The 71,749-nt window shown below is 39.6% G+C and overlaps 1 protein-coding gene across 9 annotated transcripts; it reads left to right on the top strand.

The window, feature by feature from the left end:
• Window positions 1–16,835: 16,835 nt before the first annotated feature.
• Window positions 16,836–68,189, top strand: PER2 (period circadian regulator 2). 9 transcript variants are annotated; one of them, XM_055817080.1, is made up of 27 exons: window positions 16,836–16,923; window positions 24,612–24,668; window positions 25,708–25,761; window positions 27,873–28,039; window positions 33,329–33,430; window positions 34,716–35,190; window positions 35,739–35,807; window positions 38,948–39,102; window positions 39,629–39,750; window positions 41,357–41,558; window positions 43,178–43,229; window positions 44,635–44,777; window positions 45,116–45,194; window positions 49,907–50,013; window positions 50,622–50,775; window positions 51,200–51,308; window positions 51,690–51,821; window positions 53,698–53,794; window positions 54,739–54,895; window positions 54,978–55,105; window positions 56,769–56,942; window positions 57,199–57,459; window positions 58,822–59,669; window positions 62,151–62,337; window positions 62,853–63,045; window positions 64,696–64,846; window positions 65,732–68,189. In XM_055817080.1, exons 6-27 carry the CDS (start codon window positions 34,817–34,819, stop codon window positions 65,879–65,881), a joined length of 4,044 nt encoding a protein of 1,347 aa, XP_055673055.1. In that variant the 5' UTR covers window positions 16,836–16,923; window positions 24,612–24,668; window positions 25,708–25,761; window positions 27,873–28,039; window positions 33,329–33,430; window positions 34,716–34,816; the 3' UTR covers window positions 65,882–68,189. The 9 variants fall into 9 exon arrangements, with proteins under 9 accessions (XP_055673055.1, XP_055673054.1, XP_055673059.1 ...); XM_055817079.1 differs by having other exon boundaries at window positions 27,787–28,039; XM_055817084.1 differs by lacking the exon at window positions 33,329–33,430 and having other exon boundaries at window positions 27,879–28,039; window positions 34,923–35,190.
• Window positions 68,190–71,749: the final 3,560 nt, after the last annotated feature.

The raw sequence follows: 71,749 nt of genomic DNA, 5'->3' as shown, positions 1-71,749 counted from the left end.
ATCCAGGCCCGATATGGAATCTGTGCTGTGTTCTAATTCAAGAAAGGAAAAGCCTTTTCTTTGAATGACACAAAAATTAGGTTGAAAAGAACTCCTGGGGTTTATCTAGTCCAATCTCCTGCACAAAGCAGGGCCACCTTTGATGTTGGATCAGGTTGCACATCATTTGTTTCGATGAATTTTGAAAATCACCAAGGCTGGTGATTCCACAGTGAATTTTGCCATTGGATATATTCTCTGCCCTACCAAGGCTGATAAAAGTGCATTGCATCTTCATAAATGCATGCAGTTTATGGTTTTGCCCTTATTTTTTTCATTCACTGATCTTAGAGTCAAATTAAGAGCTAGTGGGATTATGTGCAACCCCCATTTTTCAAAGAGCTTCCTTGACATCAAGAATTTTTCTTTCTTTCTTATTTACACTGGAGTAAGCCAGATCTGATCAAGCTGAGGGTATCAGTGCATTCTCTCCCCTCTGTGCATGTGAAACTGGCTCCTCTGACACTGAAGACTGGTACAGGATCAGATTCAGGACATCTAGTAAAGTCTAGTTCTGAGGTGAGTGTCAAAATCTTGATTGGCTACTAAGTTACTAGACTGGCCCCAAATAAAGAAGCGGATTTACTGAGATCACTATTTCTCCTCACAAGCAATGCCACCCCTCTTTCAAAAGGTGCTGGAATGGCAATACAAACAAAACTCTTCCCTCTACCTCTTTCCTTTTAATTCTTTAAGCTTTACTTCCTCTAATAGGAATAACCAGAAGTAAGTTTTCAGTTGCCCTTTTAAAAAGTAAACTCCAGATCAAGTCTTTAATTGCATCCTTTTAAAGGCCACACAACAGTGTTAAGCTATGTAGTAATGCACTCAGGACCTGAAAGTCTGTGCTGAGAACAGCACCTCTCACCTCATAGACTCAGCTGTACTAAGCAAGAAATTGTGCGTTGTGCCTCTACAGAAAACATTCCATTTGTATCATATTAGAGATACCTGGGGAGGAAAAATAATGTGGAGACCAGGAAATTTCTTCAAGTGCTTTCTTTACCTGGAGGTCAGTGGAATTCCATTTATAAATAATGAATGCATGCATTTTGATGCGAAAATTGTGATGACTTACACAGTTTGATATTACTGTACTTTTCTGTGGACAGTGATTTTTTTTGAAGTGGTGAACATATTTTCCAAGAATATCATAGACATTTGTAACATGTATGTTTGTGCCAATAAATCTTGTTTTAAGAAGTTGCTTTTTGTATCATATCTGTTCCCAATACACACAGTTTAAGGACAGTGAAGCAGCTTTCATTCCCTCTCTGTGTAACGTGCTAAAGACTTCTGGAAAAAAAAAGATTTTCTAATTCACACTGAGTTTTTACATATTCAGTCCAATAGAACAGAAAAAAACCACTTCAGTTGTATAAACAATAATGAACTCCCTACAAAAAGGCAAGAGGAGACAGTGGTACAACGATTAAAGAACTATGAAGAGGAGCAGATGGGAGAATGTTTAGTGCATTTGACCTTATTTTTAACTTTCCTAATGGTAACACAGGAAAGGAAATTTTCCGTTTAATAGGGCACAGTTAACTCAGGGAACTCATCGCCACAAGATACTGTTAAGTCACAAATTTGGTGTACTTTGGACACATCTTTTAAATGAAGAAGGATTCTTTGTGAGAGGGGATACAGACTCTCTTGTGGAGTCATCTGCCTCAACTTTAAACAGCTGATACTGGCCACTGGTGTCATGGCTTAATGGGGCTTGGTAACTGCTGTGAACATTATTCCTAATAAGTAATTAAGCTCACCGAAGGGACAAGGGTTGGAAGCTGCTTTTCTTCCCCTCCTAGTGACTACACCTACATTTTTAAATACATAAGCATCACAGTAACTCCTGACTAGCTCTGCACCTTCATGTATATGAGGTTTCATACATTTCAACAGCTCTTCTAATTTTGTTGCAAATCAACTCTTGGCACATATAAAGGGTGCTATATCATATCTCCCCACCCAAGCACACCAAAACCAGGTAATGTCAAGATACTTTCTTGTATGACAGTGCTTTATTAGTAAGAGTATAGATTTTTCCTTGGTAATTCTTAGCATACTTGGCAATAAACTGGGGGCAATTTGAGTCTATAAGGAGAAGCTGGGAAAAAGCAATTATTGATTTAATACAGTGCATATTCTGGTCTATGTAAAATAGCAAATAAAAGACTAAGTGAGAGGGTGAATTAGGTTGATAGGCGCATATGAATGTGATATTGAAGAACACAGGAAACTGATCAAAGCCAAAATGAGGCTTATGCTAATAATTAAGAGAGCACAATGGGCTAATACGCTGTTGGCACTCTTACAGCCAGGTTGCGTAGTTAGCTCTGTTTTGTTGAAACAGAATGTCCTGGTTCCTGACTTTCAAGCTTACAAAGAATTCTAGCAAATTATAAAACCAAGTTAAAAAGAAATTATGTGTAATGTAATGGAGAGATTAACGTGGACATGGCAGAATCGGTAAGATTACATGACAAAACTAATGTATTTTTGCATGCTGTTCAGATAGCAGATTTGCATAATTCATGGAAGTTCAGGGAGCAAAAAGAAGGACGGCTGCTTAGGAGTTACCAGATTATGTGGAGTGAAGAGCTCTGGGAATATGCTTTGGAAAATCAACAGGAGATAGTTCAAAGACAAAAAACCTTGACGTGGCTGTCTATATACTTTGCTTTGTGAGCTGAAGTACACAGAGGTAAGTGAATGAATAAGATGCTTTTAAGTGCTCCTGACAGATGTAAAATTTCAAAAAAATGTCTCGGATGACTGAAGATGGTCAGAACTGCATTCTGAGAAGCAAAGCAGGTAATCTTGAGACTGCTAGAGCTCTACATGAGAGAGAGCTAGGCAGTGATGATGACTACTATAAAACCAAACCACCATTTTTTGCTTTCCCAGTTATTTCAAATCTAGAGGAACACAACTTTGTAACACCACCTGTGGTTTGAGCAGCTATCATCAAAAGCTCTTACCATGAAGTGGTAGACAAATGCATGTTACTATAGAATCATTCAGGTTGGAGTGAGAATTTCCTGGTACCAAATGCACTGAGTTATTACACATTTAAGCAGCTTTTAGAATGATCCTGCAGAAATAACACCCTTGCCTTCTCCCTTAGCATCTGAACAGTCTTAATTATAATTTAACAGCCATTAGCTGAACTGCTTTACAAAGGCAAGTAAGCCTGGCTTTTCTACCTTCTGTTGGCCGTAATGCAGCTTTACTATGTTGAATGTAGTAAGTGGATTTGATAATTAAAGTTGTAGTGCTTATCTAGTAACTGGCAGGTTGTTCTTTTTACTAGAAGATGTACAATATAGTCATGTTATTTACATATTCTCTGAGTTAGCCTAGAAAACACCTGCTCTATAGTCCAGCTTCACCAGGGACCTGGAAAGGCTTCCCAACACCACACAGTGCATGCTCCTGTGATATAATCTGTAGTGAGCCATAAAGACAGTGCACTGAAAGCGCTGGATAGATCAAGGGTGTCACCAGCATCATACAGCCCTGCAGCAGCCCAGGCTTTGTTAAACTTCCTTCCTAGTGATCCAAGAAAACTACAGAGGAGAAAAAAAACCCCAAATTCTCCCTAGTTTATGTCAAATGACCAGTGGGGTGGGGAGGAGTTCCTTTTCTCAGCTCAGAATCCAGTGAGTTAGTGTGAATAGGATGCAGAAAGGAAGCGTCTGAAATTAATGCCACAGGGAATACTAGGTTAATAGCACCTGAGTAGCTGGAAAAGTAAACCAGTTTTATATAGCTTTCTAGACAAAGGAAGCCTTGAAATACAGGGTTATTAAAGTGTGCATGTTGTACTGGCAAAGAACTCCTTTCAAACCACTTTGGAGACACCTACACATTCCAGTGACACAGTGCAATTTGGTTTTTGTCACCAGGAACTGTCTGGATTAGTTTTGCCATCCTTTTGCCTGCTTCTCAGGCACCATGTGATAACTGCATACACTCTTGGCCCCCCTTCAGTCCTCTAGAAAGCTCGATCTGAACTTCATTCCTGAGCTGGCTAGAAAACCCTTTCTCATGTCCTGGTTACTATTTGGGAACCATGTATAATTCTTACTCTTTTGTTTGCTATTTTTATTCAGTTTGAGTAGCCCATGTCCTCCTTAATCATCCTGACAGTCCATCTCTGCACAGTTTCCCCATTCCATTGCTTATGACCAGAGTGGCAGTCAATGCTCGGGTCCACGTAAAGGCTTGCCAAATGCTGAATGTGGTGGCACAAACATATTGTTGTCTGTATTAAAGAAACCTGAAACATCCTACTACCATATTAGTATTTCTCACAACTGCATTTACCCTCCCATCCCCACAGCAGTCATGCAACATCATCCTGTGTTACACCTTTTGCTTTTTTTGATCATCCTCTTATCTCTATAGTTTAGGACCCAAAATATTATCATTGGTGCAACAATAGTAAGGAATATCCTCAAGGATGAATTTGATCCAAATTCTCCTGCCTCTACCACCAAAACAAATCCTATTGATACCTCCAGTGCCTAGCCAGATGACAGCTAGGTGGCCTGAGACACCGCCTATGTCAGGCAATCAATAGTTTCATGTCAGAGTCTTGTTTAAATTAGAATTCTCAAAGTTTGAGTATTTTTCCCCCCCAGAGGTGTTAATATACCAAAATAAAACTCTTGCTTACTGCACTCACCAGCTTAAGCATTTTTTGACTACCCAGACATCTCTGTTCTCGTTGAACACAAATACCAGTTGAAAGCCTATTATTTTTGAGATGCCTAGGGTTGGCAGCTAGGTGGAAAAAATATAGTAGCCGTCTTTGCTGAGGAGAAAAGGTGTCTGTGGGGAGCTGTAAGCAAAAGCAGTATTCTCAAGGTCTGTCTTTAGATGAAGAGCCAGCCCTCACGTTCTTCTACAGCTCAGCCTAGAACTTGAAGCCCTATGGAGTGAGAAAGCCAAGCTGGCTTTATAAAGCAGCATTGCTGCATTTTGGTGATGCTGTGCCCATTATGAGCTTCCCTTGGCTATATGTAGACTTATCAGCCCTCATGTAAGATACTGAAGTGATTTCTGATGCCATTAAGACAATGCCATCTTACAGGTATCCCTGTGTCTGGATATTATTTAAAAAATGGTCTTTGGGCAGTTAGGTCATTAATACATGATTAAGTGCAGTGTGAACTCTTCTTCAGCCTTGTATAGCTGTACAACATATCAGAGACCATGATACGTCTCTGAAAGAGAGAAGAAGCAAAAAGACACAGAATCATTGAAAGGGAGCCTGTCAGCATGTAACTTGTCTGCTCCTATTTGACCCAGACACAAGGGAAGAATCAAACCTCAGCCCACTCAAACTAGCAGCTTCTATTCCTGATTTGTTTTCTCTTTGCAGACCATTGCAGAACCTGTGGGAGCTTCTAGTAGAGATTTGCGAAACCACTCTCCCCTCCTGAAAATGTGTTGACAAGAGTGGGCACATGCCAAAGTATCTGTGATGCCAGAAAGCAGGTTGTCTTTTGAACTTTGTTTTCTCTTAAATCAATAAGTAAATACTTGAAAAGAAATCTTGCCTTGCTTTTAAAACCACCTTAATCGGGGTGGTGAAGACATGTTTTCAGGTTTTAGGTCGCCAGCCCTGCAGCTGCCTGCCTGCTGCAGTGCCTGGAAGTGAGGTTGTGCCAGGCTCAGGAGGCATCTGGCCAGCTGAGCTGCGACCACCCTGCGGTATGCAGCCTGGGGAATGTCAAACAATGGCAGCCGATGTAGGAGGCATCATCCTGCAACAGCATGGGCACCATCAGTCAATGCTTATCATTCTAGTGAATTTATTCCACAAATGATGCTAACATAGACCAAGTGTCAGTCTCAACCTCAAATGTAAAACAAATTTGGTGACAATTTGTCTACATGGGGTTAAACTGCATTGTCCATCCTTCGGGTTAGCCATTCTGCTGTAACTGGCATTCATTTTAACAGTTTCTCAGATCTCTTTTTTTTTTTTTGTCTCCTGTACATCAGTTACTTTAGCCCAGGCTTCAAATTTCTCAGGCATTCTCAACACATTTCTTGTTGTGGTTTTGGCGTTGTCTCATTCTCCCTCTCTGCTTCATCCCACCTGTTCTCTGTTTCATGGTGCTGAATGAAATATTGTTCTCCCTCTTGTCTACAAGGGCTATTACTTCTCAAGTAATTTCATTGAACTCTTACGTTCCCCACTTTCTCTATGGAAAAAAAGAAATGAGAAGATTTGTGTCTAGCCACAACAGTTGTGCACTTGGACTAAGCCACTAAGGTCTTTGTATTCTCCTGATGCTTCCAGGGCTGCTTCCCACACACTGGCATTCTCCAGTTTGGCGTTGCTCAGAGCGGCTGATCACGTTGTCTCATTTGTCCCTAATAAACTCTTACAACTCTTGTTTAAAAAACAAGTATACAATAGAAATGCACCTTTGTCTTAGAAGGAAAGGCTCTAAGTTTCTCATGTGTTTTAGGTCTTTGTTGTACTTTTGCAAGTATCAGAACACACGGCATCAATGTGGAGAAGTCCCTGTTGATGCCTCCATGGAACATCTCTTAAGTCAGGAGCCTACATGAAGCACGTTGCCTGCAGCTGTCTGTACAAAGGCTCTCTGTGTCATGTGCTGCATGGGAATGACCTCACCGGTTGAATAGAGCTACTGAACCAGTTACAGATGTAGTCTGACAGTCATAGAACAAACATGACTCATTTAAGAACATTCCCTACCTTTCCTTTTAATAACTGGTTTTACCAAAGTCAGTAAACTAGAACTGAAGGGAGAACAAAGAGTTCTTCAGTCTGCTCTGCACAGCGTTCTCACACACTACTTGCTCTGCTGCAGGAGCATGTTTGAAACAACTGTCCCTCCACAATTAAGTCTTCTCTGATGATGTCCGAGCTCTCACAATGAAATCACCTCCAGCAGCAGATACCGACATGCCAATACTAACAATACTAATACCAGTACTAACAAACGAACAGTTCTATGTCCTGGACTTAAAACCAAAAAGCTTTAAAAATGCAAAATGTCGGTGTGCTGAGACATCATCATCTGTGATTATGATAATAGTAATTGTGTTGAGATGAGCACAGGGTTCTGCAAATAGGAGATTTATGTGGAGTTTGACCAAGCCATCAAGGCTTGGTTGTGTGACGTCACACCCAAGAATGCTCAACTTCCACACTCAGTTTTCTTAACAAGGTGCTAAGAAATTAATTCCTGCTATGCCTTTTCTTCTCCGCTTTGTGGTATATCAATACTCACTTCGATAAAGCTCTTTTTGAGAAAGTAGATAATAGAAATTATAACATGTCAGTGTTATATTGAAAATATTGAAAATGTGAACTTTTTTTGTGAAATATGTTTAGTATTACTAAATCCTAACTCCACTGATAACAACAAGATCTCAATCATACAAGTGGAACTGAGGCTTCACCTCAGATTAAGCTATTGCAGCATGCAAAAAGCAGCATAATTTTGTGAATGTACAATACATTAGTTTTCATACTAAGTCTTCTCCTGTTGTTTCAATTTGATTGTAGTGGACTGACCCTACATAATTAACTTGCAGTGGCATCCTAAGCTGGAAATAATGGAGTGCATTCACTTATTCAAAAGCCACCAGTAATGGCTGTGTCCAGATGGGCACAGTGCAATTTTCAAGTATATTTTGTTACTGGTCTCCCTATACAATTTGTTGTACTGTAATCCACCACATGGCTGGGGAAAAAGTTTGTCTAAATAGATTTGGCTCCTGTAACTGACATTCACATGAACTCAGTGTGAACTACAAGATGCTCCACCTCAAGATCTAAGGCACGGTTACTTCTAACAGCCTCATGACGTTGTGGAGTGCCATGTCTCTGGTCTGGAGCACTGATCTGCATTTCTGAGGGACCTGAGTCCAAGCTCTAATGATCAAAGCTTGCAGTGAGATAATGGCTTTTAGATAGTGACACAATGCACTTTGACTGTGTTTTAGAGCTTGAGGAGATGTTGTCTCAGCAGCCAGTTAGTGTATGACAAGAACAGTTGATTCATTGGTTATTGGGTTCCAGTGAAGTATAAAATCTGTCATTTTTAAAACTCCCTTTTTTGGTTTGCTTTCTGAAGTGCCTTGAAGAGTAGCACATGTCCTCTCTGACTAGGCCAAAACACCTCAAATTCTGCTGGTGTTCAGACCTACCTTGCTCCTTCTACAGGTAAAGCAAGCAAAGGCTTAAATTGGCCTGACTGATTTTTACATTCTTTGACTTGCAGGTAAGGGCAAACTGATGGCTTGGTTTGAAAATTATTCATTTTTTAGTTTTGATAAAGTTGCTTGAATGTCACAGGAGGGAAATTACCATATATATACTATGCAGGGGTGGTGGTGGTGGTGGTAGGAATTCTGCTGAAACTCAGATTTGCCTTCCATGCTGTAAGAAGAGATGTGCACATGCCTTGGGCTAATTCAGGTTGAGAGCAGCGATGATAAAACTTAGCAACTAACTTTGGTTAACAGTTGAAGTAGATAAGTAGATGAGCCTAGTGTTTAAATACAAGCTATTAAGTTTAGTCAAAACATGTTTTATCACTCTTCTTGACACAGTGAGGTAACTCTGCTAGTGAATCTCAGTTAGGACCATATGCAGACTAAAAAAGGCATGACTTTTTTTGCAGAGGGAAATTATGCTCCTTCTAGTAGTCACATGAGCAGGAGAACACATAAGGAAATACTTCAGCAAACTTGTTAGGCACCAGCACTCAGAAGGATACCAGCTGCAAGGGCTGCAGTAGAGAGCAGTCTGCTCAAACCTGCTATGTGCTAACCAGCTGGAGGAACGCCCTAGCAGAATGGGTTAAGTGCCTCGGCACTGACTAGGCCCCTTGGGTGGGCTTTGCATCCACAGAGCCCTGGATCTATCCAGGGAGTTTCCACGATTTTAAAGCTGGCTTGAATATGCCTCCATAGGCTATCCCTACAGTGCAGATGTACTTTAAGGCTGCCCCAAGTCACTGTTTTCCCTGCACTGTGTTCATTTAAAAAAGAACAAGAATGCTATTACTGCATGAGAGGAATTGGCCTCCCTAACTAAGCGCTGCTTTCTGCAGTGTTAAATGAAGCCAGCAAAAGCTACTAGCATTATTAACAACAATAGCTGGTTAGTAAAGCACAGTGAAAGAGCAGGGCTGGGGACACAAAATAATAATTGTAAATTACCCAGACCGATAAAAGGGCTGAAAGGCAGCTAGATATGTTTTTCAGACCCACTAGAAAAAAAGAAACCCTGATGCTTACCCAGCTTTCTACCCAGACACCAAGGAAACCATGAGCCATACAGCATTGTCATAATTGCTTACAGGAGGCATATCTCATGGCTCTGTTTTTTGGCAAGGTAAGATTTCTTTCAAAATTGTTGTTTTGCTTTAACTAACCTTTTTTTTTTTTTTTTTTCCATCAAATGTATTTCCTTACCTTTCCGGTAGCACAGTTCTTTAAGATGACAACAGCTTTTCCTCTAATGAGCCACAATTAGCTAATGTTACTTAGGATTACTAGTTCCTGCTTCCCTTTTATGCCCTTTAACCTTTCTCTTTTAAGGAGTGTAAGGGGTGTTTTTTCCCCCTTTTGACTGAATTAAATCACTTGTTTATTTTATTGTGTAGTTACACAACAGAAGCATTGAATTCCAAAGTTCTCCTACCACAGTATCGCATGTTACAAGTGGATAGAATGTGTCTCATTATGACAATAAGTACTATATTTTAGTGGTTTTCTATGGAAGTAAGGCTTATGTGATCACTTTGATTCTTTCTGCTGGCATGCTGCTCCCCATTCACCTAATAATTTTAAATTTATTGGCTGCTGTCTACAGATGTGACAGACAGGTAGAAGTCCCAAGGATATTTCAGCTACACAATTTCCAAGAAATTATATACCTGGGAAACCAGGTGGATGAGGAAAGTCTTCCTAGAGCTGCACTGAGGAAAGAGCTGTAGTTAAGCTCATACCAATTAAATACCAGCTAATGCACAAAGATGGGAAAGATTTCTGCCCTCTTTGTTTCAGTCACTGTCTCCTTTAGAGCAAGTTCCCAAAGGTATTTAAATCAAAGGGAGTTATCCTAATAGAATTTGTATCAATCCTTCACTCTTTGGTGCGGTGTATCAACAAAGTGAGCTTCCTTTCTCTTTTTCTTTTATTAAAATTAGAAGAATTTCTGATTGCTTATCAGAAATTTCTAATTTATTTATGAACAATCTGTGAAACTTTATTTACTGAAATATCTTGAATTGACTTAGTCTACAGGGGACTTCTGCAGTGCCTGAAAGACTTATTAAAATCCCTACTTTGTTTTCCAGTAGTGTAGCCGGGTATGTCAGGCTTCTCTTGCTGAAGCAAACTCAGCCGGTCAGCATACACCCTCTCCTGAAAACAAGACCAAGCTTCCACTGACTTCAGTAGCAGCAATGTTCAGTTCAGAACAGCTTATGTGTGAACTAACGCTGGAAAACTAATTGAGGCAGAACAGTAATGGGAAACTGAATCTGAAAATGAAGTGTTTTTAATTAAGAGACACTTCAGAATTATACAGAAAGAGGCTCTTTCTCATTTAAAATTTAGCTCTTCCTTCCTTACCAACTATAAATCACTGATCTATAATTAGTATTCTTGGTAGAAGCAATGCCTGATTGTCTGGCTTAAGTTAGGCCTATGGCTGCGATGGGGAGAGCTGTAGGTGTGCTGGAACAGATTCTAGCTAGTCTGCTACTTAGCATCCAATTTCTTACGAATGTTTCTGTTATAATCTGTTAATGTTATAATCTGTTTCTTAAAAATGAGAACAAATTAAGGAAAAAGTATGCCTCTAGATTCCTAGTAGCTAAGACCAGCAGTATGACTCTGTGGCACGATGACTGGGAGCTTAACTGGAAGGAAGAAAAGAGTCCAGCTCAAATCCCATGCCAAGACCTAGTGCAACATTTTATGTACTGACTGTTTAATAAAAAAAGCATAAATGCTCACTGGTGGGGAAGCCAGTACCCAGATCTTCTCTCTCCGTCCTTATTCTATTTTTAAAGGAAGGTGTGACTCTTACTCCATTTTGTAAGAGACTGATAACACTTCACCGAAGTAGGTCTAAAAGGAGATCATAAATGCAATGGAGGACAGTAAACTGACTCTGGTCAGCAAATATGGAGCTTGAACCAATACCAAAAGCATGCATTGGTGGTTGTGGGGAGTCAAGGGGTGGGATACATAGTGTTACTGGCCCAGCACGAGGTCATAGGCCCGGCTGCTTAGGTGCTTGAGGAGTCCGGGCGTCTCAAGCTATGTGTGGCCATGTTTAATCCAGAAAGCAGTGGAATCCATCAAAAGGTGTGGAAATATTATTCATTGTATCATTGCCTTCAAAAGAGCTTTCCCATGCCCTGTCCATGCTATGCATGGACTTGGAAGCGTACTTTCTCACCAAGGGATCATTCAGTTGCTTGGCAGGCAGGAAACGAACTCAGAAAGCTTTCTGACAGATTGACAAATCAAACTGCTGACCGAGAGGCCAAGTAACTAGCAGCGTGGGCAAAAGGGAGGATTGAGACCATGTAACCATGAGTATGTGGTAGCAAGGTGGTAGTGGTGGCAGGGATAGTGTCCCTGAGCAGCACTGCCCCCCTCTTGATGAAAGCAAAATGTTAGATCAGCTCAGAAGCCTTGTGAAAGCTGCCTTTGTCCTCTAAGTCTGGATAGTTTTGAAATGTGAACCACTTTCTTTCAGGGCAGAAGAGGTTGTATAAATCCAACGCAGGAGGCAGGAATGAAGATGTAATTTTCCACTTGGCACCTTTACCAGCTCTCTTATGCTAGTCTAATGACATGCAAATTTCATTTTAAATGACTGTCATTCCATGTACAACAGGTCATGGACCCTTGCTGCAACCCAAAACCTATTCTTCCATCCTATTTTGTTTTGACTTCTGTGCTCCTGCAGCTGTTATGTGATCCAACCAAAAACTTATTTCATGGGATGTTTTCACTCAAATCAGTTTCCTAATCTGGTTGACAGTACAGTTGCATAATCTCAAGTTTTTAACCTGGTGGACGTGGTAGGACTGTTCCTTTTGGTGAATGTTTAAGGTCTTTGATCACCTTAGGTAGGCTGCAAAATCACAAACTAGCACTCTCAGAGTTATACAAGAAGCTTAAAATCCCTTTTCAGCACTGTGGATTCAACTTCAGGCTCTCTTCAGCCTTCCATGAGGCTGACTGTAGAAAATGAGTTGCTAATAACATTAAACAGCAGGATCCCGGATCTGGAGTGCTTAGAGCTGTATTTTGCTTCTGAATGGACTTGAGGATCAGCATGTGTAGTTACAGTGATGAGATACACCCCTTCCATTTGTATCCTTCTAGTTGTTTTAAAACAGAGCAATTTAGGGCTCCTTTATGTGTCACTTTTCAAGACATTTAGAACTTAAAATTACCTTGAAGTTGCCAACAGAAACTGAATTTAATAAAAATAACTCGAAAACAGTAAGAACAAGGACAGAATGAAAAACTACATTCCCCAGAACGCCTTATGGAAGGTTTTCTGGCTGGGCACAGCTGTACACTTTTGCAAAGGTCACCTGAGCTGCAGCATTCTTCGAGAACTTGCTACTTGAGTTGGAGTTCTTTATCATGTTTCCTACGCTCCTTTACATTCAAATTTTTCAAGACTGTATGGATACTGCTATCTTTCTGCTTTTTATAGTTGGTTCCTACACTTCGTAATGCTTTTAGAAAAAACTGTCCATATAGTCACTGGTAATGAGGAAAGTGGTTTATTTCTTTCCCTCATGCTTTGCCTCTACAGAGAGTAACAGTGATGCCTTTTGCTCATTAGCAAAAAAGCCTTTCCGGATCTTTGCAAGAATCAATGACTGTCAGCGTCACTCTAAGTGATGAGTAATTAGACTCAGGAAATGAAAAATTAGATGTGGGCTCCAGCTGCAAAATATTGATTTTTTAAATTTTTTTTAAACAATATACAGTTCCATCAGTGCTGTGATACAACTTACAACAGGTAACTTCTGCAAGAGGACAAGTGGGTAGGGAAGCATAGTTACTTGAAAAACATGAGCCCTATTTCTTTAACAGTAGCAAACCCAAGCAAGCAGTCCTCAGGTAGCTCTTCAGGAAGTCTCAAATTCTCATTTTTTTTTCTTTACATTAAAAGACTTGATTATTTTTTTCTCCCCAAGAAAATGTTGATACTGCCAATATGTTGCTGCTTATGAGAACTGATTGAAATACTTTTGTTAAGCAAAACCTCTTTTTTTTCCAAGTATGCTGGGAAAAGTTTTAGCATTTTCTCTGTGCGGGGATGAAGTCTCATAATATTGGAAAGTGGAAGAAGCAGGGGGAGTTTCATAGAAAAAGCTTTTCTAAATGACTTTTCCCCATGTAAAATCCTTGCAGTAAAAAAAAAAACCAAGAAAAAGAAAAAAAGACAGGAAAAGGCCTAGTTCTACCAATTCATCTTTTGTGATTTCAGAAAGATACTGTGCTGGAAAAAAAGCTAGGCAAGGAGGATATTCAATAACACGTGGAAACTACATATTAGCAGTGCAGTTTGAGCAATGCTAGTTGTGCAGTTAAGAGAAAACAGCAAGGCCCAAACCTGCCTGCTTATGGATGGACTCTACCTAACAAGGCCTGCTATCTTCCATGGTGTTTCATGGAAACCTTTGCCTTGCAAAACCAAATAAGGGAGCCAAGTACAACTTAAAGCAAGCCAGTGCCCCACATCACCAACCGCTTTGGATGAAGGTTAGTGTGAGATGTGATGTTACATGGTGAAACAGATGTATATAAAGGGCTTTGCCTTATATATGAATGACTTGTTCTCACCATGCTCCAAGAGCTACAACTGAACACAAACCCGTAAACAAAGCTGGAAAAAAAACCCCACAACCACGTTGTTTTTGTTACAATCTTTGTGTTCTTTAAAACTTTTTGTCTACGCACACAAAAATGCCTTTTACTCATGCTGCTATTAAAATCCTTATGCCACATCCACTTTACTAGAGTGACCTTAAAATCAAAACAAACAATATTGTCCTGTAGTGTTTTGCAACCGTTTTCTTTTGTCTTGTTTCTTAGCAGATGAGCCACTGAGTCAGTAGTAATAATCACTCCTCTAGAAGCCAAGTGCCTGCCGCCTTCTTATTTCATATTGGTGTTGCCTGGAGTAACTTGAGTCTCTATACACAATTGCAACTTTCAGAAAATGGGCATAACAGTAAAATTAGGACTGAACTGGTTCAAGATGTGCAATCCAATTTGAATAACACTTGCTTCTCTTGTTTTCTAGAAAATTAAATAGAAAGTTGTAAACACTAAAAGGTGGCAGGAATAGAACTTTAAAATTATTCCTGTAAGCTTGATGAAAATAAATGTTTAGTATCCCTTTAAAAGAAGCAGAACTCAAGTAATGCCTCTGGTAGTTACTAGGAAGGAAAAGGCTGTTTCTGGTGGTGGTGATTACTGTTTGCCTGCTAGAACTGGCATGCTCTGCTACAGTGATGAATGTGTCTCCTCTTCTGTTTGTTCTGGAAACTCATCCAGCTCTAGTGCAGTGCCATAGTTTGCATCCAGCTCCTCGTGCTTGTGCTCTGATGGGGCGGGGTGGTGGTGGAAATCCTCAAACTTTTGCCTTGGTTGAAGTGTCTTATTTCTAATCTGTGGTAAGAGGTATAGATAGCCCTTAGCACACAGCCAGAGACTATTTCTGGCACATAAGGTAACAAAAAACATCCCATGGAAACCAAGAATGTCATTTTATGTCCCTCCAACCCAATCAACCCTAAAGCAGAGAACTTAAACAGAAAAGATGATGAAATTTTGGATGTGAAGTCCTAACAGCAACAGCAAGTTGACCAAACTGTACCAAGAATATCTAATTAGGATTAGCCTTTAAATTAGACCCCTCAGAGGAGCGCAAACTAAGAATGGGATCCTGATAAGCTGACTTGTGCATCACAACAAATCCAGTTGAAGAATCTGGTCCTAATGCTTCCGCTGCCCACCCCCTCTCCTCTCCAGCAGTTAAATACTCCACCATACTTCACTTACGGGCTGTTTCTGTAACAGTCATAGCTTAAATATCTATGTACCTAATGGACTTATCCCTAACACCACAGAGAGGGAGGCAAGCGGCATTAACCTCATTTTGCAGATAAACAGTGGAAGCCCTGATGGCTCTCTACTGCGTTACATCCTATGGAACAATTGTACATACGCAGCAAGTGTAAAAACGCTGTTACACCAGGCTGCTGTATTCACACCAAGACTGGCTGAGCTTCAGCATGTCCTCTGTTCCTTCTTTGCACAGCCACGTATGACTATGAAGATAAATGAAGTTCAGAAGGTGGATAAGTTATCATAAATTTCTCAGCTACTGATTGCTCAGCTTTGGAAGATGTGGAGACTAGGAGAGTGCCACTCGAGGTGCTGAACTGTTCACAGTATCTCACTGCTGAACTGGAGCAACTTGAATCTCAGGTTCTCTCCCACCACAAGTCAGGATGGCACAGGGGGCTGAGCAAAACGCTGTGTGACCAATGTGACAAGAAATGTAAAAAGAAGTATTTTTTTTTACTGTAAGAGGGAAACGTCAATACTCTGAATTATTCTCCCTGAACAGATGGGGAAAGGGTTGGGTTTTTTTTGAATAAATATAAAAAATTGTTTCTTATACATTTGGAATGGGAAATAATCGTATGGTAACGAGCTTGTCAGAAGCTGGTTTTCGACAAGAGAACAGTACATACCTGCAATGCCTTGGAAACTCAGTCTAACCCTTTTTGCAGTTACTCAGGCTGATGCTAACTGGAGGGTGCTGGCGGGAGGTGGGCGCCGCTCGCCTCGCCTGCCCTTTGCTTTGTGACCCGGCAACCCCCGAACCTACACGGGAGCAGTTTCGAAACTTCGGGGCGTGCACCCAGCGCGGGCGGCGACACCAGGAAACGGGATACGGCCGCTCCTGCCTTATGTAAGCGAGCCGGGCCCCCACGGGCCGGCCCCAGCACGGCAGGCTCCGGCGGGCCCAGCTGCGGCCACCGCCAGCGCGTCGATGGCCCCTCAGCGGGGGCGCGGGGCTGCCCCATTTCCCCTTTGCCGCGCTCCGGGCCCCACCCGCCGGTGGCGGCGCTCAGGCCGCGCAAGAGCCTCTGCCCGAGCGGCCTTTCCCTGCCGGCGGGGGCGGCCGCCCCTCACCGGGGCCACGGGCCACGGGCCACGCGCCCCGCCCGGCCCTCGCTCCCCTCAGCGGGGCCGAGCGCGCGCCCCGAGCCGTTGGCGCCCGGGCCGCGCGCACGCTGGCTCGCTAGCTGAGGCGGGGCGGGGCGCGCGGCCGGCCGCCAACGCTCACCCGCGCGCCGAGCCAGCGGGCGGGCGCGCGCTGACGTCACGGGCGGCTCCGAGGGGGAGGGGCGGGAGCCGCTTCCCTCAGGCGTGATGTAACCTCTGCCCTCCCGGCCCGGCGGCGGAGGGGCAGCGGGGCGGCGGGCGGCGGTGAGCGCTCCGGTGGCCGCGCGCGGCCGCGGCCGCATCGGCGGCGGGCGGGGGAGGGGCGGGCCGGGCCGGCGGGGCAGGCTCGGAGGCGATCGTGGCTGCCGGTGGAAACATGGTGCCACACGTGAGGCTTATGTAAAATGAGCGGCGTCCGGCGCCGCCAATGGGGGACGCGCGCGCCCCGCCCCCGCCCCCGTCCCCCGCCGGCGTCACGCGGCCGCGGCCAATGGCCGTGCGGGCGGGGCGGGCGCTCCGGGCTCAGTCACGTTTCTGCCTGTATGAAGTCGGTGCCGGGCTGCGCCGGGCTGGGCGGACGCGGTGCGCGCGGTGAGTGGGGCTCCGCCGGGCGCTCTCCCCGCGGCCGGCTGGGGCTGGGGGGTGCTCCGCGAGCGCCCCGGCGGGGATGGCGCGGGGCGGCGAGCGGCGGCCGCGGGGGGCAGGGGGGCTCCTCGTCCTCCCCCTCCTCCCCCGCCCGCTGGGCCGAGGTTACGTAACCCCCGCGCTCCGGGGCTCTCCCGTTGCCGGGGAGACGGGACGGGGCCGCCGGTGGGGCGGGCGGCACTGCGGGGGTCCGGCCCTCTGCCCCCGCTGGGCAGGGGGGCGAGGGGGGCTCCCTTCAAACCGGGGAGGGGGCGGCCGTGACACGCCTTCCCCCCCCCCCCCCCCCATCTCAGACCGTAGCGGGGGAAGGGGGTGCCGGCGGCTCGGACTCGCTGCTCGGAGCGGGGCGGAGGGCTCCGGGGGCGCGTGTGGTACGGCTCCCGCCCGCCTCGGAGCTCGAGGGGGCGTCTGGGGGTGGTGGGGGCACACGCACCCCCCGTCCCGCAGCCGAGGCCGGGGCGGGAGCTGGGGGCTCCGAGGGGTGCTGTCCCGCGTTCCCCCAGCCGTGCGGAGCTGGGGCAGCGGGTCCCCGCTCAGCGCGGGGCGGCAGTGCCCCCGCGGGCCGGGGCGGGGGGGCCACCGCTTCCCCGCCCCGCGGCCGGTGGGGGCCCGGGGGCGGCGGGGCCGGGCCCGCGGGGCTCCGCTCGGGCGGCCCTGGCGGTTGCGGGGCGCGGGCTGCGGCCGCGTCTGTGCCAAAGGTCAGCGGCGGGGCCCGGCGGGAGCGCGGAGCAGCGCGGGCAGCTCGCCTGTCCCGCCCGCTGCGCATGGGCCGCCGCCCCCTCCGAGGGGACCGCGCTGTCCGCGGCTGGAAGGTGCTTTTCTCACGTGCGGGGCGGCGTGGCACCAAGTAACAGCCTCAGCTCGCTGCTGGCTGTGAGCGCTACAGGTAGAGTGGGCAACAGGTGCCTTGGATTTCTTTTTTTTTGCTTTGCCTGTAGTTGCAAGGACACTTTGTTCCTTGAGACCTTGTGGTTGTGCTGCTGTTGACATTAGTAGTGTGCTATTACATGCGTGATTACAAAACACTTTATGTAAGTACAGTTTCATGCAAATAAGTGAGCAGTATGGTAACAGTGAAGCTGACACTTCGTGACGTTTTGTAATAGGTTAGGGTGGGATATGGCATTTCTCTGGGTACCGTGGGAGCTCAAAAAGCCCCCGGTGAGGCTAGCGTGAGGCCTCTGGTACTTGGAAATTGAAGCACTTTGAAATTGTATTCCAGTAAAACAGTAACTAGCTTTGAGATTGTGCATATGCCTTCATGTTGGTTTATGATTTTAGGCTGTGAGATGTCTGTTGTCTTTTCGAAATGTAAGACTCCGAGGTTTACAGTGTTGTACGTCAGAGACTGAATAGCTGCAGCTCATATACTTGCAAGGGGGAAAGGTGGAAATTCTGTAATGATTCTAGTGGTAAGATTGTCTGGTCAAGTCAAAAGTAGAGTAAAAAAACCCTGATTTAGTATAGTGAGAAACTGTTTCAAGTTGTCAGTATTGTTTTAACCACAGAATTTGTTTGCTGGTAGCAGTTAATGTCAGTTAACATTTTTCAAAACTGCAGCTATGTTTTGGAGAGCCTTTTGGTGGTTTTTACAGTAAAATCTACATTAATCTCGGTGATGGCAGAGAGGAATATCTACTTGAATGCGAATGGTTGGTTTTGATAATGCAGGGTTGTTGGTAAAACTTAAGGATGTCAAGGTGACAGCTAAGGCCTCGATGGTGTGGCCCCATTCCGCAAACAGATCCTATTCTATATTAGTTAGTTTTGGGGCGTTGAACTTCATGCAACTTAAACTTCTCATACCTTCTAGGGTGCCTCAGTGTCTGTGTGTGTCCTTGATCTTCTCAGCCTTGGGCACCGTGTTGTGTTTGCACTTTACACAGTGGCTCTTAAATACAAAATCTGGGAGCAGGGCCTAGAATTTGATTCACGTTAGGGAGGGTGCCCGCATCGTTGTGCTGTAACTTCATCCCTTCTTGCTTATGCTTGTGTGTGTTTGCATGTTCTTGTGATCTTTCTTTTTGCTCTTTCTTGCTGAAACTTGCATTATTTCTGTGAAGTGAGGAAGTTTCAGTGGAGAAGTGGGCCATGTCCTTGCTACATCCAAGGCTTGCTGTTAGCCTTGTGATTAGGACACTGTTCTGAAGTGTAGAGTCCTTATTCTGGACTGTGGAGGGTTCTTGCCTACCTCTCTAGTAAGGCCTGAGGGAAAGAGAGGGCTTTTGGCCTAGAGTAGAAGAAAAAAAGTAATATCCTTCAGTTTTGATAGATTTTTGTCTGTTTCAGTTGTTTATGTCAAGGTAGAAAGGAGAATGCTTTAGTTGGGTAGTTGGTATAAGTGTCCAACACTGTGCAGTGAAGCAGCGTGGCCTGTCCTGTGCTGTGAAGAAACGTACTTTGACTTGATCTAGTCCAGAAGGTAAAGGTATGGAAAGCAGGATTGTGGCTTTCGTGCACTTTCTGGTTTCGTTTATGATCCAGAGACTACATGGTTTTGGTGGGCTTTTTGTGTATTTGTTAGTTGGTAGGACTTGTCGTAGGCTTTCTATACTTGTCTTAACACATGAATGTTATCTGTGAAAATCCAAGTAATCTTAATTTGTACAGTTTACTCTTGCTCCTTTTAGATTTCCGTACAGAGGTTTTAAAGAGAGCATATTGTGGCAGCTCTTGGCGTAATACCCTACTTCACTCTTGCTTCCCTCTGCCCGCTGGTCATAAGATTAAAATATGGAATGACTTAGTTTATCAAGTAAACTTACTTGAGCCTGTCCCTGGAAGAATCACCCTGTGAAGAATCGTGTTTTTCACATAAACTGAGATTTTGATGGTGTTTAGCCATAGTATGGGAATAGAGAGAAAAGTGGAAACTGATTGGAAGTAAAGTTACGGATTTTCCTTCTATCTCAGACTTTATTATGACCAGGAAGTGTTTGGTTTAGATAGACTGATAAACCAAGTTTCTTTTTCCTGGGGTCTTGCCTCACCTGTATTTCTCCAACGTCTTTACAATATTAAAACGTGTTTTATGGCTTTCTTTAAGAAAAGCTTTTTTTAACCCCTTAAAGTTGCTCATGAGCAAGTGACAGTGGGATGAGGTACAATTGGTGTGGTTTAAAAGCAAGTAGAGTGCTAATAGCCAGTAGAACAAGTAAATTATCACTAGCCTAGATCAACTGTAGTGTTTTATGTAGGGTTGCTATGGCTGGCCTATGTTAAAAGGGAACATCGTGTTCTTAGTAAGGCGTTGTGTAATATTTGGCATGAATGTCCTGTAGACACTTTATTATAATGTTACCACATCATAATTACTAGGTGATCAGGTGTTCTGAAAAGGAATTTTTGTGTCTGGTTTTGGTTGCGTGGCCTAAAATTCCTCTATGAGGATGGTGGGTTACAGCATTTTTTAGCAGGGTTGTCTTGCTGCATTCATACTTTCTGCATCCAGTTATATCCCTGTTGTGCAAGTTTTTAAACTGCTTGAATATTTATTATGTTAACCTAGCTTGTCAAGCACGGAACAGCAAATGGCTCAATATCTGTATTATTATTTGTGATTTAGTTTTATTACTCTGAAGGGCTTCAACTTGCACTTTTGGGTACACATGAAGTTGGATGCAGAAAATGTTGGTCTTGAAAGTAATACCACTGATGTTTTGTGTACTGTGCAAAAGGAGTCTGTCCCCTCCTGCTTTAACTGCTGCCTTAAACTTAACCACTGCTGTAGTCATGGGCTAGGCTGTTAATGTTTCATGTGTTGCTGTAGTAAGGCAAAACTTCTGCTTGCTAGTTGTTGGTTAGTAAAGAATGACCTCGCCTTCTGATGTTTTAGAAGAGGTTTTTGGGGGTTGTTTCTTTTTCAGCTACAGGTGACATACTTCCTTCTGTGAAATATGTTTAAAGGGCATGGGAAAAGAGAAGGCAGCATTCAAAAACACACTTCATGGGCTAATGGTTTTGTGATCTGTTGCTGAGATTTCTTGTGGCCCCAGGCCACTTTTGCAAAATAATATTGCAGAGAAGACCAAAATGAGGAAGGGTCAGATGGTTTGGGGATGTCTGCAAAGGCTACGGAGAGGCTCTGAAGCTGCTCTTTAGAGCACGTTCTGTTCAGGCTGACAGTGAGCTAGCAGCCATATGTAGTAGGAAAGCCCCGAACACATGGGAATCCACATGCCTGAGCATATGCACAGTGATCTGGCACTCTAGTAAGTGGCTTAGTAGATCACCAGGCATGCTCGTGCAGCCTGCTTGTACTCTGCCTGCCAGCAGGGCTGGAACATGGGCAGATCAGGCTTCTGTGCTTCTATTTTGTATTTCTGAAGTTACCCTTTATGTGTAGACAGGGTCTTTATATCTGAATGCCTGCACTGGACCTGTATGAAGTCCAGTAGAGTCCTGTTACTTGGTTCTCTGGCCTTGAAGATTATGCTGCTACAGTCCTGCAGGGCCTAAGTTTCATGTGAGTTGCACAGGCAGTGGTTTTGAAGAGTGTGCTTTTCCTTGCTTATCCACATATGTGAGAAATTTTTGTGTGTGTGAAAGCTATTGTAAGGTCAAGAAAAGATTTTGTGCAGGTGTTTTCAGCTGTGGCTGAAGTACTGTCTGGTGGTCCTAGAGGAGCCTTCTGATTTCACTGACTTTTTTTTGGTAGTCTGATTTAGACATCTTTGCTGGTAGGACACAGTAAAAAGTGAGGCTAAACGTATCATCCTCGAGATACGTAATTGTGGAGTATGATCCCCCTGCCCCCTTCATTTGCTCCCAATAGAAAGCAAAATTTTATTGGGGGTGCTGAAGGGGTAGAGACTCAACGTGGTGCTTACATGACAAAGTGAACTGAAATACACAGGGAATGTGTTTCTTGGGGCAAGAGTACAAGGTTATTCTGAGAATTATGTGAGCAGGCTGCAGAAATTCAGTGCAAGCCGTACTGATGTTCATCCTGAATAGATGTGATAGTGGGAGAGAGTGCTCTTTTGAACATCAAAATCTCTGGGAGACACTTTGGGGTTTGGCTTCCAGCTGTTTTGAGTGTACTATAGTAATTCTTAATGCTTGATTTTTTCCTATAGATATAATTGTTAGATATTTCCTTACCTAGATGGCTTTTAAAAGTAGAACTGGCTTTTTGAAAGTAGAACCAAAGCTGTACTGGCTTTCAAGCATCCTGTCCTAAAACAGAGGCACTTGACTGTTAATTAACACCTGTAATTTTTCATAATTGAAGCTTAGGGAGACAAGATGAAGTGGTGAGGATGTCCAGTACTTCTCCTTTTGTTGACCTTGCTTCCTGTGCTCCTTATTCCTTGCAGCTTTTGTATCTTAGTATGCTTTTTGTGCTTGACCTTATTACATGTGCTTTTATGTTTCTGCTACTTAGTGTCTTTAATTGTACAAAGATCTTCACTATAGAAAGTGCTTCTTTGATTTTAATTACATCTCTACCATGGGTTCCTCTTGTGACTTCAGCTCTTATTTCAGTACTAATATAGCCAATTCACAGGGCAAGTACGCTGTGTTTGTTAGGTTGCCACACTTTGTGGAGTGTATTACTGAAGGCAGTGGGGCTGTATTAGTAATAGTCAGAGAATTAACTTGGCATAGAGCCTTCCAGAATGGGACTTGCATTCTGACTGAAATCGTTAACTGGGTATGAACTGCAGCGATGTCTAAAGAGCAGCATTAGCGTGGAACTTTGGTAAATGTAATACCCCATGGTGAAATTCTGCCCCTTTTTTAAGGGAAGGGAACAGTAGGTGTGCAAATATACTCTTTAATGGAGATATCAACAAATATTAAAAGTTGAAATACAATGTTGTAGATATCTTAGATCTAGTTTCACATATAATAAAGGTCAAATATGTGACTGCATGGTGCGGTGTGACAATTTTTCCCTCCTTTTTGTGACAACACTTCCTCAAATGTATCCTTTTTGTTACTTAAAAGGACTGGAGTTCGCATATGCAAATATTAAAGAGTTCTGACTACTGATCTCCTGCTCAGTAATTTCTCCAGTTCCACTTAAGAGGAGAATAGTGTTTTCTGTTTGCAATCAAATGTCTTTTTAAATTCACACTTAATACAAAGAATTTTAGTTCATGTTTAGGAACGGACCTGTTGTAAGACTGGAAGGAAGTACATCTAGAAGTTTTCATGGGGCAGGTAAAGGAGACAGTGTTTAGTTTCTTCACAAGATGTTTTGGCACAGGCTGTAATAATCTTGTCTGTCGGGGGGGTTTTTTTCCTCTATGGCAAGTACCCAGCCTGCTGGCAATTAAACTTGGCTCTGGACCATGGCTTATTATTCAAGGTGAAGGAATAAACTTGAGAGAGACAGTTTCTCTTGGCTCCTGGGGGTGATCAGTCCACATCCACTGTGGAGATGTGAGCCCAGGTGGTGGGCTTAGCAGAACAAGGAATAATATACATGAAAGGGTAAAATAAGTGCTTCTAATCTGGCAGAAAAGAGAACAATTCCTGCCAGATAATGGAGGGGTGGCTCTGATTGCTTTTTTTGTGGTGGTGGTGTGGCAAGAGGCTACACTAGTACGTGGCTTCTTATGGTTACAGGAAAGCAAATGATGAATCAGGAGCTAGCCCAGGTTGGTCAGCACAGCACAGGTGAGACTGACCCTCCACGAAGTGAGGTTAAGTTCAACCATGTGCTGGTACTGTGCTATTCATAGTAGAACTGAGTTGACTTTGTCCTGTTACCTCGGGCTAACTTACAGCTATTAGTTACTCCACAGGGAGAATAAGCTGCTTTAAAAACAACAAAACCAATCTAAAACCGGAAATTAAATCATAGCGGTGCCATGGCTGCTTCAGGAATAGAAGTGACTGGTGACATAAGCTTAGGTCCATTTAGGAATCATCACTTGAGGACCGAGGGATTTAGTTTTTCCTGTTTGGCCCTCTGGGACATAGCTAAGGAAGCTTCTTTCTGTGATTTTTTTTTTTTTTTTTCTTTTCTTTTTCTTCTTTAAACAGATGAAAGAAGCATAAGTTTCAGTAAGCTGCAAACACCTTTTGCTTTAAGAGTGCATACTTGTATTTTGGAATATGGAACTAGTCTTGGTCATTATGTCAGTACTTTAACTCAGTTGACTTAGCTGTCTGGGGAGTTTTTTCATCTCCGAAGGCTAATTTGGAATTTGTGTTTTGGTGGTGAAATGTTTTAAGATTGTAATCTGTGGAAAAAGAAACATAACTTGAATTCAAACATGTGATCTCAAATTTTGTGCTAGATAATACTCATTCTTCTGCTTGGATGTGTTCAGTTGAGTGAGTGGTTGATTTTGAAATACTGTGTTCATCTTGGTATTATCTAAATGTTCTAACAATAAATGAAGATCATGGAGATGGAATTTTGGGGGGTGTCATGTTTATAAAGGGAACAGAATTCAGTGAACAGTTATTCTGTGCATTGCTCAAGGAACCAATTTAGAAGTAATGTTTTTAATCAGTAAGATTTCTTGCATTTCCTCCCATTTTGTATTTGTAGTATTTATAACTGTTCTTCATCTGCATTTTACAAGACGAGACTTGTATTGCATTGTTAGATGGACTTGATTGATGTTTCATAAATTTTTGTCTTATAAAACTTGGTGTGTTTTTTTTTTTAATAGGAATATATTGATGACACTTTCAGACTTGGAAAGATAACGATTAGTACCTTCATTAAGGTGAGTGTCTGATGCTGTCCCCAAGAAAGTGATTTATAGTGTCGGTTCTTTCTCAGTGAGTCTGAACTGGTTTTTTTTTTGTTTTTACTTTGTATGCTTCCTTTGAGCTGTAATGTCAGAGTGACGAAAAATAAAAGATGTTCAGAGCATTAAATTTGTAATGACCTGTTGTACAACTCATGGAAGCACATGGAAGTTCTGCTAAATCTCTAAATCTTCAGGAAACAAATTTAGTGTAGCATCCAGTATCAGGTGCTACATCTGCATTGCTTGCTGTGCAGAAGTTTTTAATACCTTCCCGTCTTTTGATTGCTCTTGCAGGTGTCATCAGAAATTTGAATGATGGTGAAAATGTTGGGGTCCAGAAAACAAAGTAGCTGGTGTTAGATAATCAGGATGATAGCTCAGGAGAGAAAGGAAAATGTTATGCTTCTAAGGTTTGATTTAGAAAGCAGGTCATAGGTCCAACGGTATTTTTTGGTCAGTTGTGCTCTACTTTCTAACAGGCTGATACTATTCTAATCTCTGAGAAGTTGGACACGGCATCAGAGATACTGACTTATGCATGTTTGTGTGATGTGTGAGAAGCTGACAAAGAAAAAGCTCACTACAACTCAGGTGGGATGTGTGGTGGATTAAGAAAGCAGAATAGATAGTCAGAATTATGGACATATTTTGAAAAGGAAGAGAAGTTGATGGTTATTGGAGCAAAAAAAAACAGCTGAGAGCTTAAAGGAGATCAGTGGAGGCAAATAATCTGTGATGCAAAGAAAACCTATTAAATAGATTTTGTTACGTATGTGATCTGATGATGGGACAACATTGGCCCAAGAGAGGAAAGGAAAGCATAGCAGTTCTGGACAGTATTGTAATACTGCACAAAGATGAAATTCTGACTGAGATTTTGAGGGTTAATACTGTACTGTCTGATTAGTCTAAATGATTGGGGGGAAAAAACCCCATACTGTGTTTCTAAAGCTACAAAATGTGATCTGAATAGGTTGTTAAAGCTGACAACATTCTCTTTTCAATGGTGTAGGTGTGACTTCAGTTCTCTACAGAAAATGAACTTGGTTGGGCTCCTGTTACACAGGTGTGTTCCCTAAAGCACCTTATTTATTCTTTTCTAATATTTGAAGTCTTCAATGCTTAGAATAGATATATTTCAATATCAAAGGAAATGTTGTTACGAGCTCTATATTCTTTGTATACTGATGAAATTAAACTTCCTTTTGTGGAAAAGACCTCCTTGAGATGCCATACATGAATAAATTCTTCTGGTTCTTTGGGATTTGGGCACACTCAGTTACCTGTAAGTTTCCTCTGATAACTAATAGAAAACCAGAAGATTAGATTTAACTGACTCTAATTCTAATCAAACTGATAAAATACCTGGTTTGAAGGACTTGTATTTAGTTTCAGATAAAAATCCTTTTGTAGTAGATTTGTTTTAGCTTTCAGTTAAAATGTAGAAAGGCTTACGAGAATTTTAAGTAGTTTGCAAGAACTTTTTTTTTCTTAATGTTTTCCAAAATGCCGAAGTAGGTGAAACCAATGTAACACCCAATTAAAATGGTACATACTGCTGCTGCAAATATCCTCTTCAAACCTAGACTCTGTTAAAACTTTTTTCACCTATGAAAATGTCATGATGGAGGTCAGCAAACTAGAGAAGTGCTATGTCACTTCATAAATAGTCAGGCAAGACGTTGTGGCTAATTACTTGTAGATCTTGATTAGCGAAGGCAGAAACTTTACACTATTGAGGAAATACAGACTACAGGGAGATGATGTAGTGTAAGGGAATTGGAAGAGCTGTCTTTAAATCAGGATTTAACTAGTGTTGAAAGACATTCCACATTTTCAGTGTCTAAGCTCAAAACTGAAATCTGCAAATAGCTCCAGATATGGCAATTTCTAACAGCTCTTGTGGTCAGAGATAGAGAGCTTATAATTTAAATCCTGTTTTATCAATTTATGATAAAGATTGGTTCTTTAAATGTTTTGCCTCTATGTACACAGATTTTTATCATAATCTGAGACTTGTAGAACTTGTAGCAGCTCTGCAACATTATACAGAATGGAATGTTGTGAATAAATTCTTCCTTAGGTCTGGCCAACACAAATGTACTTTTAACAGTTGGTAGACGTGCAGCATTTTAAATTAAGGCATGTTAACATGGGCTGTCTTCCAAAATGGTTAGCTTGGGATTTGAACACTGTTCCAAACATTTTTGTTCCAAACATTCCTTCTGCCTATTCAAATGAAGCATTTAAACTGACATAATTGTTTGCCACACAAATGTTGATCTTCTGGTTTTTGTTCTACTGTTTCTTTGTGTTACATGTCAGTGGCATGTACCAACAGACTTAGTTTCCTAGACTTAATAAAATAGGTTTCAGATTTTCTTTCTCCTGTTGAAGTTCCCAGTGTCTTTCTTGGGAAAGTTTATTAGGAAGAATAGTAATGTTGATGGACATTGCTAGTACAGACTTCTAAATGTAGTCACTTTTTTTTAAACTGTGAAGGTGACTGAGCATTAGCACAGGTTGCCCAGAGAGGCTGTGGAACCTCCATCCTTGGAGGTATTCAGAAGTCATCTGGAGGTGATCCTGGGCAGGCTGCTCTTGCTCAGTGACCCTGCCTGAACAGGGCATTGGACAAGATGACTTGCAGAGGTCCCTTGGGACCTCAACTTTCTGTGAATTTAAACTTTGTAACTGCCTAGTAAACTCCTTAATGCTCGTACCAAGCCTACAGCTATGTAGATGAGTTTAGATCAGGTGTTAAAATGGTGTTCTAATGAAACTTCTTAAGCACTTGGAGCTCCTATTGACCACATGAGGCATTTTGCTCTATTATCTACTGGAGAGGTTGGCCCTTCGTTCTTGGTGGCTGTGTCAACCCATGCAGACTATGTACATACTACACATGTACACAGCATGATACCATACCGACAGTGAATCGGAAGGGTTATTTTTTTCTGGTGTAGAAGATTCTGTTATTTTAAAGCTCTGTAAGACCTTATTTTAGAACAAAAGTGTTTAAAATGTAGACTTGTATCTGATTCTTCTGCTGGCTGACAGTTTCATGTTTAACCAACATTTATCTGCATAGGCATGGCATAACTCTGAGCATCTCTCTGGTATCTGTTTGAAGAGGACACTGTTGGGGGGCCCAGGTATTTCTTTTATATTTTATAGTTGTAGAGGTGTCCGGACTCTGTAATGGTCAAAGATTTCCAGTGGAAGAGGATGAGACAAGAATTAAATGCATGTGGGAGACTCTGGACCTAGAGACTTCATGCTTTTGATGCTAGCTGGGAGGGAGCTTGATAAACACTTTAACCAACTTTTCATAGAAAAAACAGGTAAGAAACATGCATAACTGTTAAAATTCACGTTAGTAGAAAGGTGCTTTCCCTCCTGCCCCCTCCTAGAGCTTATGTAGAAAATAGATTGTTCTGTGTTTATCTTAGAACTGTGGTTTCAGTCATATATACAAATTCAGAACTATTTTTTGGGTATAAACTGGGAGTTACCTGATTTAAAGGTGAAACATTTTTAGTCTAAAACTGTACTTATTTTATAATTCAGATTTGTTTTTTGTTTGTGTGGGGGTTTTTGTGGTGGTTTTTTTTTTTTTTTTCTTACTGAGGTAACAATCTGGTTGGAAGTATCCTGACTTATGGATGCAATGGCCCTGGCCTGGTGCTTATGCTGACCTCTTCCTGTATAGGTCTGCTGTAAATTCAGGATGGTGCTTGGATGGCTCTGGACCAGGGCTATGTTTTGATCAGTTCCTCTTGTAAAGTGGCAGCTGTAAGCAGTGGTTAATTAGGATCACCATTATAAAGATATGGCTAACTTTTACTTAAATAAGAGTCCTGTGCTCAGGATTGAACTGAATGGTAAATTCTTACCAAAAATTGTGAAATCAATGCTGCAAAATTCACATTTTATGGAAGCACTGGTGATATTCTATAAATAGAAAACTGAGTTATACCTCATGCCTTGTTAAGAAAAAGAACAAAACCTGTTTATGATGATTTGCAGTGAGATGAGGACTTTATTAAAAAAACCTTTCTTTTTTCATCCAAAAAGTCTTGCAGGAAATTAAGCATCTCTTGTGGTGCTTTTTTTTCTTTTTTTATTTTTTTTTCCTCCCCCTTAAAGTGAAGTCTGGGAATACTGCCACACTCCCCCCCCCCCCCCCCCAAACATGTCTTAGCGAAGATACTCTGTTAATTGTTCCATCTCCTGCCACAAAGCAAAGCTCTCTGTTATTGCTGGTGAAGTTGTGCAGTTAGACAAGTCACTTCTTGGGTTATTGTTTGTTTTTCCACATTTTTTTCCTAATGTTTTGCTACTACCAAGCATTTAATTATTGTCTAATTGCACAGGGAGTGTACATTCATTGTAGATGTTAATTTTCAGTTTCTCTGAAATTGCATGATATGATTAAACCCCTGCTAGTTGTTTGTCATACAAATGAGAAAACTTCTACCATTTTTTAAAGCAACCATCCAGAGGACATGTGGAAAGTCTTATTGTTAATAAGATCTTTAGTAAAATTGAATCCTGACCCTTAGGAGTGGCACCTATTCATGCTAGTACAGTTAAGAGTCCCCAAATATTCACCTGTCTAGAGTCATAAACTGTGGTGTGCCTCTTGCTTAATTTGGGAATATTATTAAGTTCATATTAGTTGCAGATTTAGACTTAAATCTTCAGATGTTCACCTGTTATTCAGTTATTGAACTAGGTAATTTTCACTCTGGATTAGTTTTTCATTCTTTAAATGCCAATACTAGGCATATTTTTTTTGTATGAAATCTGGAGAAATCTGTTTTCTGAATGTAACCAGATCTCTGATGAAATAAGATTTTTGAGTTTAAATACTGTAATTTCAAAAGAAATTTGCCTCCTTGGTATTCTCAGTCCTTCTTAAGAGGGTTTTTCAAAAGCATAAACTTGTTAGTTCTTCAAAAGTTTGTCCATACATATTTTGGTGTGTTTTTTCTGGGGATGCTGAAGTTCAGGCATTTAGGAATTAAAGTTCCATTGTCTTACGGCAGGATAAAGGAGCTGCTGTAGCTAATGAATAACCAGAAGACATTTTCTGCGTATCTAACCCGGCATATTAATGCCTACTTTTGTCCTTCGTGCTCAGTGGAAATACGTCGCCTTTTTCTTACACTGCATCAGGATCTTAAAGGTTTCTGGTCTTTGCCAGAGTGACTTTGGGAGGCTTGCTCTGTCTAGAAGAGCAGAATGGCTTTTGTGAGCCAGTTGCCTTAAAATCAAGTTTTAACTGGTGCCAGTTTAAGATTTAAAAGGAAGTTTTTATTTACAGAGTCAAAATAGGCAACATCCCTTAAAAATTTGGAAAGATGGAGCAGAAAATAAAGACAGACTGGCTTAATGGACTTCTCTGAAGATCAAACCTAAAAGAGCTAGCTCTTCCTTTGTTTCCACGTGACTATCTGCACTTGCTTATTGAACTTGGTATACAATGCAGTTACCTTCCTCAGACTGTGGTCACAGGAGAGAACCTCAGACTGGGAAAGCATGCTAGCTTTTACCTTTTCATTCTTGATTGGAAATTTATTCATGCGTATAAGTGAGATGAATATTTGCAATTTATTATGGCATTTTGACTCGCATTAGTTTCAATGCTAATGAATTTCTCTGGGATGACTGACCCTCTGTGCTCCTGAAGTGTTTGCATGGTGCTTGCATATGCATGCAGATGTTCCACTTAAGGTTGTCTTCTGTTTGAGAGTAAAGTCTAGCTAGATGCATTCGTTCTTATCTAAAATTACAGACGCAGAGCATGGTGTAGGGTAATTGCCAGTCTGTTCTTTTTCCACAGTTATTCCAATCTCTTCCTAGAAAAATCTCTCTGAACTTATGGCATGTCTTAATAATATTGCTGCTTTGGGAGACCTTGGGTTTTTTATTTATTATACAAGCTCTTGTTTTAGAAATGCTCCTCTTCCTTCTTTTCCTAGAAGCTCTTAGAAGTCTGCCATAATGTTTTCCCTATTCCTTCCTATTTATTCTTCCTGTATTCCTTACTCTGGTATGTGCCTCTGAGGCTTTTGAGATTTTGAAACAGAAGACATTTTGTGCAAGACCGACTTTCAGTGACATTAATCTTCCAGTCCTGCCTAAGAACACCATTCCATCTCAAGGAGTTGAGGCAATTGTTTTTGAAATATACCTTTAAAAAGGTCAAAATTGTATCATCTCCATTACTGGGATACTTATTTTTGGTTTTGGCATTGTTGTCTTTGGGCTCCAAATTGTAGTCACTGTAACGTAGTTATGTAGGAACCGCATAGATGCTTACTGCGGGCAAAGCTGCAGAAGCACTGGCATGTTGCTAGAGACAGAAATAATGCAACTTAAGCATTTTGTGGGCACAAGTTCCTGCCAGGTATCAAGAGGAAGAAAATTTACATGGTATCTTCTGTAGGTCAGTACATATTTCTCTTCCGTTGGCAATTCTCTTAATTTGAACTCACTGCTTAATATAAAAATAATTTTAACCTCCCTGAAATCTTGACTGTTGTTGAGTTACTCAACTGTTGTTCAAGGAGGCACAGGGAAGCCCTGAAAAGTTATTGGACAGTTTATATATCTGTCTATATATATATATATATATATATATGAAATTATTCTTTCCCACATAAGGAAGCACTCTTGAACTTTCCTACAAATACCTGGTAGAAGCTACCCTAGGTGCCAGGGAAAGAACAGAGGAGACAATAAGTGATAGTTGGAGGTGGAAAAAATTCCTCATTAGTTGTTCAGAATTTCGAACTCTAAGACTCTACGTGCTAGCAATGGCACAATTTCAATGACACTTAAATTTTCAAAGTTTACAAAAAAGACTGGGGAAATAATTTCCCAAGTAAACATTGTTCCAAACAATATTTGTTGACAACTCTTGAGGCTAAAAAATACTATGGCATATGTCATACTCTTTGGCTTCAGAATTCAGCAGAAGAGGTTTCTCACACTTACAGACTGAAATAAGAAATGTTTGCATTCGAAGTAAGAAAGCTGTGGAGCTGTTAATTGCTCCTCCCATAAATAGCACAATTTTCCTGATACATGTGTTACTGCAATGTTGGGCTAATTATTTAGAGAATTCAGGGCTACGCTAAGAGTCTGTCTTCTGCCAGTTAATGCTTATGATCCTATCAATAGTGATTTATATGATTTTCTTTAAGGGATTTAAGTATAGCAGCCTAGAGTTGGTCTGTGGGTTTTTTGGTTTGGGTCTGTTTGGTTTTTGTGGGTTTTCTTGAGAGCTTTTTCTTTACCTCTAAGGAAATTATATAGCATAGTTTACTAGCAGATAATGTTGTTTCAGTTATGGCAGTATGTTTTTCTCTTGTATCTAAAGCTCTTTCTGAGTAGCATTTGGTTAGAAAAATAGGAGGAAACCCCTGCCTTGGGCACAGAATATAGCATGAAGAATATTAATTTTCACCTTAAAATTCCTACATGTCAGACTTCCTTTTCAGGTGGCTGTCTTTTTTTTCCCAAAAGCTTCATTTTAATCGTAATGGGGTTAATTGGTGTAATTTTGGTATGCATAGGATATTTATTTGAAGTGGGTAAAATGCTGTAGATGATCTCCAAGGTTAGCTTTAACCTTCTAAGGGTAGGTAAAAAGCCGTCCTGTTGCTAGCTGAGTAGTTTGCTGGAGTACCTTTACTCACTGAATCCTCTATACAATGCTATAATCTCAGTGCCCTCTCGAGAAACAATAGTGCAGATGACATGAGAAATGGCTTCTTGAGGGTGGGCTCAGTTATTTAACTAGATAGATGCTCTTATTTCTGCAATACTTGAAGTAGTGGTAAGAGCCTTTCCTGTGTGAGAATGTATTACATTTTAAAAATGCTCCTTACCTTTACAGTAACAGGAGGCTTGTCTCATATGCTGTCCGTGTAGGTATTCCCAGTGCCACCTTGAGTCTCCTGAGCCCTTTGATGTTTTTGGTCACTGTCAGACAGAATGAGATGTGGCTAGTCCAGCGTTGTTAAGCACGGGCCATGATGCTGCAGATAGTAGCATGGGTACCACTAACCAGTTGGGCTCGTTAGGAGCATGTGTGGTGAGAGTAGACTATATGCAGGGACAGAGCTTCATTAAAATGTCTCACTAAGTAAAGCAAGTGAAAGTGCAAGCTCTATCTGCCAGAGAGATTAAATTGGAGATGAACTGTCTGATCTAGTTAATCCTTGGCCGCCAGAGTATGTGCCATTATGAAATAATACTATAATTTCATCTAAAAGTAAATATTTTGTTGCATGTTCCAGTTATGTAATTTTAAAGACAGAAGTGGCTTCCTTAGTGCAGAAAAAAACGTCATTAGAGCTACTAAAGTGTAATTTACTGCCTTTATACTGCTGTTCAATACAACAGCGTAACAGGAGGTCTGTTTAGTCTGGATTAGACTACTTGAAGTGAAATGTTGTTACTTTTTACTCTTCCCAAAGGGGTATTTTTTATGATTACCTATAGTGAATTACTAGTGAATAATCTTGTAAGGAAAACAAATATTTATTTATTTATATACCATTACTGATGGCTTTAAATGAATGTCCTTAAACTACACTTCCTCTTTCAAATGAAAACAGATATCTTGCGTATTACTCTGGCCAAACGAGGAGACGAGTAGTATTTTCTTCTGAAAAACTCAAAATAAATGTAAAATGTCTGGAAAAACAGCAATTAGGAGGGTAAGAAAATAGTTTCAATGTTTTTTCTGGAGGGGGGGAAGTTGAATCATAGTGTGTTTTAAATGAGTATTAAGTTAATGTTTTCTGTTACAGGCTTTGTAAAAAAATTTCTAAAAAAAATTGTGTTTAAAAGGAAGCTGTTGCAGTTAATATTAGCTGAACTTAGTTGCAGACTTTCTCATTGACTTTGTCATTCCAGTCAGGGGTTTATTAGTCAACAATTGTGATCTTGAATATTTTAAAGGAACAAAGAAGGAAGAACAAACATGGTACTGTTCTTCTACGAACAATCCTTTTTTTTTTTCCTGATGATGCATTAAATTGTTCGAGAGTCTTGATTCATGGTTTTGAGGTATTGGTGTCTGTGGATTGCTGAAATATAGAGCAAATGAGTCAGATTGAGTATCTTTTTTTTATTTATGAAGTTGAACTGCTCTCTAGTACTTCTCCTTTGATGGGTCTTCATTATTAGTCTGTTCTTAGTTCATTTCTGTATACACAGATTTTTTGGGGGCCTGGTGCATTGGAATTTGCTTTAAAAGCAGGGGTATTTTTGTTTTGTTTTAAGATTACTTTTTTAAACAATGCAGAATATCCCCCCACAATTAGTGGTAATCAGTAGATAAAATTATTCTTAGGCTTATTTGTTGATAAATAGGTGGGTTTGTGTACTTAGTTTCCCTGTTCCTGATATGTGTTCAGTCTACCTACCTATGTAGCATACAAAAAAGAAAGTGAAGAATTTGGTCAAAATGGCAGAACAGCTCTTAAAAGAAAAAAAATCAAGACTATGTATTAAAAAAAAGACAACAAAAAACTCCAAAAAGCCCCCCCCCCCCAAAAAAAAAACCCAAACAAAAAACCTCCAAACCAAGTAAGAAATCCTCTGATGTCTGAATGGAATTTTTTTGTTTGTCAGGGTAAACTGGAAGACAGGGGAATACTTTCGCTGAAAGTAATAATAGCTATTGTTCAAATTGAGGCAGTAAAATTGTCAAGTATTAAGTAGGAGAATAGAAAACAAGGATTTAACTTTTAAGGAGTTATTCATGTTTATTCCACTTTTTGTGTGGGTTTTTACCAAAAAATAAATACCTTTTCTACGGTAAAACACTATTAGGTGTGCAATTATGTTTTACTTAAACTTTTCACTGTTCAAATGCTGAATATATTAACCATGAATATCACTTATGACTCTTAATTTCATCAGTCAGTGAGAATTCCAGTTTGTCAGCAAAAGCAAACAAGGAAATTAATGTTTTCCCCTCCTTTCCTTCTTCCTCAGATTCGTGGGTCTCTATGTCCAAACAGAATTTGTAGAGAGAGAAAATTCTGAATATGGCTTGATTTGCTCTTGATCTTCGTGGTGTTTCTAATGAGTCTCCCATGGACTCTATCAAGTTCAGGGGGTTCTACTCTAGCACTGAGGAGCAGAACCCTGAGCAGCAACCTGGTATCAGTGAAAACATTTCTTTGTCGTTCTCTTTAAAAGAGCAACAGAAAATGAGCGATTATTCTGGACTTGCAAAAAGCCATAGCCAGATGATTGCAGAAGATTCAGAAATTCAGACAAAGCCTGAACACTCTCACGAAGTTCTTCAGGAAGATATTGAAATGAGCAGTGGATCCAGTGGAAATGACTTCAGTGGAAATGACACAAATGAAAACTACTCAAGTGGGCACGATTCTCATGGCCATGAATCTGATGAAAATGGGAAAGATTCAGCGATGCTCATGGAAACTTCAGACTGTCATAAGAGGTAGTAGCTAATATTAAATAAATTTCACTTATTTTTGTCATAAGTGTTTTCCATTTGAATATAATTTTTGAGTAGTAACTATGCTATAAAGCATATCTTCAGATTGAAGCTGAGCGTTCTAGTTAACTTGTAGTCTTGTATGGTGTAAATTGTGTAATACGTTATAATTCATAAAGAATTACAGTGTTCTGCAGGGCCACTCAATTTGAATCTTCTCATCATTTCGTAGTTAAGTGGCCTTACTTATATACTTTGTTGTAAACCAACTTCTATAATTGTATATAAAAAGTGTCAGTCTAATCTTATACATAAGGATGCAATTGTGCTATTTAATCTTTTAAATAATAGCTTAGTGTACAGAGCAAAGCTGCAACAAGAAGAATCTTAGACAAACATGTAACAACTATAGTTCCTATTGTGCCAGGCAGCTTTTAAAGTAGTCTTTTCTTCTGGATAGCCAGTCATGAATAGGAAAATACAAAGCTAAAATGAACCAGAAGTTGTTAGGTTTACTAATATTAATCTCTTTCTATTTTTCCTTATTCTAGTTCAAGCTCAAACGCATTCAGTCTGATGATTGCAAACTCTGAACACAATCAGTCTAGCAGTGGGTGCAGGTAAACTAATGCGCATATACTTTCAGTAATTTGCATGTATGTAATGCTAAATGCTGAAAACTAAATAGTGTTGTATTTTGATTTTTTTGTTTTGGCTAAACCTGGAGGAGTATGCAAGAAATGCTATTTTTGACTCTCTTCCTGTCCATAATCAGTAGTGTGTCCTATTAACCACTTGCATGGAACAGCAACAAAAAGCTCTAATTCAATCAAGTTATGTGATAACCTTTCAAGTCATCTTACTTTGATTTGGTAGCTTAACTCCGTAGTTTTGTGTCATTCACTTTGAATATTGCTTCAGCCCTAGTGGTTCGTGGTTTGGTTTGTTTGTTGTTGTTTGGTTGTTTGGTTTTTTTTTTTTTGAAGCTTTGCTTCAAATTTTCTGCTCTTCAGAATTTAGTCTGAAGACCTTGCCTGGGGACAACCTTAGTAGTGTGTTTAACATCAGAATTCACCCATTGATTTGGATGTGTTCTGATGTCCAGCAGCCATATCATCTACCTCTCCTGTGTTCCATTCGCCAGGATTCAAGCCTCAAGTCTAAGGATAAACCAGCATCAGCTGCAGGAAACCCTCTGTATGAACTCTGCTTCTGACCCTGATAGCCTTGAGAAACCTGGTGGCACTGAAGGCTCAAATCTGGACACTTCAGAGTGCCCTACTGTACTTGTTGGGTTTTTTTTAAGTCAGCTTTTGATCAGGAGACCAAAACCTGATCCTGAGCAGATCAGGGATATTTAGCTATAGCATACTGATGTTAAGACCTCTATCTACATGTACCTACCTGAAAGTGTTTCTACCTGATGCCATTCCTAGAGAAGTGGTAAAATAAAATTACGCCTTTGCACCATTTGGTGCTTGGTGAACTTTTTTTCTGTCTGCCTTGCAGGCACCTGGAGATTTTGGTCTATGCTGTATTTTTCGATTGGAAATTGTGTTCTGGATTTCGTGTTGCTTAGTGTGAAAGACAGAGTGGACCAAAGGCGTTTCTTAATCTTCCTCTCCCATTGATGCAGTATTGTTCACTGCAGGATTTTTGGGGGATTACTTATTACAGTTTTTCTGATGCCTCTTTATTTTAAATTTCATTAATAGCTCTCTGCTCAGAAATGAAGAAGAACCCAGATAGTACAGTGTCTTCCCCAACTGTCAGGCACAGTGCTGGAGGGTTACAGAGCAGAATTTGATCATCTTCTGGGAATGAGGGTATCTAGAGAACGATCTTCAAAGACAAGGCTAAAATAGGTTGATAAGCTATAGGTTTAGTCTTTAATTCAAAGACTGCTGGGCTTTGGATTCACTATTGGTACCAACTGCCTATCAGTTTAGTATCTGTAGGTACTTTCCTAGTTAACTCTCCATATAAAGCATAATGGAATGCTCCTCTCTTTATAGAACTGGCTTATTCTGTCCTCTGCAAGTCATGCCTTGCCTGTAGTTTTGGCTACTGTGCCTGATGCTACTGACCTTTGGAAAAACATTTTGGAGTTGTATAACCTATTTTCCAAGGAGGCCCATCTTCTATATTTGTGGCTGCTGTAGACTAATTTGGAAAGGTTTCTTTTCTTGCACGAGTCCGCTTTCAGGAAGCATACTCCGAGAGTACAAAGACAGCAGTATGCTTGGTTACTTCATAATCTTTTTCTTCTCTCTTTTTCCCTACTGCCAGCATAGGGGGTTCTTTGTTAACAAGGCCCTGTTAGATTGCATCAGTCCAAACTGTCAAGCCACATTGTAGATGTGGTTTTAATATACAGCATGAACATAATGTTTCCCCAGGGAGTACTATACTCTTTTTGTCTTATCCCTGGCCATTATTTCTCAGTACAAAATGACCACTGATGAAGTGAATGCTAGGTTTCGCGTAGTAAGTTGTGATGTAAGCAAGAACAATGTGTATTCTCTAGTACAAGCCAGCTTTGTCACTTTGCAAGCATTTTTGGTGAAATATGCCCAACACCTGTCAGATGATTGATCTACCAGAAGAACTTTTCAAACTTGTCAGAAAAATGTTCAGAATCAGTCTTGAAAATTACCTGCAAGTGGAAGCCACTTTACTGAGCACTTCAGACAGTACAGTGCAGTTTCCAAATTTATTGTTTCTACAGTGGTTCTTAGGGTTGCAGCTTAAGAGACTAACAGCTATGACAATCAGGTGGTAAGAGAAAACCTGCCTTTTGATGGAAAAGAATTTATTTTCAGGAAGGTTTATGTAAAGCTCTAGAACCCTTTTGATTGTTGGGACTGATTAGCTTTTAAAATCTACTACAATGAGAAAGACGAGGTGATTTTTCCATTTTAACTGCTTCCTACCCACCTGCCACCCATCTTTGTCATCCTCCTCCTCCCTTCACTCCTTTTCTCTTCCTCTTTGGTTTTGTCAGTGCCTCTTAATAATGGGGAGAGATACAAGGAACTGCAAAGGCAGGCAATAATTCTCTGATGTTGGCACTAATAATCTCTGTAGTTTGACCTTCTACACTGAGATAACGCTCCTGAACATGCACCTGGGAAATGTCAATGTAGTTTGTCTCCAGCCTCCTCTGATTTATCCCCACCCCACCCCCACCCCATATTTAGTCAAGTTTCTTTATCCTTTCTAATGTATTGCCATGCTTAACTGGGATACGTTGTTCCAAGGATTTCTCCATTTGTTTTGTTAACTTGATGCTCTCCCACTGCCATTCCCTTTTCAGGGACCTTTCTTATGAGAACCTGCTTGAACAGGAGGTGAAGACTTGAATGGACCTCCTGCTTCTCTCCTTTGAAGTCCATGAACATTTCTATTCGTTTGAATTTGAAAGAAACTAAGGAAAATACCACTAAAAAGGGAGGCGGGAGACTGGCAAAAACCCCTAAATATTATCTGGTGCTTGGATATATGTACTGTTGTACATGCAGAGTACATTTTACAATAAGACTTCAGGTGGTGGTAAATCTTTCATTTCAAATGGTTCTAGCTAATTTAAGAATGATTGTAAGTTCTGAATATTGATATGAAGTGCTGGAAGGGTTAATGTGGCTAGCTGTATGAATTTAGGTATGTGACAAGTGTCAGAGTATATTTGGGTTTCTATGAGGATTGTATGTCTCTTCAAGCATTCAAGTGACATTTTTGTTTTTTGTCTTTAATCTTACAGTAGTGAGCAGTCCACGAAAGCCAAAACACAAAAGGAATTGATGAAAACATTACAAGAGCTGAAAGCTCACCTTCCTTCTGAGAAGAGAATTAAAGGCAAATCTAGTGTCCTAACGACATTGAAATATGCCCTTAAAAGCATTAAACAAGTTAAAGGTAATCAAGTATGATACTACCTTAGATAATGCCAACCACGATAAAATTAAATTTAAAATAGGAATCTAAATGTGGTTGTCTGTGTAAAGCTACATTTGTTATGCTTGAAAACATCTCTAAACAGATGTTTTCATGGTGTTCCCATTTGTTGGCTCTGTTAACTTGTGTTCCTTTGGGAATTAAAGCAGCTCTCTAGTTGCTTGACGTTTTACTGTTTTTGGTTTTTTTTTTTTTTGTTAGAAAATTAATTTGAAAACAATTTACAATTTCATATTATTTGAACTGTCAAACAGACCAAAATTTACAATCGTGCACATATGGGTTTATTAAGATGAGTTGATTTGTTTGGCTTACTGATGAGGAAACTCTACCAAGGAAAAACTAATTTGGAGTGCTACCTAGATTTACAAGCTCCCTGTTCTGTGCTCATGCCAGAAAAGATTGTGACCATTTACTACTCCCAGGCTGGATGTTTATTGATGAAATTTTTAATTCTGAATATAATTTGTTTAATGTTCACATGTAGCCAATGAGGAGTATTACCAATTGCTGATGATAAATGAATCTCAGCCTGCTGGACTCAATGTGTCATCTTACACGGTGGAAGAGGTTGAGACTATAACCTCAGAATACATCATGAAAAATGCGGTGAGTATGGTGACCCAAGTCTACAGTGTGTATTGAAAATGTTTTCTAGAACTGGAATTCTTAGACATGTCTTAAACTTTCTTACCCAAGGTAAGGGTTGGTAGCTAGGCCAATAAGCTGAAGAAGTTGGCTTTTGCCTTCCAGGGGGTGTTGAAACTGAGCCTTTGCAGACTTTGCCAATAGCAGCTGGCTCTAAACATTTTTTCTGACAGTTAGGTAGAAAATAAGTAGTCTAAACTCCTTGGTCCTCTGAATTTTATTTTGTGTCTAGAGACAATGGTGTGACGTATCTCAACATCTGTGTGAAATAATGCACTGAGAGACAGTTTTCATTTTAGAATAACCTCTAAAGTTTGAGAGTAACTCTTTACAAATTTTAGTTGAGGCATGCTGTGAATCGCTTCAGCTTGCCATTATCAGAAGGGGTTATTTGATGTTTCGCTAGTTCGTTGTATTAGTGTGACTGAAAAGTGATGAAAGTGTTGGAATTAGTGTTGTGCCTTCTTCTATGGTATTTGTCTAGTTCTTGTAGCTGGTATAGGCTTACTGTGTGATCCAGTGATACTGTGTCTTCTTGCCCAGATAAGAATAGCTGTGATGATCAGCATAGTTTTTAGCAGTAAAATGTTATGGTGAATGATTTTTTTTACTTATTCTCCACATTCCTGGTACTTTAGGTATATATTATGGAGTATTCAAAAAATAATTGCATCCAAATTTATTAGACTACCTTCCACTGTTTGGTTTGGGTTTTTTTTTCCCTGAAGCCTCTGCCTGAATGTATGAAGTTCTGAAATCAATAACATAATGTCATGATGGGGGGTGTTCCTTAGCTTGAAGTAGGTGGGTTTTGTTGTATCTGTGAATAGTAAACGTTGCCCATAAGGTAAAACAAGTAAGAAGTCTAGAGTACAACTGAGAACTTCAGCCACATATCATAAACGTTGCTCAGTTGATTTGAAGCATCTGAGTGTTTCAAACTGGTGTTCTGATGACAGCTCCTAAGTTTGTGTATATGGTTGTGTTAGTGGATGGAGCACTAAAGGTTATGACGCAGGAATCTCTTTTGTGTCAAGAAGAAAACCAACATGAAACAACACAGGTGGGAGCGTGTATGGTAGTGTGGGACTTCTCCCCACCCCCACCTGCCTAGTCATTATTTTACCAAGTGGTTTAGAGCACTTTTTTGATTTTTGCAGTGGATGAACAACGTAAACAGCCTTTCACAAAACAGTTGAATTGCATAAATGTAAAATATGCCTGTAACAAGCACAAGGAAAATGGGCAGTTTTATAGCTAGAAGCTCTTTAGTTCTTAATTTGTTAATTCGTTCTGCATCATAAAATTTTAGGCAGTGATATTTAGGGCTTGTAACCTGGTAAAGTGCTAGTGTGTTATTGCATATTTCAAAAAGTGTACTGTCTCTGTCTACTTCAAAACCAGATTAATTTTATTGCTCCCTAAACAGATGCAATTTAACACTATTTCCTTAAAATTTGTTTTAAACTTATTAATGCTTTTACATCTTCAGTGCTTTTCTAATACATACATACATACTGGATTGAAGAATGTTTTCAACTAAGTAACTTGAGATTTTTGTTTTTAGGATATGTTTGCTGTAGCTGTTTCTTTGATTACTGGGAAAATTTTGTACATCTCTGATCAAGCTGCTTCTATTCTCCGCTGTAAGAAGGGTTATTTTAAAAATGCCAAATTTGTGGAGTTCTTGGCACCTCAGGATGTCAGTGTGTTCTATACTTCTACTACACCATACAGGCTACCATCATGGAATATTTGCAATAGAGCTGGTGAGTAGTCTCAACAGCAGATATTCTCTGACCTTCTTTCAGTCATGCAAATAATTGAAGATTTTTTTTTTTAAATATTCTATCCTTCTCCATCACTTTTTGAGGGTATAACGCAGATGCATTATTAGAACATCTCTGAACCATACATGTACACTTCTATAAATCAGCAAGGATTGTCTGTTGGCTAAAAGCCTATGAATGTCATTGTTTGTTGGTTCTCATGCCCCTTTCATCCAGATAATGAATGAAAACCAAGTAGGTATTCATGATGAATAGTGGGTTTGCTTTCCACTTTTACAAGCAATCAAATGACCACCGTTTTTCTTTAGAATTTCTTTCCTTCAGTTGTAAGGGGGATAATTTTCTGCCTCCTTCCTTTTAAACAGGTTATGATTTGAATACTGGACACCTTGAATACAGTGTAGAAAGATGTACTTCAGCCACCACTACTGTGCACTCACCAAGTGTAATCATGTCTCTGTTCTTTTAGCCTTAGAAAAATTGTTAGGCATGCTAATGGTGAGAATCAAATGTCTTGGGGCTCTTGACATTTGTTTGTGGAAGGATTGTTTTACTAGTGTAGCTACAGCTGTTAGGAATTAAGAGGTAGCTGCCAACTATTTTAACTAAACACTTGAAATCTGAGGTCTGCTCTAAATATTTGAAATTCCAATCCATTGTATACTAAGTCTATAAAGTCAGTGTGAACCATATTTAATCTGAAAAAAGAATTAGCAATTAGTATATACTAAGTAGTGTGTGTATCGAGCAGATCGGAAGGGATCTTGTGAGGTCTGTAGTCCAACCTCTGGCTCAAAGCAGGGTCAGTGGTGTGAATTCTGACCATGTGGTCCAAATTACAGGTACTATTCAGTTATGCATTTTTTTCTGAAATATTTTCCGTAGTTTAATTATGTTTCTGTATAGCTTCAAACTTCAAAAATGCAGTCATTAGAGCCATGTACGCTGTTCCATATATCAGGTGCCATAGATTATAATATCCAAAAGTATTGCGTGCTGAGGCCTTTTGAAAGACCAGAGCTTGCCTTGAAAATCAGCCAGTGGCTACTCTGGAAAAGGAGGGAAATAAGCTTAAAAGGTGAGGGGCAGCCTTCATGAAAAATACTACTTTATTTTTTCTTTTTTTTTTTTTCCTGGAGGTAGGTGAAGGGATGGGAAGTGGATTTGATGGTCTAGCTGTCCTAGTGCCTTTCTAGGGAAAAGGTCAGATTTTGAGGTCCCAGATAATAAAACATTTTTGGTCAACATGGTCAACACTATAGAGTACACTTGGGAAAAACTACTAAGACTGAACAGCTCAAACTGAAGAACTGTTTAGGTATGTTTTTGGCAAAAGGCTGCCATGTTTAGATATGTTTTTGCCAAAAAGGCAAAAGGCAAAAAATCATAAGCAAGCAGCTGTGATTCACATGCCAGCCTCAGAATCTGAGTGGTATTCAGATTTAGTTGCCTCTGAAATATATGGTTTAGTAAATAAATGTGGAGACTTCAGGGATCACAAAGAATTCAGCCTTATCATCAAGGAAGAATTCCTGTTTTAAATATCATATTCTCATCGCAATTTGTAACTTGTTATGAAATATGTTTAATATTTCTAGAGTCTTCCACCCAGGATTGCATGGAAGAGAAATCTTTTTTCTGTCGCATCAGGTAAGACAACAATATTGTAAAGCTTAGTATTGTATTATGAAAGCATGCGTTACAAAATATTTGACTTTTATAAGAACCATATGGTGTGTAAGTTTCTTACTTATCCATAATGTGAACGTAAGGCAAAACATATGCATGTCCTCTAGTTGATTAACTCCTAGAAGCTACAGAGAAAACTGCGAAGTGATCTCGGGAAGCTGCACCTTGGAAGTTAATCAGTGTGAATGTTGACCTTTGCGCCATAGAGGAAGCTGATTTGTTGTCTCCCACTGCTAAGGAAAGACTTCAGTCCATGCTAACTGGACTGTGCTGTTCAGCACCTGCTAGCGTCCCTTTCCTTCTAGAAGACAAATGTCTAATCTTTCTCTATGGGACACTTGAGATGAATTTACATGAGGGTAGCTTGACTTGTCTCTCTTGCAGTTACTAGATGACACACTTCCTTTGGTTTTGTGTTTTTTCCCTTCTTTGCCTGCCCCCACACCCTGTAGTTGCTTTTGTTTAGGAAATGCTGGCAACTTATTCCATGTTCTTTCTTGCGCAATTTGTTCTTGCTGCTATATTACCTCTGCAAGCATATCTGAAAACAAAATATCATGGATCCTATTACTTAACTACTTCTGGAGTAAATAAATATTTATCATTAAGGTAGTATGAGTGGCCTTAAACCAAAATAAAGACAATGTGCTCACCACTCCAAAGCGCTGAATTGAATGTACTGTAAAAGTGCTGCTGATGTTATTGCAGACTTTTTTTTTAAATCCAACTAACATTGGTTCCAAAAGCTTTAGTTTTGTAAAGCTTTGCTGTTATAAACTTAGTACAACTGAAATATATATATATATTTATATTTTTTTGGTCATTGTGTGAATGGTGGTTATTTTCATTACGATGCTTTTGATTCTTAAGCAAACAACTATTACTAAAGTAATAGTCAAGAATTTCTGAGTCGTCTTTCTTTTTAAATCAGGATAAAAATTGAGTAAAAAAAGGTCTTTATGTTAACTGAGGGCATAGAGCAGTTCATAAAATACAACTTTAAATTCATCCATCTAAAGGGTCTAATATCACAAATTAAGGTTATAGGATCAACAAAATAACTTAGTCTGTCATAGGAGGTGGGTTTTTCTTTTTCCATCAGATTTCCATTTAAAGCAATTGTGGATCTTTTTATTTCAGGCAGTTGAGAGGACAATGTATTCTTTATTGCACTTAGTATGCAAAGGATGCCATCAGAATTGGCTTCTCTTCTACCAAAAAAAAAAAAAGAAATCAGAAATTTAAGTTCTTGGGTGCTATTTTAGGAGCTATCATGCAGTTATTGTCATGAGGGAATTACAATAGATAAAACTTTATTTAGCATAAGATGAATCTGTTGAAACAATTAACTCTGTTTAATTATTAGTGCGGGAAAGGAGCGTGAAAATGAGATTTGCTATCACCCATTTCGGATGACTCCTTACCTTATCAAAGTGCAAGATCCGGAAATTGCAGAGGACCAGCTTTGCTGTGTGCTGCTTGCAGAAAAAGTACATTCTGGTTATGAAGGTAATCCTTTGAATGCACAAAAATCACTTTGGTTTCCTGAAAGTAGGACCTGTTCTATGTTCTGCTACAGGAAATTCCATGTGGTGTAGCGCAAGTGAATTTCAGACTAAGAAAGCCAACTATATGAATTACTGTCAGTGATCTCAAGTTTTATTAAAGTGAAGGATAATTGGTTCTGTTCTCTGCCCTTGCTGAGGAGCTGTGGGCTGGCAAGCTATTCTGTATGCTCTTAGGCAGACTTCTAGGCTTTGCTCAGTATTGAACAGGAACATGTAGCTTGAAGTGCTTTATATATGCAAAAACCCCAACTTGTTGATCTGCTTTTATCTTTCTCTCAGCACCCAGAATTCCTCCTGACAAAAGAATTTTTACAACTACGCACACACCAACCTGTCTGTTCCAGGATGTAGATGAAAGGTAACTTAAAAAAATACTTTTTTTTTTTCAATTTGATGATAAGCAAGCTATCCAGTATCTTCACAGGTATTTTTAGAACTTAAGATGTCTGTGTAGGGTTAAAAAATTATGTGACTCCGGAAGAGGGTTTAACCCAAGCAAAGTACATCCCCCAATATTGACTAAGAATGAAGACACATTGTGGTATTTTAAGTGGAAAACTATCTGTCTGCTAACAACTTCTTCCATTTTCCTCCCATCTGGGGCAAATCTAGACATAAACTCAATGAATGAAACCAATGGTCAGGAAAATTCAGGTGTTAACCATTACCAGCATGAGATTTATAGTTTTTAAAGTTCGATCTGATTAATAAGAAACAATATGCTGCTTTCCCAGATACAACTAGAGGTGTGTCTTTTAAATGCAACATTAGGTCTTAAAAAAAAATAAAAATAATTGTGTTCTCAGTTCAAACCACACTCTTCATAGTTCTTGCTGTTGTTTGTATACCAAAACTGCTCAAATTCTACTTGCTGAAGACTTCGCATGGCTTTGACAGTCGTGGAAGCTGATTAAGTGTTCACATTTCAGATCTGCTGCCTGTGATCTTGCTTCAAGAACTAAGGTGTAAACCAAGCTTTCCTTTACTCTTCTGGACTGCTTTCGCCTGGGGCCTTTCAGGGAGTGTTTAGGTGATGAAGAGGCGAAGTCTATGGAAAGGAGGGAAGATAATCCTTCAGAGTTAGGAGTGTACTTGACTAAGGAGGATTTAATAATCTCAACAACAGGAATGCACTCTGGAATATCGCCGGATTTTGAAGACTTGACTTAACAAGAGAATTCACTTATTCCTGAGTTGAAAACAAAGGCTACCTTTTCCCAGTCTTTCTTTTCCCTTGTTTTACTTGATATTTTCTTCATAATATTTTCTGATGTGCCATATGTGGCATTTTTTTTCCTTTTTTTTTTTTTTTTCCCTCCTTAGTGAAAACTAAGTTTGCTGCAATAGCAGCATCTGTATTCTGAGATTCTCCACACCTCTTGTTTTTAAGCATTCTAAGAATGCTAGAATTTTCTTTGTAGGTCTAGACGGGGGGAGGATGTCTGCAGATAGAGTGGCGATACAATGAATAATTTTGGAATTCTGTAGTATCTTTTGTGAAGGAATCTTCTTGTTTCTGAAGAAACATGCTGTTCATGGCAAAATCTTTGCAGAAGAGAAAGGGATTAGGGGAAAGGAGGTTACTGGGAAGCTTGGCTAAGCTGAAGTTCATAAGGCAAAAAAAATTACTGTTGCTTCTGAGGCAGTTTATCTGCAGAGAGGTCAGACACATCAGTGTTACTGCAGCAAACATCTTTTTTTTATTAAATGAGAATTGCAAAAGGTAGCTGTTGGAGATCACTATAGAAGAAGACTATGGCTAATCAGTGAGGGGTAAATTTGGACTTTAAGGTACAGCTGGTTTGGGCTAACTTGTGTGGACATTGTAGCTTGGCATGAAGAGTTCCCACAGGATAGAAGACAATGTAATGCTGACAAACAGAATTTCCGTGGTGTAATTTATACAGTCTCTCTAAACAGTTTCAGTTGACAAAAGAAGTGCTTAGTCCAGTATAGTTCTGTCATCTTCACGGATTTTTCTCCCTCCCTCATTCTCACACGTGCTCCAAGCCAACTGCTGCTTTGCAGGGTAGGTTTATAGTCTCAGATAGGCTAACGGCACAATGCAAAGCTTCCCTTCCTCCATGCAGCCCAGTGTGTTTATTTCCAGTAGTCACTTAACAGAAATGGCAAGATTACTGAACGGAAAACTTTGCCCTTATTCTTGGGCTTGAGTGGAGTGAGTACAGTAAATCCTTTCTCGATGACTACTATGGAAGCTTCTTTCCAGTTAGGCTGGTGTTGTCACTTATTCTCAGATATGATTTTTGAACATTCACAGTGAGGGTTGATTACATCTTGGTCTGATATTAGGACTTTCTTTCATCTGTTTCTGTCTTCTGATATATGTGGTTGATTTTGCTTATTTAACTCCTGAGAGCATTGGCAGCCAGATAAACGTTTACCAAGATAGGCATATGTAGTTTATTACTCTTAAGCTCTCCAGGGTTAGGTAGAATACACAAAAATAGATTCTTGGAGAATGTGGAGTCTAATATTTAAAAATATACAACTGAACACCTGCTGCCGAGTGAGAATTGTTCATAATACAGCACTGAAACTGTTGCCTGACTTGCATAAAATAAATTCTGTAATCTGTATGTGTTAATGGGTTGGAAAACTGCTTATTTGTCCTAAGTCTGCAAGTGGATCTCTGCATAGAGTATGTTAAGTACAAATAATTTCCCCAAAATTAAATGGATCATTCCTGTATATATTCGTCTTTGAAATGTATTTGATACTTGATGTGCATGATGGGTGTAAGGAGTTCTCTATAGTTCACAGTGGAGTGAGTGATCTTAGTAAATGAATTTAAAGCAGTTTCCTGTTTAACTTGCAATCGTATAAAGAGACTTCCTATTCATGTTGTTTTGACACTTAAAATGTAATTGTATAAAACACAAACCAAACTTGCTGCCTCTCCTCATCAGCTGTTCTTTTGCCATATGTGCATTTGCCTTCATAATATGAGTTTAACAACTTCAACTCTTGAGTTATTTTTCAGTTATTCATTATGAGGAAGCATAATGATGCTGAAGTACTGCCACTAGTAGATAGTAAATTAAGTATTCTCAAATACAGTACTGTATAATCACAAAAATGCTGGTTGGAAGGGACTGCTGGAGGTCACTGTTCCATCCTTGTGCTTGAGATGGAACCATTGCCCAGTTCTAGGTTAGGGCAGCTGTGACCTTGTCTCAGTAATGCCTGAAAACCTCTTAAGGACGGAGATCACACAACCTGTATGGGAAACTGTTCCTGTGTTGAACTTCTTGTTCTGTTAAGAAACTCTTCTTAACATCCAACATAAGCTTTCTGGGCTGCAGTCTGAGGCTGCTGCCCATAGTTTTATTGGCTGGCATCACCAAGAAAACTTAACTCCATCTTTGTAAGTCCTCTTTCCAGTACATGTGGGAAGCTCCTGGATCATTCATTGTTCTCCTCTGCGTCAGAACAGATGAGCCCAGCTCAGTGTCTACTCATTGGTCTTATATTCTAGATGCTTGACTCTTCCAGTGATCTTCATATCTGTATAAAAATGCATAGGGGACTTCTTACTTTTAATAGAAGTGACTGAATTTGCATCTTTCTTTACAGCTAGGTTAATAAATAACAGTTTAAAGTTTTATCCCTTTTACGGTAGGTGTTCTGTCAAAACTCAAACGTAAAGTTTGCCAGGCTTTAATTAAGCAGGTGGCAAAGAATAGGAACAGTGTTGAACAAAACATCATGTTTTCTTCTACTTCTTACAATGTTATTTGAAGTCCTAATTGAAGTCGTTCAGAGCTGATTTGTTATTTGTAGCTATTGCTACTCTAGTAGCATAACTTTCCTTATGCCCTTTGAATTGGGCAGCTTTTCTAAATGTCGGTGTGTCAAAATTATATCAATTGGTATGAGTTTCATGCCAATTTCAGCTTTGTGAAGTCATTTGCTTTAGATCATCCACAAGCTTTTAAGACTCCTTAACTAGTTGATAGCAACCGATGCCTTACTGAAGGATCATTTCCCCCTGAATATCTCAGCCTCTTTGCCAGAAGGGGATGTTTGGGGAGCTGATCTAATTCCAGTGGGTTGTTTGGAAGTGCGATATTGAAGCATTTGTCCCATAACGCTTTAGAGTTGCAATGCGACACAGGTTCTGTGTCTGTGGTGCACTGCAGCCAAGTTCTTTGTTAAAGCTGGTCAGACACTTGCTTTCTGCTCCTGGGTGGGCCTTTGTCATTGAATGGGGCTGTGGGGGAAGTTGTACCGCACTCTGAGTTTACAAGGTGACTTGGTGGCATCTGGCAACTTCTCAAACATTACTGAGTGGTGTTGGCTTACACCTCGGAAAAAAATAATGCATTGGTTTTGGCAGTTAGCTTGCAGGGTAAGGTGCAAGCTAACACTCGTGAACTTTCACTCTTTCTACTTTAGTGTGAATGCTTTAAGTGATCAATGAAAATCACTTCATCACAAAAATTAGTCATTCACATTGTTAGAGGTAATAATGTGCAGGAATTTGGTAACATTATTTTTAATTCACTGTTTTAATTAATAAGCTTGCTTCCTTGCAGCTCCGTTATGAGTTGAACTCTTAACCTGCCTGTGAGAGAGTTTTCTGGAGTCCTAGTCAGCTGTCCTGTTGCTAGTTCAGCTGTAGTAATCCTGTGATCCTTAGCCTTGGCTTGCAGCCCGTAGATTGGGGTACTATTTCCCTTCACAGGAGCTTTAACAGATTAAACTTTATTAATGCTCTTTTAAAATTAGGGTAAGTATTTATCCTGTAGAGCTAGGTAGCATAGAAAAGACAGAACTGCTGTAGCAGACTCCTTGATTTGGTCTGGTGGTGTACTTTTGTAAAATTACTAAAAAATCACAACCATGCCACAAACAAACAAAACCCCTCTTCTTCAAAGAGTACTACTGATATCAAGTTGGCCCTGCTATTTCCCCAAATTTAAGCTTAAACTTACTCATTCTCTTTTTCCTGTAAAGAGCAAATAAACTGAATGGAAACATTTTAAAGTTTAAATATGCTTTTATTCAATTTGATTTTAATTTTTTTTCATTTTTTTCTTTCTCCAGAGCAGTACCTCTGTTGGGATACCTACCTCAGGACTTAATAGGAACACCAGTCTTGGTGCATCTTCACCCAAATGACAGACCCTTAATGCTAGCAATTCACAAAAAAAGTATGTAATCTCTTACTGTGCAGAAATATAATTTTTCTAAAAGAGGAAAGTGACTACAAAGACCTCAGCAAGTAAGAGGTGAAAATTAATTGACTGAATTTTTCTGCAAGTAAATAATGAGTCCTTTATTCTACAACTTGGTTCTTGATGCAAGTAGATGAAAATGAGAAATCGCTCAATGTCATTTTTCATAGGAAGCTTATGTGTCTGCTGTAAACAAATTGACTGTAAATGAATATTTGAGACATAAAGAAAATTTTCTTGGGAATGCAGTGATAGAAGTTGTCATATGTTAAACGTAGTTTTCTTATTTCATAAAGGAGAAAATAGGAGCGATCCTGGCAATGTTCATTTATTAAACTTTGCAAATGTAAAGGTGTTTCTTCAGTCATCGTTAGCTTGTATTCTGAAGGTGATTTTCTTAACGTAGTCCAGTAAATAATGAAGGTCCGCTTATTCTGGTAGCACAGTATTTCTAAATGTACAGACACGTCTGGTATCTTTTCCTTCAAATATCATTTTCCTTTGCAATGCATTGTGAAATCCTGAATCATTAAGTAGCGTTGTGCAAACATTGATCTGACTCTTTTTTTAACTGTTCCCTGCAGTACTGCAGTATGGAGGACAGCCTTTTGACTATTCGCCAATCAGGTTTTGCACTAGAAATGGAGATTATATAACCATGGATACTAGCTGGTCCAGTTTCATCAACCCTTGGAGTCGAAAAGTTTCATTTATTATCGGAAGACACAAAGTTAGGACGTAAGTCAACAAACTGTTGGACTTTAACATCTTTCTTTATTATATTTTCCCTCTCCTTGAGTTTATATAGTGATCCTTAGGAAAGACATAAAGGATTGCCGGGGGGGGCAGGGCAGGAATTACACATAAAAATTACATCCTTTTAAAATTGGATTTTGTGATGTACTCACTGATTTAAAAAAAAATTAAAGTCCTTCAAATGCTGCTAGTACTGTGAAGAGTTGCTTCAGAAGAGGGAAGTCATGGTCAAAGTGAGTTAAGGGTATGTATTCTAGATATGTATTTTATATAAAGGTTGTAGATGCAATAGAATCAGAATCAGTTTCTGTTGACTGTATATAGAGATGGTAACTTGAAGTTGTCGTCTCTCTGTGATGGAAGTACTTGCATTTGTAATGAATTGGCTTATGTTTGGTTTATGCAGTGGTCCCTTGAACGAAGATGTCTTTGCCGCTCCCAACTATACAGAGGATAGAATCCTTCATCCCAGCGTTCAGGAAATCACTGAGCAAATATATCGGCTATTATTGCAGGTACAGCATGTGCTTTAATGTTACCCTTTTCATTTCCCACTGAAGAAAGGTCATTTATCTTTGTGTGATGTTTTGGTTAGCTCTCCACTCCTGTAGTCGAATTTGTGGCTATAATCCTGGAAATTACTTTACACTCGTGATAACCAGACAAGACTTAATGAAGTATCTTAAAGCTCCAGTTAGTATTTTAAGGATTTTATGCAGCTATGGAGTCCTCACAAAATAAATAAATAAAAAAAAAAAAGCCAAACAATTAAAAATATCCTAAAATAAATCTTTTTTTTTTTTCCTCAGATGGAATTGCTGGTAACAATTTCAGTTTTGTTTAAAGCTGGTTTGCTGAGAAATACGTGTTTATATATATTTTGTTGTTGTTAACAGCCTGTACACAACAGTGGATCCAGTGGCTATGGAAGTCTAGGTAGCAATGGTTCACATGAGCACTTAATGAGCGTGGCATCCTCCAGTGACAGCACAGGAAATAATAATGAAGACACTCATAAGGATAAACCAGTAGGTTTGGTTTTTCTTATTCAAGTGTGTGGCACAAAACAAATGTGTAAAAGTGGGCTTTTTTTACTTTTAGCATAACTCTTTCAAATTAGAGATGGAAGACTGTATAAGGAAAAAGTGATCTATTTTTCGCTTAATATGGACAAAATCTGTCTAGGGGAATAAACACTTCTGATGTAGATGAAGTCTCAGGATACTGAAGCATAGTTATAGGTGTGAGAGTTGGTGTGCCTAAAGAATTTAAACCTGTACAGTATGTTAACTTACTCTTATGTCCATTATATGCGATATGCTGTGTTTCTGGGAAAAACAGCTGGATATTTGAAAGAAGTTCCTTTTGGGAGGGGAAAGTCTAATTACTATTTTCCCACATGAAACTAAAGATAAAATAGAGTCATACATGCATAGCCAAGTGATAGCTTGACCTTGATTGCTTTTTATGTTGCAAAATCACACTATATAATATGGAATTAAATAAATGGAATGCAATAAAATAAGGTTTTTTTTCCAGCTTAAAACTTACCTTTACCATAGATTGGGCCATTGCTACATGTAGTTGATAGGGAGATGTAACTTTTTTAGCTCCATTAGTCTGAACTAAAGAGCAGCGTTAAATTTGTGCCTGCGCTTAACAGAACTATTCCATAGGCAAAGTAAATCAGATGGATGGTAACGTACTGAATGTGGATGTAGTCAAAGGAACCGCACCTTTTAACATCTCGAGTCAATTTTGGCTTTCCTGTCGTTCTTGGCAGATTTGCTGTAAGCTCATTGAGTTGCATTTAATTCTGAAAACCAGAATTCCTTTACTTAGTTATATTGCTTGTAGGATAATTCTCCAAAATCTGTTTTCTGCTTTTGTGATCAGGCATGGCAGACTGCTGCTCTTGCCAAGGTGGTCATCTTCCTGGCTTTCAGTCCCTAAACACTGGTGGCTTAAGCAGATGAAGCGTCTGGATTTTTTGTTTAACAGATAACTCGTTGTATTTCAGAGCTATGCAGAAAAGTAATGTTTAAGGAGATCTTGGTTTTGAGGAAAATAGTGAAGATGGTTATCTATACAGACAGTGAATACTGTTACAGTATAGTTCTATTAACATCCTGTCAGTGCTTGGTTAAACTTCTAGCACAAAAAGTTCTGGGTCTTAGGAGCAGGTTTTTTTTTTTTACCAAGCGATGCTCCTTTTTTTTTTTTTCTTTTTTTTTTTTTTTTTCCTCTTGGAGTCTTCTTTGTAGTGTATCCTTATATTTTCCTATCCAAGCTATTCAACCATATGAAACAAAATACCGAGTAATTGTCTACAAAGAACATGCTTTAAATTTATTCTTTCCAATTCCTGAAATTCTGCTGCTGCACAATAAAATTCTATACATCAGGATTTCTCCCATGATCAGACTAATTGTAAAATAAGAGATTAACTAAGACTAGATTTAGTCTACTGAGGAATCACTATGCATGAAGAGAAGGCTCTGGGGAGACCTTGTAGCAGCCTCCCGGTACCTAAAGGGGACCTACAAGAAAGCTGGGGAAGGACTTTTCACAAGGGTGTGTAGCAATAGGACAAGGGGGAATGGCTGGAAGCTGAAGGAGGGCACATTTACATTAGATATGAGGAAGAAATTCTTCCCTGTGAGGGTGGTGAGACACTGGCACAGATTGCCCAGAGCAGCTGTGGGTGCCCCATCCCTGGAAGCATTCAGGGCCAGGCTGGATGGGGCTGGGAGCAACCTGGTCTAGTGGATGGTGTCCCTGCCCATGGCAGGGGGGTTGGAACTCTATGATCTTTAAGGTCTTTTCCAACCCAAACCATTCTATGATTCTATGATGATTTATGTCAGAATTTTGTAATAACTCTTTTCAATTATCTGCTTTCAGGAAGTTTGTCAAGATGCGCGTAAGGTCAAAAATAAAGGACAGCGTATTTTTACCGACAATAGAGCAAAACTGGAACATAAGAGAGAGTCTTTTGCAGGTAAGACATTAGGAAGTTAATTATTAGTTTGTTGTGCTGGTGTCTCGTAGAATATGATAGTAGGATTTCTTCTAGTTTAGTTCTATTCAATGCATAAAGACAGCATTTTTATGAATTAAAACTATAGACTTGTGTGTCTCCACTGTGTTCAGGAAAATATTGTGCTCAGCTATATCTGAATTGGTAACGGTGTAATACAGAGTTAAGGCATGTCCTAAAGCTGTTGTTCTGAAGTACCTTAACTGTAGTTTGTTTGACTTTGAAAACATTTTTCTTTACTGTGAGGATGGCAAGATGCTGGCGCAGGTTGCCCAGAGCAGCTGTGGGTGCCCCATCCCTGGCAGTGCCCAAGGCCAGGCTGGACGGGGCTGGGAGCAACCTGGGCTCGTGCGGGGTGTCCCTGCCCATGGCAGGGGGGCTGGGAATGGATGATCTTTATTTTCCTCCATCTAACAGAAAATCCTAGAATCGTAGAACGATTTGGGTTGGAAAGGACCTTAAAGTTATGTATGTCATCTTTCCTGTTTGTTGTAACCTCAGGAATTTTTAAGTTCATAAATGAAAATCTTGCTAATGAGATTTTAATTCTGCATACATTAATGTATTGTTCTAATAACTTTTTATAACTTAATGCACTGGAGTTGTCCTCATAATGAGTGTGTTTCAACTCTAATGATATCTATTCTGTTATAGCTGTAACGTCTGTTCCCTTTGAACCCATATGCATCAACTGAATTAAACTTCACGCCTCCAAGAATCCATAAGGACAGGAAAATATTTACAGAATATTCATCTGTTAGTGTGGAAACCTCTCACTTGCTTTACAGTGGTTAACTTGTGACTGTTAAGAAATATGTTTAAATGAGAAATTTTACTGTTGCTCTTAGGGGAATTTGCAAGGTTTTAACGCCTTAATTGCATAATAGCCGTGTTTCTCTTCACAGAAAAACAAAGTGTTCCTGGTGGTCAGGTGAAAGACGTAGTGGGAAAAGATACTGCAGTAACAGCCGCTCCTAAAAACGTGACTACTGAAGAGTTGGCTTGGAAAGAACAACCTGTATATTCTTATCAACAGATTAGCTGTTTGGACAGTGTCATCAGGTAAGCAACAAGTGTGTAAATTACTCTTGATCTCCGGACTTAAGACTTCTGTATCTAATATTACTAAATTATTATGTTTTAGGTACTTGGAGAGTTGTAATGTGCCTGGTACAGCAAAAAGAAAATGTGAACCTTCATCAAGTGTTGCATCACTGAATTCTGGAGTTCATGAACAAAAACCAGCTGATAATGCTGTACAGCCCTTGGGAGGTATCTCTACATCACAGCTTTTTTCTTGATTTTTGCTAGCAGCCGGTTGGGTTTTATTTCTTTGCAGAATAATGATAAGTGTAGCTTAAGCATGACCTCATAGCCCATTGCTCAGTGTTAGATGTTGGGGATCTAACTCTTACAATAAAAATCTTCCCTACAATCAAACTACTGAGTAGTTGATACAATATCAACATTGATACAAAAGTTGATACAAAATCAAAAATTGTAGATGCAATAAGTTTATTTGTACTATACAAAATACAGCAGAATTTTGAGTTCTAGGACTTGAATTATTATAAAACATAACAAGTTTGCTTCACAGTTGGGATTTTTAAGAACAACCAGATGAAGAACTTGGTTGAACCTGAAGAACCTAGACAGCTAATTAATTGCAACAAAAATATGCATATGACACTTCTGTTTCTTTTTGTGGACATTAAAAAAATATAAGGGAACAACAAGAGAGGGTAAAATGCAGCATCGGACTGCTCTGTGCTGTGTTAGGCACAAGAACCCATAGGAAAGCAATGTCCAGCCATGAAAATAAAAGATGGGGATTACTGGGGATAGCTATCTAAAAAGTCTGCTGTAGGCAAAACCATTAACTTGATTTGTTAGGACTTAAGTGTAGCATTTGACAGTCCCTGTCTGGGTGGGGAGCTAAGGTGAAGAACATAACTGTTTTGTTTTTTTCAGTACAAGAACTGAGAGATTGTTAAATTGGATATGCAAATGAGAGACATGCTGATTCAGCCTTGCCGTTGTATGAGGCTGAAGGGGAAGCGTGTAGTGGAGTTGCTCAAAAATTGGTTTTGGGAATGATCTTGTCTATATTTCCTTTTGATGAGCTTCAAGAAAAAGTTCGAATGCAGCTTTTAGAATCAAAGTGTAAGGTATCAGCATAGATAGGAACAATGTCCTGTAGAAGGAACTGAAAATGCTTCGAGAACTAGAGAGGAAGAAATGGTGGAGCTAGCATCATGCAGTTGGGAACATAATTTCTGCTGTCATTTGGAGTCCATGCAGTTATAGTTGACAGGAGGAGGTGTGGAGTCACTAGCTTTTTGGTGCAGTCATGACTGACAACGACAAAACTACCAGCATACTCTAGTCAGGAAAACACGAAACTTTAGGTCTTAGATATGTATTATGCCAAGTATTCCTACTAGAGAAGGAATGTTTTAATACTGTTTTGTGAGGCAGTGGTATGATCTCTGGTAGATTGTTGTGTTTAGCTTTCAGGTGAGAGAATTAAGTAGAAGGATGCTTAGAAGCAAAGCTGTTAGGATGAGCAGCTAATGACATAGATTAGTGTACAACAACATGGGAGCTAGGTGGGACTTAATCTTAGGCTGGAAGAGGCTAGAAACTTCTTTCCAAAATTGTGCCATGAAAGAAGAGTGAAGACCAGAAAAGAGCAAGAAGTCCTTCGTTGGAAAGATTTGGTTTGGCTCTGTGTGAAAGTAGAGGATTGGATTTGGTTGCTTAGAAGTCATTCTATTCCTAAAATGTTCTTGGTGGAATGCATTAAGTAAAGTAGCATGTTAATCTTGTGTCTTGTCAAGCACAGTTTAGCCTCTACTGTTTTGCAACCATAGCAGCATATAACTTGTATTTGCTCTTGTTTATGTTCATAAACTACAACTTTGTCATTTAATAGATCCTGCTGTGTTGAAGGCATCTGGTAAATCAAGTGGTCCCCCAGTGGTTGGTGCTCACTTAACATCTTTGGCTTTACCTGGCAAGCCTGAAAGTGTTGTGTCTCTCACAAGTCAATGCAGCTACAGTAGCACCATTGTTCACGTTGGAGACAAAAAACCACAACCTGAATTGGGTATGATTTTTTTTTTTTTTGCTAAAATTTTCTCCAAAATGGCGATTGCAAGCAAGTGTAAACTTCAGACATGTGAACAGCTAGCTTCTGCTTGTAATCTGTATTTTTCTTACAGCTAAAATGTTCCTATGGAAATGGAATAAATAGGGACAGAATGTATATCTTAAACTTGCAGCAGAATTATTACAGGATTGTCGTAGCTTAAATGCATATACAGAGCTTTCTTCACTTTATTTTTTTCCTCCTGTTTCTGTAGAAATGATAGAAGATGGTCCAAGTGGAGCAGAACTCTTAGATGGCCAACTTCTTGCCCCTCCATCCAGCTCTGCACATGTAAATCAAGAAAAGGAGCCATTTAAAAAACTGGGACTTACAAAGGAAGTCCTTGCAGTGCATACACAAAAAGAAGAGCAGAGCTTTTTGAATAAGTTTAAACAAATAAAGAGCTTTAATATTTTTCAGTCCCACTGCAGTTACTACTTGCAAGATAAACCAAAAGGACGGCCTGGTGAACGAGGTACTGCAATAGTTTTCACAATAAAACTTTTATTTATATAGGAAGTAAATCCTGTTGAGAGAGCATTTCCATAGTGACAGTTGCATGCTATTTTTAAAGTCCACAGAAGAATTCTTTCTGATAAGTTTTGCTCGAAGATTGAGAGTAGAACATAGCTTTTAATGTAATAACTGACACTTTAGTTACTAATGTTCTGATTTTTCTGTTTACTATATTATTACTGTTATGCATCCATTTTCAAGAGACAAAACCCATGCTTTAGCATGTTTGCTTTATTGCATCTATGCTTTATTCCCCTGCTTTTCTTTCTGTCTTTCCATCTGTTTTTTCAGGTTTGTGATTTTGTTTGTTTTCAGCCCCTTCACTTTACATCCAGCGTCCCCCATTCCACTATTATGTAACTGGTGAAACGATCTAATAGTTGTTTGGCTGCCTTTAAGTTAATAATGTGATCAGTGGGATGGAAATGGCACAGGCTAGCTGTAATGGTGAGGTGGTTTTGTTAATTAGGACTAGGAGCTCCAGTGGCATTTTCAGAAGTGCTTGATACTAATCTGACTTTGTTCCTGTTTCAGTCTTGACCTGACTTGGGACAGAAGTTAGACACTGCTAAGCATTTTTTGCAGACTCTTATCTTTCATTTTTTATTTAAATATTTATGCAGGTCCTTGATTTAGGAAACCTGTTCTGGAACCCTTTAGTCCCCTTGCATTCTTTATACTCTATAAGCTTTCAGCCTATCTAAATAAGCTTTAGACAAACTAAAAATTTGAGCAGCTTTTGGTGCCAGAGGTATTTTATGGATTTTTGTCATATCTGTAATCAGATGAACTGACAGGCCTTTACCTAGGGAGGAGTCATTTGGTGAAGGTTTCTCCTAAAATAAGGTTGCAAAGGTAGCATGCTTTTTGCCCCTCAGATTTTTTTTTTCTTTCAGTACTTCATCTCCTTCTGCTTTTTTTTACTCACCTTTTTCAATTACAGACCTGCATGACCTTAACACTCTAGAAATGCTTTCAGTCATGTCCCATACTGCTTTCGTTGTAATTGCTGGAGTAATTAGAAGTCTGACCCTCTGGGAGCCACTCTTTTGCAGCTTTGTGCTGTTTGGGTGACACACATTTGAGCCTGAATTGATCCATTGCTGCTGTCTTCCACGGTGTGTCAGCGTGGTTTTGATTGCCCAGTTAGCTCAGCTCTTGTGCTAGAGGTAAAATGAACCTGACCCCTTCCCAAATGCTTCCATTTAGGTCCAGAGCTGCAGTTCTGATCAACTTCTATGGTTGACAAGGTAAAAGGAATCCAGACTGCAAGTAGAATCCTTCCTGATGCCTGCATTTATTTTTATTTTTTTTTCCACAGGTGGCCGTGGACAGAGAAACGGCACTTCTGGAATGGATCAGCCTTGGAAGAAAAGTGGAAAGAACAGGAAATCCAAGCGCATTAAACCACAGGAGTCTTCAGACAGTACAACTTCTGGAACGAAACTCCCCCATCGGTTCCCCCTTCAAGGTTTAAATACTACTGCCTGGTCACCATCAGACACTTCGCAAGCGAGCTATTCCGCGATGTCTTTTCCCACGGTTATGCCTGCATACCCGCTTCCTGTTTTTCCAGCAACAGGGACTGTGCCACCAGCTCCTGAGACTTCACTGTCTGGTTTTAATCAGTTGCCAGAATCTGGAAATACTTGCCCTATGCAACCACCCCAATTCTCTGCGCCCCTCATGACACCTCTTGTAGCTCTTGTGCTCCCCAACTATGTCTACCCAGAGATGAACCATAACTTACCTCAGACGCTTTACCACAGCCAGCCCACCTTCCCTGCCCATTCCACGTTCTCTTCACAGACAGTATTTCCGACACAGCCAACATTTGCTACACCCAGCCCTTTCCCACAACAGGCGTTTTTTCCAACGCAGCCATTCCATTATAATCCGCCAGCAGAGTGTGAAAAGGTTCCTGTCGCAGAGCCACGAAATGAGCCATCCCGTTCTTGCACTCCACAGTCAGTGGGTCCTCAAGAGCAGGCTTCACCACCTCTGTTCCAGTCAAGGTGCAGTTCTCCTCTGAATCTTCTACAGTTAGAAGAAACCACAAAAACGGCAGAAAGTGGAGTTCCTGCAGGTTTACATGGAGCTTTAAGTGAAGAAGGAGCCATAGGCAAAATCGTGACAACTGATAACTGTAGTGGAAAGGGATCCTTACCAGTAAGTGTGCTGATGGGTTCGGTGGTGTTTGGTTTTTTTAAGTATTCACATTCTTGAATGTATCTGAAGTTGTTAATATGCATAGATACCTAAATTTTCCCCCCACCCCACCCCTCAACCTTTCCTGTCTGCTACATCATCTTCAGTTCTTTCACTTGTGGGACCTGCTTATTAATGATAGACAGTAATTGGTCAATATAATGCCAGGAGATGGACTCACAACTGTAGTTAGTAAATTCAAACTTGAGCAGCCTGAATAAACCATTAAATCCAATCCTTAGAATGGTCTTAACTTTCAAAAAATTAAAACCACCTTGTTCTTCTAAAGTTACTTTAGGAAGCTTGGAAATACATCCTGAGACAGTTTTGTTCCAGTTTTTAAAAAAACTATGGATAAGCCCATTGAAAAGCAGTGAAATAGCTTTAAAATAATAAGACCATTTTAATTTTTAGCAAAAAGTTTTGGGGTAGTGAATTCGTGTGGAAGGAGGAAATAATCCTTAAGTGGTCTGAAAGAAGCTGACTTAAAATAAAATCACATCTTTGTTTACAAGCAAGCAAGCAAAGTAAAGGAAGAATGGATTGTTACTTGCAGACCATAACTTTTTTGTTTGGTGCACTAAAACTGTGCCGAGCTATTTGGTAACTTCAGGGTTTTTTAATTTTCTGGCTCATTCAAATTTGTGGAATCCGTTCAACAGATAACCTTACAGAACCTTCAGCTGGAGCAATGTGTCCTAAAGGTTAATGTGACAGAAATATATAGTCTAATATTAGTGTTTTTTAAAGGCAATACAGCATGTCTTTATAAACGCCAAGTCACTGATGGGATGGAGTTGTCTAAACCTTTTAGACTGGCTCCTTTCTCCCTCCTGCTTTTCTTGTGCTGTGGTTTGTAACTGGTCTCTGCACCTAATGGTGCAGTTACAAAGTAAAACTTGCATTTACTGATGATTTTAAAAAAAAAAAAAAAAAACAAAAAAGGCAGGCGTTGGAAGGTGGGGGTGGCTTTTACTTTTAGGAGTGCCTGAGAACTAAGTTAATCTTAAGTAATCAGTAAAAAGCATTGTTAGTGTTGATGCTAGCAGCTGATTAGATTACTTTCTTTGCGCAGTGAGTTATAAGCATGTATCTACATTAGAAGTTATAAAGGAAGAGGAAGGAAAAAATTCTGAAAAAGCTTGTTCCTCACGCTGTGGGGAGCATTTAATCTCCATGTTAAACTTTTCTCCCAGGATATTTTCCAGATTATTTATTTTACCTATTATTCTTGATAGTGATCCTTAAGGGGGACGAATAGAGGGAGAACAGAGAGAAATGGATTTTTGTTATATCTATACTTTGCTAGAGAAGCTTCCAAACTTGTTTGATACAGTACAAAACCTTGTCATATTCTGTTATTACAAGCTTGTTATCTTATGATCTTGAGAGCAAATACATCTGGCTTTCATTTTAAAAAATTCTCTAGCATACTAGTTGTGCAAATGTCACTTATGGAGAAATTTCCAAGGATATATGCCTCCGGTGCCATATTTGGACTAATGTATTCTGTGCCCTACGTAACAGCTCTGGAATCTTGACTAAAAAAACTTTTGACTTGCCCTGTGGTATCGCAGTGTGTCTGTGACAGCCTGTAACTTATCTGAGATGCCTCAGCTGGAATAAAAAGAGGCTTGATAACAAAACTTAACAGTAACAGTTTTGCTGGCAATTTCTTTTGAATTTCCTTGAACTGTTAGTTCCCATAATTTACAATCCTGCAAAATGTAGCTTTCTCCAATTTCCTCATCACTTACTGGAAAATGAAGACAATATGGGTATTTGTTCAGGAATGTGTTAAGGGTAAAGCTAGTGCTTTCCATTATTATGTATTTTGCTAAGTTCTGTCAAGCTTAATTTCTAATATTTAGTCTTCAAACTGACTTGCAGTGAGGTTTTGCTTGTGTTAGAAGTCAGTGTAGTTAATGCTTTTTCCCTTAAAAACATATAAATATATTATCTTGCCTAGGAAGCTTGCATCTGGGAACACCTTCCTTCTCATCATGCTTTGAGAGTAGTAACAGTGATGGACCGCTGGTGCAAATCTCTTTGAAGTAGATTATAGTAGGAGCAACTGCTTGTCTTGGGTGGCTTGGATAAATTCTGACTTGTCCAGGGTAGCAGGGGCTGTCAAAACTGAATAGCAAACACCTTCCTTACATCCTCACTAAATGATTTTTTTTTCTTATTTTAAGATAAATTGAATTCAAATCTCGTTATTAGTGGAAGACCACTTGTCTGCCTATCAGTCCACTTCATTATTTCTCAGTTGGTCTTAGCACATGTTATTGGTGACAGTCTTTGAATAACTGTGTAAATATATTAGAATATAAAGTGAATTGGATTAAAACTAAGTGTAAATGATTAGTAACGAAATAGCCTTGATATTTTTTTTCATTATTCCCCCCCCCCCCCCCCCCCCCCCCTCCTCCTCACTACTAGGCTGAATCTCCAATGGATGCTCAAAATAGTGATGAACTCTCAATGTCTAGTGTCCTGCTTGACATTTTACTTCAAGAAGATGCGTGTTCAGGCACTGGTTCAGCTTCTTCAGGGAGTGGTGTGTCTGCAGCTGCTGAATCTCTGGGGTCTGGATCCAATGGCTGTGGCATGTCAGGGAGCAGAACAGGTAACACTGGCAGCAAGTACCGTCTTTGGAAGAGTTGGAGCGTGAGGGATTGCAGACACCACTTGAATATCAAGTGCTTTATGAAAAAACTTCATTATCTTTAATCTTCATTGTATAGTTTATTCTTTCTTTTTTATTACATAACAGGAAAATGTTTGTTGTTGCACTTGATTTACAATATAGAACCATTAAGTGTGTGTAAAATAGCCATTAATATATTATTATTCTGCCATACCTAAATGAAAATAGCTTACTCCATGTCTCACTTCAGAGTTTTTAATTAAGCAAGCTAATCATTCTGTTGAAATGTAGTGCAGACTTATCTCGAGGATTTGAGTTTTAAAAATATTAGTGCAGTTACTTAGGGTTAGAAATTCCCTCTGATTAAAAAGCGAAATAAAATAGTGGTTGTATTTACACTTTCAGTTTTCTTTAATCATATTTACTTTCAAAAGCATTCAGATCATTTATGTATTTGACAGTTTATAATGAAACTTTGAATTTCCTTTTTAAAGGTAGTAGTGAAACTAGTCATACCAGCAAATACTTTGGGAGTATTGATTCCTCAGAAAATCATCATAAAACCAAAATGAAGGCAGAAATGGAAGAAAGTGAGCACTTCATTAAATATGTCCTTCAGGATCCTATATGGCTTTTGATGGCAAACACAGATGACACTGTTATGATGACTTACCAGATACCTTCACGGTAATTCCAATGTTGTAGTCCTTCATGAACTGCATTTGTGTTGGGGGGAGCAGGGTGAACAGAAATAAAAATATATTTGAATCTCTGTCTCAATAGAAGTAAATAGGTTTTAATGTTCAGCTTGGTGTCAAGAAGAGCTCTTGCTTTCTTTGTATCTTTTGTATATTACACAAGAAGCTTGCAAAAAGTAAAAATTATTTCATTAAGCTTACCTGTATTTTTAGATCAATTACCTGAGTTGAAATTAACTGTGTATATTTTTTGAAGCTGTTTTACAATTAGTGATTTGTAACTGCTTGCCTAGAAATCCTTGTAGCCTGATTAATAGATCCTGGCAAGTCTGCCTAGATCTCATGATGGTCTGTAGTGTGGAAAATCTGTACACCCTGGCAGTTGTCCTTGAGATGCCACGTTCAGTTGCACGCTGCTTTCTGTGCCTTGTGGCTTGGTGGTTTTTTTCCCCTGAGTTATTAACATGTTCATTCTTCTCCATAATTTCCCATCCAAATATAATAGGGAAGCAGAAGGTAAAAATCGTAAGGCTTCTAATAGGAAAAACTTTATTAAAAAAAAAATTATTCCTTGCTTCAGTAGCGAAGACAGATAGGGGGAGAGGTGGTGACAAGTATGCGTATTTTTTTTATAATCTTGTTTATATTTCTTGGGAGCAGTGAATGGTATTTTGGAAGGAATAGGAAGTTTCAGTGAAGATGCCTTTTGGAAGGGAAGGAAAACAAGCTTTTGAAATACGGAAGCACAGGAATGATGGGGGGAAAAAATAAAGAACATGTAAGAACTTCAGAACTTTTCCCTAGACTTAAAAATACCTTGGCATTTCTAGGTTTTTGAAGCCTTAATAGTTGACAGCTATAGATGGAAATTCCAGTAGACTGTAAGAGTAGCAAAGCCTGCCAAGGAGAAAATAATGCAAAACAGGATATTGTGATAAGAAGAGTTAAGCTTACTGTCAGTGTGATGCCCAAGGAGAGAGGTGGAAAGCCAACCTGTCTTAGGTCTGTTGTAAGGAGCAGAAATAGTACTGGGTTTCTTGGAACATGCTTTTTATTGTCATCTTTTGTAGAGGTATACAGCTTGTAAATATTTTGTGTGGTGTGGGTGGTTTTTTTTAACTTTCTGAATCAAGGTGTGGCACCAAGGGGGGAAGAGAGCTTTGACTACTGAAATAGAGCAGTATTTTGTAAATCTCTCCCTCTCAGTCCTGAAATTTAATCCTTTCTTGATGACCTTCTTAAACATATCTTATTACTTCTGCTTTATTATCTCATACGTGCGTATAGCGTCCATTTTGGGTTGTCCTCCTAGTGAGAGGGAACTTGGAACTTGGTGCAGCAGCAGCAGAGGGAAACAAGTTCATGGTTTCACCAGTGGCGCTGCCTGAAGAGCTCTAAGGAAACTGTTTTCACTGATGGGATTTGAAAAGACAAGGAGCCAACAGATGTGTTAAAGCTGTCTGCAAATGCAGAAAGCTGCTGAAATAACCACACTTAATTTTCTTCCAATATGATTTGTAAGCTTAACATTCCAGAACAAAAATAGTCTTTAAAAATGTCAGTGTTTGACTGTGTAACCTTATATAGGCATAAAGCCCAGAAACTGTTGAACTCAATTTCTAAATACATTTCATTTTAGAGATTTGGAAACAGTTTTAAAAGAAGATAAGCAGAAATTAAAGCAAATGCAGAAACTACAGCCAAAATTTACAGAAGAACAAAAAAGAGAGCTTATTGAAGTTCATCCATGGATACAGCAAGGTGGACTGCCAAAAACTGTTGCTAATTCCGTAAGTTTAAATGAGTTGGTTATTTTGCGTTGCTTAAATTATTAGCTGCCTATGTTAGATTTTTCCACTCCTGTTTCTATGAAAGCTTGGTCAATTATGCAGAGAAAAAAAATTAATTCAAGCTTCCATGCAGTGCTTTCTGGCTTGATTTAATTTACCATAAGCCTTCTTTCCAATAGGAGTTTAAAGTAGTGATGAATACAACACAAGAAATTTCCTTCCTATTTCTAAATTTTTGTGTATGTTTGAAATCCTTTATCAACACAGCCAGAAATTTCACTACATAAAAATCTGTATTTTGTGCACAGAAATTTATGCCTGTTGCTTTCTAGGAAGTACAAAATTAATGGGAATATGCTGGTCCTTTTTTATATCAGACTTCTCACGTAGGATCATCTCTTGCTTTAATTCTAGAAATAGATTAATGGCTAGAAAATAAAAAAAGAAAAGAGAAAACCAAACCAAAACAAAGCCTCCTGGCAGTTTTATTTGTTGTCTGTTTTACTTATTCACACACAAACACCTGATGGCATCAGTCTCTTCAGCACTGCAACTGACATGAGCATAGTACTGCAGGGTTAGTAATCAAATGGAGGAAAAGGTGATTGGAAGTGCATGTAAAATGTCAGCGCTGTAAATGCTCTCAGACAGAACTGCTTCCAGTAGAGTTCTCAAGTACTTGCATTGATTCATTACACGTTATAAAATGATTTTGTGGGGGAAAAGTCGGGGAGTGGAATATATCTGGTAGTTGCAGCATGGATGTAAAGGCTCCCTTGGAATCGGGGATCATATGGAAGTGGGCTGTTGTTTGGAAAAGCTTTCTTGCTTTTTTTTTTTTCCTTTGACTTATGAGTGTCTTTTATTTTTTTTTCTTCTTTTTAGGAATGTATTTTTTGTGAGGACAATATACAGAACAATTTTTATACATCGTATGATGAAGAAATCCATGAAATGGACCTTAATGAAATGATTGAAGACAGTGGGGAAAACAACTTGGTTTCCCTGAGTCAAGTCAGCGAAGAACAAGCATAGCCTTGGAGCCTGTTGTTTTCAAAGCTGCTTCAAAACTACAGTGATGATCCATAAAGGTTTTAATCTTGCGTCCAGCGAGATGAATCCGGTTCATAAAAACAAATGTGTGGTTTTTCTTGCTCTAGAAGAGTCACTTGTGAATGAATCTCTTCTTAAATGGTGGCAATCTCTTCCCAGTAAGGACATTGTTGAAGATGGTATAGCTTTTCTTTAAAAAAGACTCATATTTTGCACTTACATGCCTCAAGTATTTCTTTATAAACTATAGAAACTGTCATTGATGCCTACTGGTTTTTGCAGAGTGGGTTAATGAGTACTGAAAATCCCCCTACATACATACAGTTCTTCAATTCTCCTTTTGATAATGATTCAGCATTATAAATTGTTCTAGCAGTTTTGCTTAGTGGCTCTTTAGCATTGTTCTTTAATATTTGAAGTGGTCCAGTGTAGTTGTAGAAATAACCTTCAAACAAATCAATTCACATTTTGCCCTTCTCATACCAGTTGATCTCATCCTCTTTGTTTGTTTCCTGTATAGTTTTGAATGTAAGAACCTTTTCTGTCCAAGAGAAATGTTGAACTAATTTTGAAAGATGGTCTTGGGTTAAAATACTTAATGTGAATGTGTAAGTATAGATGAGTGCTGACAACTTTGTAGCCTTTTATTTAAATGGACGCTGCAATACTATGAACTGTTTATTACCTTGAAGCATCATTTCTGAGAATTTATACACAAGAAATCTTTATGCTTAAAGATTTTAAAAACTAAGACCACAGAGGATGACTGCATATGCTCCAGTGACTGTTAAACAAAGCTTGGTACAACTTTAACCTTTATTTCTGATTTGTTCTGTCAGGAGATTGGCCATCAGTTTTTCCTGTGTAGCTAAGCAAGCATCAAACTTGCATGTGGCAAGAGAAGGTTAGACATTTCTTGTCACTTGAAGATAGTTCTTATGAAAAAGTGATTTTGAGAATAGTGTTGACTTTCACTATATTTGAATTGCATAATCTAAAAAACTTAGCGTGGCTGGAATCCTTTGCTGTCAAGGATTTAATTTTAATGCCTCTGAGATTGTATTGACTTGAGTATGTGTACTTCATGTTCTTGTGCTGTTTATATGTGTTGGATGTGGGAAGAGAACACAAAAGAGCAACTTTTAATGTATTGGTTAGTTAAAGGACATTTAGTTGCAGTAGTGCTAGATGTCAGCTGTAGGTCTTGGGGTGAAAAACATACGGAGAAATTCAAATAACTTTGATCTGTTTGTCTTGAAATATTTTTCATGGAAAGCATTTCCTTTTTTTATTGAGGTAAAATTTCTATTCACTGAAACTTAAGGTTATTTTCATTCTATAAAAATACTTCTCTTTGCATACAAAGAGGATGCAAAGTTAGATCGGACACCACCAAAAACATGCAGAAGTGGCTGGTATTTGCTTAGTGAAAGAAATAATTTGTGTAAAGCAATTAGTTATTAATTGGACAGTGTCATGACGAAATTTCCATTGGAGACAGGTTCTGCAGATAGCAGAGTGTGTGAACTTGTGAAACAAGTAGAATCACAATGTAAAAAGTATCTTAAATGTAGTGTGAAGCACTACCCAGCAAGATCTGATTCCTGTCTTTAATAGCTTAGCAAAGTCAAACTTAAATATATGTAAATATAAACTGAATGAGAAATTTTAAAATGTTGGTGTTCAAGTATGATGTATTAAATGTTTTAATCATAAATGGAACAGTGCAGCTATACCAACATTAAACATATTCCGTTTTTACATGTAAACACGAATAGTTTTAATTGGACCAGGGTTTGGGAAAAGTAAAAGCTTTATATAAAAGGAGTGCATCACAATTATACAAATTATTTTCAGGGACTTCTCAACCACTTTGAACTTCTTTGCTTTAGCATGCTTTTTTTATTTGTTCTCATTTCAATTTTTTTTTTTTTTGATGACCATCTTGTAACCATAACTTAGTGAAAGGAAGAGAAAAGTATATTTAGAGCATTTTGTGGATGTGCTTACCTACAGACTTAATCTTGCATCCTTAAAGTGTTTGCATTTACAGGGTGGTATTAAAATATTTTCCTGTAACTTTAAATCTACATGCCTCCATTTATAGATAAGATTCTGAAGCTGTAATTTTTCCAAACTGTTGTAAAAGGATTTATTTGTGATGACACTTTGTCAACATGTCAACAATGTTTTCTGTACACTGTGCAATATATTTTGGTTTTGCCACTTGTGACTAATTTTTATGACTTTGCTTTTTAGAAAACTGGTAAATAAAACAGATATATTTTTAGTTGCCTTTTTGTTCCTTGAGGCTTCTACTCCATATAAGAAGCAAAAAATATATGCATTACTGGAAAACATGTGCAAATGTACTACCTGAAAGAGCATATGTAGCTGGTTTCTCTGTGTGTGTTGTTCAAAACCACCAGAAGATGTGTCGTCCTTTTTGTTTTGTTTATTGTCAGTTATGGATACCTTTTCTCCTGCAGCTCTCTGGTTTTATACTGGTAGATTAGAGGTAGAGAATTCCAGTTATTGCCCTTGAATTTGCTTTGTATGATGATGATTACTCCTCTGTTGTGAAGTGTCGTGTCTTCTGAAGGTTGCTGAAACTCATCAAGCTAGTGTACTTTCTTGTTGATGTTCTTGTTTCATACTCTGATGAGTGGAGAAAGCAGGGAGGCTTATTGCTGTTCTCTCACTTTGAGCAGAGATGTAGTTTAGTGGATATGGGATGCTACTACTTTGGACCGCCCCTCCAGTTTAGGATACTCAAGTTATGAGACCCTCATTTGGTCTTTTCTTCCATGACTCTGTTTTGAGAGGTTTGAGGTTTTTTTAAAACAGAACAAGCTGGTGTAAACCCTAGTTTTTGGTCATGGGGCGGGGTACCCAGGTATTTGTGAGCTGCAAAATCGAGGCGTTTCTGTACTGCAAAACAGTTCACCACACAGGTGAATTGCCTTCACACCGAGGGTAGAATTGTAGTGTTGTGCACGCTGTTGCAGAGAGATGCATTTTAAAGCATGCTTGTTCAACACATCATCCAAGCGCCTTTGAAGTCTTCCGAATGGACCCTAAATACATGAGCAGTTCTGTGTATGTGAAGTCTGAAAACACTTTTGCCCTAACAGCACCTTGGTTCCTTGCTTAGCCAAACATGCAGGGGAGAGATGTTTTGATGAAGCAGTTTACAGAACTGCCAATCTGAGCATCATGCACGTACACGTGCTACCTGTGCAGCTCGGCAGAGAAGATACGGCGCTAGCATTTGGATGTAAGCTTTGGTAAGGAACATGTAACGTTGGGAGAGCTGAAGTGCTGCTGATGCAATAAATTACCAGGTGATATTTCACAGTTATTTCTGTTTCTGGTAATTTTTTTGTAATTGTAAATGTAATAAGAGCACGAGTTAAATGTGACTTCAGGTGTTCATGTTCTCCTCCTTGCTGATGTGCGTATGTCAGCACTCGGACAATGCTTGCTTTATTTACACTGCAGAGCTGTTGGGTGTTGGCTTCGTCAGTTTCTCACAGCTCAGTAGCCCCTAGGTGTCACTGGTGTCCTGTGATTGTAGTTGCCAGGTTGGCCACCCTATTTTTACTCTTCATGTATTTGGGGGGTGTAGAGTTTACTGTGACATTGTTTGATGTAAAGGGAAAGATCTGTAGCTTGAATTTCAAATAAGGTGATGAGAAAATTCACAGGGAAGAGTTGTTGGCCCAATGATAGTGAATGTAAATACAGGCCCTTTGCTTGGAAAAGGGGAATGGGCTATGGAAAAGCATCAGATTTTAGTCCACTTAAGAGTTGTCATGAATTTGGAGGGGGAGGGGGGAAAAAACTCTCCTTCCTGAAAACCAAGATCCTTGATTGTTCTTTCGTCTCTCTCACAAGGTTGGAAAGAACGTAACGCATTGACAAGCCTCTGACTCAAAGAACATGGTGAAATGAGTTGCGTGCGTCTGGCGAAGTGACAGACAGATGGCTTAAAAGGAGATTAATGTTTGTAGGAAGTTCCAGAAATTCCAGTGTTTACTTGTTCACAAGTGGCTAGGAACATGATTCAATCTACGAGGTAATGAACAACTTATCAGCTCTTTATTTTTTTTTCTTGAGGCTGTGGAAGAGGACAGTATTTTTAGGGGTGGTATGCAAGGCTGTAATAACTTTGTCGGTGTGCTTCGTTGGTGCGACTTTAAAAATAACCCACAAAACCCCAACTTATTCTAAGTTTCTACCCAGTATTAACCTTCTTTTTCCACTTAGGAAGCCAACACAACTGAACTCTTAATCACGTGTATTTCTCTTGGAATCTGCTGAAAGATCTGAGGTGCATCAGGCTACTACGTGCAATAGGAGTGTGTGTGATGGGGCTTCATTGTAGTGTATTTCTGGCTCTGGATTATAGCTAGTAGTTGCAGACAAAAAGAAGCTGCTGTGGCAGCACATGGGTACTGGTTAAACCTTAGTGGATAAACGAAAGCATGGTAACACTTGCTGTTCATTAATAAAGTGAGTTTTAGCTGAGGCACTGGGTTTTGTGAGGCACTGGGAAAGAGCAGTTCAGGTGGCAGGCCCTTTGCTTCTGGTGTTGCTCACAGGACATGTGTTTACATCTTTTAAAAAAACCCAAACAAACAAACCAACCAGAAACCCCCCAACAAAACAACCCAAACCAACCAAAAAACCCACACACGACACCCCCACAACAACACCACCACAAACCAACCCCCTGAACAGCTGTTGTCAGCACTGGATTTACCCAGCTGAGCAGGTGCGTGGCATGGCTGTGATGCGTTTCCAGTGGTGGGTACAATGATTTCTGTGTAATACAGGGTGGGGAAATGCAGTAATGAGACAGTTCTTGAGCACCTGCCACGGCTGGGGGGGTGGCTCAGTGGGGGAGCCCTCATGCCATCAGCCTGAGGGCTGTGCTGCTTTGCTCTGAACTGGGTAAAAAGAGACAAATCTAAGGATGGATCAAAGTTCCTGGGTATTCCAGGGTCTGTCAAGGTGTACTCTCTGTGGTCTGTGTATTAATACAGTAAGACAGAATATAGTGACTTTATTACCTTCTCTACATTGTTACAATGGTCTTAAAAGTAAATGGCTCGCGTTGCTGTTGCACTGTCAATTTCAAAATTTGTACTTCCATCCAAGAAAAATACTGGCTGTATTTTTTTTAAATTTATTTGGCCATTGCTTATCTAAAGTAAGGTCTGCTGCTTTCCCTTCTGTTGTCACCAGCTGACTCCCTTTGGAATCTCCTGTGGCCTTTTTGCCTAAGGCAAACAAAAGAAAACCAGACCTAGAAACCAGAAAACCCAGGAACCCGATCATAAAAGTGCTGGATAAATTTAGGAAATGCATTTCTCTAGTTGGCTTTAATCTTTTAATTTTCTGAGCTGCAGGAAGCAGAAGAAGGTTTGAGTGCCCTGCCCTTCACTCAGTTCCAGTTTAGATGAGCGGTAGGACTGGAGCGGCCGGTGCCCTGGCGAGACAGACTCTGTCCTTTCAACTTTCCAGGTAAGAGCCACGTCCGTGGTGTGGGTTGGACACAGGTATTTATACTAATAATTTAATGTGAACCATCTGTCTGTTCTGTGTGCTGTGACTTGGGCTCCTGCCGACTGCACCTCTCTGGCTTTGAAGTGTTTGCAGTTTTGTTGGGGGCATATACAGAATTCCTGCAGCGTATAAAGACTGAAGCTGATACTTAAATTGGCCTCAGCACTGTTCTTATGCTGGTGTTAATAAACTTCTCCCACCTCTCTTTAACTTTCGGTTTGAATTTTGAACACTGAGAAATCTGCCTTGCCGTATTTTGGAAAACTCTTTTTCTCGTGG

Source organism: Falco peregrinus, chromosome 12 (assembly GCF_023634155.1).
Source record: "Falco peregrinus isolate bFalPer1 chromosome 12, bFalPer1.pri, whole genome shotgun sequence".
NCBI lineage: Eukaryota > Metazoa > Chordata > Aves > Falconiformes > Falconidae > Falco > Falco peregrinus.
The sequence above is the reverse complement of the archived record's forward strand: the minus strand, read 5'-3'. Positions and strand labels throughout refer to the sequence as shown.

Bases quoted from the DNA above. Each gene is read 5' to 3' on its own strand.
- PER2 (XM_055817083.1), top strand. From the start codon at position 34,817: ATGGACTCTATCAAGTTCAGGGGGTTCTACTCTAGCACTGAGGAGCAG. The intron at 39,103-39,628 runs GTAATCAAGTAT...GTTCACATGTAG, and splicing joins AAGCATTAAACAAGTTAAAG to CCAATGAGGAGTATTACCAA. The intron at 51,822-53,697 runs GTAGGTTTGGTT...ATCTGCTTTCAG, and splicing joins ACACTCATAAGGATAAACCA to GAAGTTTGTCAAGATGCGCG.